Source organism: Conger conger, chromosome 1 (assembly GCF_963514075.1).
Source record: "Conger conger chromosome 1, fConCon1.1, whole genome shotgun sequence".
Classification (NCBI taxonomy): domain Eukaryota; kingdom Metazoa; phylum Chordata; class Actinopteri; order Anguilliformes; family Congridae; genus Conger; species Conger conger.
In genome coordinates, this window is record NC_083760.1 from 92,926,388 (window position 1) to 92,998,476 (window position 72,089).

The window sequence follows — 72,089 nt, forward strand, 5'->3', positions numbered from 1 at the left end:
GTCTGATGATAAATTCAAATTCAATTCATTTAAGATGATATGCATTTCTATTGTGTAAGGCCATGGGGAAAGAAATGGTGGCACCAAAACAGATGCATGTGTCATCATCTGATTAAATTAAAATAAATGGTAAATGGCTGGCATTTATATAGCACCTTCATCCAGAGCGCTGTAATATTGATGCTTCTCATTCACTCATTCATACACAGTCACACATCAATGACGATTGGCTGCCATGCAATGCACCAACCAGCTCGTCAAGAGCATTTGGGGGTTAGGTGTCTTGCTCAGGTACACACCCAGGGCGGGATCGAACTGGCAACCCTCCGACTGCCAGACGACTGCTCTTGCTGCCTGAGCCAATGTCGCCCCCATATTAGAATCAGCATTGAGAATTGAGACGAAGATGTGAAGGATTAACTGCGGGATACGGGTTTCAGCCCGTATCTCTGCTTGCCTGAGGGACATCCAGAGCTGGATGGACAACCACCATCTAAAGCTCAACCCAGGTAAAACTGAAATGATATTCATCCCTGCTAATACCTCTCCCCATCTGGATCTCTCCATTTCCCTCGGGGATACCACACTCACGCCGTCACCCAGTGCAAGGAACCTCGGCGTGGTGATGGACAGCAGACTGTCCCTTTCCGAGAACATTGCGGCGGTGACCCGGTCTTGCAGGTTCTTCCTATACAACATACGGAGAATCCGCCCCTTTCTCACCCCCTACTCGACCCAGCTCCTGGTCCAAGCGATGGTTCTGTCCCGCCTGGACTACTGCAATTCCCTCTTGGCTGGCCTCCCAGCGTCTGCCATCAGACCCCTCCAACTCATCCAGAATGCAGCAGCTCGTCTGGTCTTCAACCTTCCCAAATACTCACACGTCACCCCCCTGCTTACTTCCCTCCACTGGCTGCCTGTCATGGCTCGCATCAAATTCAAAACATTGGTGCTAGCCTTCCAAGCAGTTAAAGGGTCTTCCCCAGCTTATCTGCAAAAAATCATCAGACCCTACACCCCTGCCAGACCTCTTCGTTCAGCCTCCACAGGCCGCTTGGCACCTCCCCCTCTCAGAACCTCCACCTCACGCTCACGACTACTGTCTGTTCTGGCTCCACGGTGGTGGAACGAACTCCCCGTTGAGGTCAGAACTATAGAATCCCTCCCCACCTTCAAGCGCAAGCTGAAGACACACCTCTTCAAACAGCACCTCTCCCCATCCCTCCCTACCTCCCTGTGAACCTTAATTGTTGTCTCTGTGACTTGTGTATCAGTATTTTAGTTGGCTAGGTAAGCAGTGTTTGGATAGTTAACTTTGGTGACTTTTGCTCTGTTTGTTTGTTTGTTCAAAAAAAAAAAAAAAAAAAAAAAAAAAAAAAAATGGCCCTTGTCCTTATCTTTGTTGTACAGGTAGCAGTTGAAATTGTACTTACCTCTAGGGTCTTTCAGCGAACTTATCCCTGGTTATGGGTATGCACTTTGTTGTACGTCGCTCTGGATAAGAGCGTCTGCCAAATGCCAATAATGTAATGTAATGAATGTGTTCAAGCTGGCTTAGCCAGGCCAAACGGTCAGAGCTGGCCATCCGAGGAACCTTGTGCCCAGGGCAATTTCTTTTAAGGCACTTTGATTTGCTGTTATGCACTTAATGTATTCTCAAAAGTGTATGAATATAAAATGTTGCACATTATTTATGCTTCCAGTGCCTTGATGTAAAATAGCCTAATGTGCAATGCAACAGGAAAATGTTGCGCCACTAAAGTTTTTGATTGTGCCACCAGAGAGTTAGTGGCACCAGCACCACCAGTTGTCTGGAGCCCTGCTATGTTAGAAAAATATACTGTATTCATATGCTTAAAGGAGCACTGTCACCCTTTTTGTCACAAAATCTTTTAAATCACCGTCAGTGTAGCCGTTTCCTAAATATGGGGCAAAACGGTAATGTTAGCGTACAGATATCACGGAACCAGGCTAGCCTGAGTGATATGACGGACAGACGGAGTGCTCCTTTAAGTGGAGGAGGGCTAAAATTATTTGGTTGTCCAGCAAATTGAATGTAGATACACATTTCATTGTTTACAAAAATGATGCTTTCCTCTGTAAAACTTTCAAGAAGCAGGTACAATCAACAGTTATTTGTCATATATAAACATGACAATAGTCATGTATAGACCATTCTGCGATTCCAGTGTGAACCATATTTGCAGTGAGAATATAATTATTCCATGAAGGTGTTATTCTAACAACTGGTATATTCAATAAAGAGGGGGACCTTCACAAATATATGTGTTGTTAAAGGGCCATTCCCGTGTAAGATCTACTTTGAAATCAAAATCAACGGTGATTTAGTTCCCCAATCCTTTATTATTTATTATTTGATTACAGTGCATGCGTTGGTCAATTAAATGCTGGCATTTATGCAGTATTTAAAAAAAGAACAAAAATGGGGCAAGACAAATGATGAATTATAAAACGTTTATAATACTACCATGCAGACATACTGGAGTAAACTAGCAAGGCACCACACCAGAAAAATGGGGGAGTGTTTACACTGAACAGAATTAACATTATCTCATTTCTTGTAACATAAATAATATATATTTTAAATATGTTTTAAAAAAAATATTTTACCAGTTAGAAGCTCAGCATGAGCATAAAAACAACAAGCACAGTTGTGGTGTTGATATACTTCTATTGATATGATGTAAATGCAAGGGCCTAATATAGAACATGTCAATGTTCTCTTAAAGTAAGACCACAGACCCAAGATGATGAAGACAAAAGACCAGTGGAACCAACTATATTGTGCTTGTGAACATACACACACTGGGCTCTTTCTTAGGAAACGGTAACTTAGATAACCACTCTGTATGAGTGTGGTGAGCAGAAAAGCACCGCAGAATGCACAACATGTAAAACCTTGCAATGGATGGGCTACAACAGCAGAAGACCACATCGGGTTCCACTTCGGTCTGCCAAGAATCATCGCTTGAATGCCACAGCCTATTTGAGTATTGTTGCTGACCATGTGCTGCCCTTCATGACCACAATGTACCCATCTTCTAATGGCACAAAGTCATCTCAAACTGGTTTCATGAACATGACAATGAGTTCATTGTTCTTCAGTGGCCTTCCCAGTCGCAGGATCTGAATCCAATAGAACACCTTTGAAATGTGCAGCTGACAGATCTGCAGAAATCGTGTGATGTCATGTCAACATGGAAAAGAATCTCAAAGGGAGGCTCTACCCAGTATTAGTATAGTGTTCCTAATAAAGTGCTCAGTGAGTGTATAGTTTATGTGAATATATGTGTTAGGTGTCTGGAACATGATGTAAGTCATTTTAATACCTCAAGGTCTCACACACACTTTTCCAGCTCCTCAGAAAGGTAAAAGAAAGCTCCGTGGGAATGAAGATGTGAAATCAAAGAAGAGGAAGATGAAAAATGTGTTTTCACATGAGACAGAAGAACTTCTCTCAACCTGTAAGTGTCTTACCCTCTTCCTTATAGTCTACAGTACCTCAGAGTGAACTCAATCATTGACAGCCTTTACATGTGATATTAGTACAGTACTAATTCTATAAGATTGAAGGGAACAATGCTCAAAAATAAATGACCATGAACTTAAACTGGATTTAAAAAGCATTTTCATGTCTCAATCGTTTCTTTTTTACTAGCTTGTGCTAATTTCTCAAAGATTCTTACCTACATTTTAGAAAAAGCCAAGTCATTCTTGTGAATTAATGACGGAATCATACGTTATATATTTTTCCTTTTCGGCAACAACGTAATGAAATCCTGTTGCGAACGGCATCATTGGCCCATGATATTCCCTTTATATTTAACTTCACAATACTGTTGTCAGTATTTCTTAGCAATTCTAACCTGATCAGCTACAGGTAAACGTTTAGGTAATGATTTATTTAAATTCTGACAGAAGAAAATTCATACATCAGAGGTCTTGCTTAGGGACACTTCGACACACGTTTTGGCAACTCTCCAACTGCTCTCATCTCCTGAGCTAATGTTGCCCTCCTGAAGGGAATCAGCTTCAATGCACACATACAGTGGTGTGAAAAAGTGTTTGCTCCCTTCCTGATTTCTTTTTTTTTTTTGCATGTTTGTCACACTTAAATGTATCAGATCATCAAACAAATTTAAATATTAGTCAAAGACAACACAAGTAAACACAAAATGCAGTTTTTAAATGAAGGTTTTTATTATTAAGGGAGAAAAAAAATCCAAACCTACATGGCCCTGTGTGAAAAAGTGATTGCCCCCTAAACCTAATAACTGGTTGGGCCACCCTTAGCAGCAACAACTGCAATCAAGCGTTTGCGATAACTTGCAATGAGTCTCTTACAGCACTGTGGAGGAATTTTGGCCCACTCATCTTTGCAGAATTGTTTTCGAGCATGAACCGCCTTTTTAAGGTCATGCCACAGCATCTCAATAGGATTCAGGTCAGGGCTTTGACTAGGCCACTCCAAAGTCTTTTGTTTTTCTTCAGCCATTCAGAGGTGGACTTGCTGGTGTGTTTTGGATCATTGTCCTGCTGCAGAACCCAAGTTCGTTTCAGCTTGACGTCAAGAACAGATGGCCGGACATTCTCCTTCAGGATTTTTTGGTAGACAGCAGAATTCATGGTTCCATTTATCACAGCAAGTCTTCCAGGTCCTGAAGCAGCAAAACAGCCCCAGACCATCACACTCCCACCACCATATTTTACTGTTGGTATGATGTTCTTTTTCTGAAATGTGGTGTTACTTTTACGTCAGATGTAATGGGACACACACCTTCCAAAAAGTTCAACTTTTGTCTGGTCAGACCACAGAGTATTTTCCCAAAAGTCTTGGGGATCATCAAGATGTTTTCTGGCAAAATTGAGACGAGCCTTAATGCTCTTTTTGCTCAGCAGTGGTTTTCGTCTTGGAACTCTGCCATGCAGGCCATTTTTGCCCAGTCTCTTTCTTATAGTGGAGTCATGAACACTGACCTTAACTGAGGCAAGTGAGGCCTGCAGTTCTTTGGATGTTGTTGTGGGGTCTTTTGTGACCGCTTGGATGAGTCGTCGCTGCGTTCTTGGGGTAATTTTGGTCGGCCGGCCACTCCTGGGAAGGTTCACCACTGGTCCATGTTTTCGCCATTTGTGGATAATGGCTCTCACTGTGGTTCGCTGGAGTCCCAAAGCTTTAGAAATGGCTTTATAACCTTTTCCAGACTGATAGATCTCAATTACTTTCTTTCTCATTTGTTCCTGAATTTCTTTAGATCTCGGCATGATGTCTAGCTTTTGAGGATCATTTGGTCTACTTCACTTTGTCAGGCAGGTTATGTTTTAACGGGGGGCCAATCACTTTTTCACACAGGGCCATGTAGGTTTGGATTTTTTTTCTCCCTTAATAATAAAAACCTTAATTTCAAAACTGCATTTTGTGTTTACTTGTGTTGTCTTTGACTAATATTTAAATTTGTTTGATGATCTGAAACATTTAAGTGTGACAAACATGCAAAAAAAGAAAGAAATCAGGAAGGGGGGCAAACACTTTTTCACACCACTGTATTTTATTCAGCATAATCCAGCCCATTGGCCACCTGTGACGATAATTTTGAACTATGTGCTTCTCGCCGCTTGTCTAGAAAATAGCAACAGTCAGCATCCACACCCACTGCGAACTCATGCGATATGGGTTTTTGGAAAATAGGGCCCATTACATGTAAAAGCCAACTGTTTCATGCATTTTGTCACAACTGTCTTTTAACAGGTGAAGATGCATTCCAGGTTGGAAAAGATGCCATATCTCAGGTTTACGACAAACTCAGAGGGGTTTCCTGCAGAGAAAACTCATTTCTGGAAAACTTAAAGTACAAAGTTTTTCTTTTATAATTTATAATGTGGAACTCAATGTGATGTCAATGTAAACCCATGATCAATGAACAACACTTGTTTAATAGTGATAGGTTGTTATTACTCCTTGTGCAGTATTATGTTTTTTGAAACAAGAATAATAATTTACCTTTAGCATTAGAATGTTAAAGAATCAGTGACAAGTGAAAGTTGTTCAGCTGCCAATCACTGCCAATCAATGAACATTTTGTTGTCAAAAGTAGGTGAAATTCCATCGAGGCCTTCAGGTGAAAACCTTTGCCTTTGGTTCAAAAGTTCAAGTTGTCTAGCTGACTAGGATGTACAGTGCATCCGGAAAGTAATGACAGCGCTTAATTTTTCCCACATTTTGTTATGTTACAGCCTTATTCTAAAATGGAATAAAGTCATTTTTTTCCTCAAAATTCTACACACAACACCCCATAATGACAACATGAAAGAACTATTTTTGAAATTTTTTCAAATTTATTAAAAATAAAAAACTAAGAAATCACATGTACATAAGTATTCACAGCCTTTGCTCAATACTTTGTTGATGCACCTTTGGCAGCAATTACAGCCTCAAGTCTTATTGAATATGATGCCACAAGCTTGGCACACCTATCTTTGGGCAGTTTCGCCCATTTCTCTTTGCAGCACCTCTCAAGCTCCATCAGGTTGGATGGGGAGCGTCGGGGCACAGCCATTTTCAGATCTCTCCAGAGATGTTCAATCGGTTTCAAGTCTGGGCTCTGGCTGGGCCATTCAAGGACATTCACAGAGTTGTCCTGAAGCCACTCCTTTGATATCTTGGCTGTGTGCTTAGGGTCGTTGTCCTGCTGAAAGATTAACCGTCACCCCAGTCTGAGGTCAAGAGCGCTCTGGAGCAGGTTTTCATCCAGGATGTCTCTGTACATTGCTGCATTCATCTTTCCCTCAATCCTGACTAGTCTCCCAGTTCCTGCCGCTGAGAAACATCCCCACAGCATGATGCTGTCACCACCATGCTTCACTGTAGGGATGGTATTGGCCAGGTGATGAGCGGTGCCTGGTTTCCTCCAAACATGACGCCTGGCATTCACGCCAAAGAGTTCAATCTTTGTCTCATCAGACCAGAGTATTTTGTTTCACATGGTCTGAGAGTCCTTCAGGTGCCTTTTGGCACCATACAGGCCTGATTGGTGGATTGCCGCAGAGATGGTTGTCCTTCTGGAAGGTTCTCCTCTCTCCACAGAGGAACGCTGGAGCTCTGACAGAGTGACCATCGGGTTCTTGGTCACCTCCCTGACTTGGGCCCTTCTCCCCCGATTGCTCAGTTTAGACGGGCAAAGAAAGAGCTCTAGGAAGAGTCCTGGTGGTTCCAAACTTCTTCCATTTACGGATGATGGAGGCCACTGTGCTCATTGGGACCTTCAAAGCAGCAGAAAGTTTTCTGTACCCTTCCCCAGATTTGTGCTTCGAGGCAATCCTGTCTTGGAGGTCTACAGACAATTCCTTTGACTTCATGCTTGGTTTGTGCTCCGACATGCACTGTCAACTGTGGGACCTTATATAGACAGGTGTGCGCCTTTCCAATCATGTCATCAACTGAATTTACCACAGGTGGACTCCAATTAAGCTGTAGAAACATCTCAAGGTTGATCAGTGGAAACAGGATGCACCTGAGCTCAATTTTTAGCTTCATGGCAAAGGCTGTGAATACTTATGTACATGTGGGGGCGACATGGCTCAGGCAGTAAGAGCAGTCGTCTGGCAGTCGGAGGGTTGCCGGTTCGATCCCCTGCTGGGCTCTGTCGAAGTGTCCCTGAGCAAGACACCTAATCCCCAAATGCTCCTGACGAGCTGGTCGGGGCCTTGCATGGCAGCCAATCGCCGTCGGTGTGTGAGTGTGTGTATGAATGGAGAAGCATCAATTGTACAGCGCTTTGGATAAAGGCGCTATATAAATGCCTGCCATTTACCATGTGATTTCTTAGTTTTTTTTTTAAATTTAATTTGCAAAAATCTAAAAAAAACTTCTTTCATGTTGTCATTATGGGGTGTTGTGTGTAGAATTTTGAGGAAAAAATGTATTCCATTTTGGAATAAGGCTGTAACATAACAAAATGTGGGAAAAGTGCTATGAATACTTTCCAGATGCACTATACACTCAGTGACCACTTAAGGTAGACCTACACCAGCTTATTAATGCAAATATATAATTGGTCAATCATGTGACAGCAACTCAATGCATAAAAGCATGCAGACATGATCGAGAGTTTACAGAGAATGGTGCGGAAAATAAAAAACCTTATACATTTTCAATCAATCAAAATGTACTATACTATTGTATTGAGCCCATATTAAAACCATGCTAAATGTTCTTAACTTTCTCAATTTTCTCAACCACATCCAAAATCCCTTGGGATTTGGGTGGAGCTGTCACATCCAATTTGATCCGGGCTGCAAAAATTATCCGAGTGACGTGTCTAACATTCTAAACAGTTGTACTGGCCTTGTTACTGTTCTACAACGGCGACCGTTGCTATAACGATGCTGCCTGCTAGCTAGAATATGTGCAGATGAAGATTCTAAAATGACCTCATCTTTACTTCGGTCCACAAATTTGATCTGATTTTAGCAACAGACGCTCTATCAGCTGTTTTAGAATGTTAATTACATCACACCATTTTTCAAGGATCAATCATCATTACATATTGTAGCTAGCAGGCAGCGTTGGTATAGCAACCGTCACCATTGTAGAACAGTGAATGGGCTACAGCAGCCAAAGATCCATTTAAAAAAAGTCTAATAAACACCTAATGAAGTTGTCACTGAATGTAAGTAGCCAGGCTACACTGGGTAAAAACCTGAGCCATATTGTTGTTAACCTGTCTGTAAGTTCATTTTTGTCAAAATGTCTCTAAATCTGTCTCTCAACTTATATTAAATTAATTTTTGAATTTTGAGGTGAAGTTAGATTATATGTAGTTGTGAAAATGATGTAATTGTTTCAACAATTCTTCAGTACTTTTAGTGAACATAAGTAACATTCATTGAGCCCATAGTTATTGTATCTATCCAATGCAGAAAGATGATCTCAAGTCTAAAAGATTATAACCACAAAGAGAAAATTTACATTGGATTCTTTGGGAAGACGGGAGCAGGAAAGAGCTCATTGATCAACGCAATTGTCGAAGAAAAACTTCTACCATCAGGAGACATGCATGCCTGCACTTCCGTTTTTGTGCATGTACAAGCTAATACTGAACCCAGCGAATACAAAGCTGAAATTGAATTCATCAGTGCAAAGGTATGCGGTTAACACAACACAGAAAATTGGCTATAACACAGCAATCCAAATACGGTTCTGACAGTTACAAGACATACAGAAATATAATTTCATGCTAATGTTGTTAATTCTATTTCATTCCTTCTTCACGTCAGACGATGGTGCTTTAGAGCACGTTCAAATTATCTCCGTCTTTCGCATGTGCAGGTCGAGACCTTACAATAAGTCACCTGTGACATGGCGTAAGGCAGCCCCCATCAGTACCTGTTGTTATGACTAGGAATCACACACACGGACATTCCTTGTTTTCTTAGTTTTTCCCTTTATTTTGTTTTGATTTGGCACATGCTGCTGTGACGTCAGGCAGTGGGACACGCCTCCATTCCACAGGTGGTTTAAGTTGGCCTCCTAATTGATGTGGGAGAGGGAAGAAATGCAAAAGAGATTGGGTTTGGTTGAAGACCAGGTTAAGCCTGCTTAGGGGAAATAGTTTTATGTTGCTGCATGTCAGGAGCTGTGGGCTGTTGCTCATAAGGCGCATTTCCACGCGTAGGATCCCACGGTTCTCATCCGCGCCAGAGGATTTTGTCTCCGTCTTTCACATCATCCACCTGTCTGTCCCAAAACATCTTCTCACAAATTACAGAGAGTGGTAAGCAGGTCAACTTTCCTCACTGGTGGCACTTTCATGTACAGAGCAAATAAAATCGGACCCAGAACAGAACCCTGGGGGACACCACAGGATAAGGCAGCAGACTCGATTTGTAGGGGCCAATAGCAACAGAAAAACTCCTATGAGAGAGATAAGATGAGAACCAATCTAGAGCGCTCCCAGAGACACCCACCCACTCACTAAGCCTATCTATCAGAATGCGGTGATCCACAGTGTCAAAAGCTGCACTGAGAACCAGCAGCACCAGGATAGAGCAGTCACCAGCATCAGAGGACATCATCAAGTCATATCAAACTCTGAGAAGAGCCGTTTTTGTCGAGTGCTTCTGGCGAAAACCAGACTGAAATTTGTCAAAAATGTTTGAAAACATCAGTTGATAGGCAACTATTTTTTCTAAAAAAAATTAAATAAAAGGCAGCTTGGATATAGGAAAGAGATGGGTCTTCTAAGGAGCGGCTGAACATCTACCTGTTTAAAATAGGGGGGGACGCAACCAGCGAGCTACTGATGAGACCAAACACGGACCCACTGAACTAATAACATCTTTCAGCATAGACGTTGGTAAGATGTCTCAAGGGCTGGAAGAAGATTTCATAAAGCTCACTAGATCAGTTAGGTCTTGCAGGGAGATGAGAGAAAAACAACTCAGAATAGACTGTCGAGTAAGACACACAGGAAGGGGGGAGGAAAAGGGGATGATTCTAAACCTAACACTAGCAACCTTGTCCACAAAAAACTAAAAACGAAAAGGAGGTGCAGGGCTGAAAATGTTATTAATTGTATCAAAAAGATTTCGCCTACTAGAGGAGATAAGATATTGGCCCTTGCAAAATACTTGGCCCTTGCGTCCGTAACCATGCTGTTAAATTCAGTTAAAAGTTATTTGAGGTAATTGCGATGAACCTGGAGCTTGGTGGAAATCCACAAGCCCTCCACTCTCCGACATTAGCGTCTAAAACAACGAATATCGTCATTTAACCAGGGGGATGAAATTAGAGGGCACAGATCCGGTTTTCAGGGGAGCGACTTCATCTACAATGACGGAGCAACACGAGTTAAAAGAGCGGACCAAACAGTCAACATTAACCTGCGGAGGCTGCACTGGACCTACGCAGCTGTCAAAAGCAGTGGAGAATTTATCTGCGGAAAAATGATTTAACATGCGCAAGCACTACACTTGCTTACTGGTTAAACAATCGGTGTTAAAAGATAAATTAAAAAATATACACAATCATGGCCTGACACAAGCGGCTCCTCAGTGCTGTTGTGTCAGGCATTGAACACTATTAATGTCAAAACCAAGTGTGAAAACAAGGTCCAGCGTATTACCCTGAATGTGCGTAGGACCAGACACATGTTGAGTAAAATTAAACAATTCAGTGATATTAAGAAAATGAACAGCAAATCTGTCAGTGACGTGCACATTTAAATCTCCAAGGATTAAGACTCTCTCAAATGTAATGATGGAAGCTAAAAAGTCACTGAAATCAGACAGAAAAGAACTGTTTGCACCAGGTGTGCGATACAATACAATAAAACAAGTTAGAATGTCCGACTTCAACAGTTCAAACGAGGAATATTGATGTGCCAGAGCTCACCCTCTGAGTTGAACAACAGATCTTGTACACTGCGGCTAGACCCCCACCTCGACCCGTGTTCCTGGGAGTACAGGTGAAATGTCTCTGTAAGATGCAGAAAGTCAAAGTCTTGAGAGATGAAAAGATCATTCAATATGAATGATTTGTTGGCAATTGAGCGAGCGTTTAACAACGGCAACTAGGCTGAACAACCAGGAGGTGCCGAGAGCAAACGAGAGCGGGCGAGCCTCCTCAACTTCACCGAGGCCCCTGCATGTTTTCCCCGCCTCCTGGCTCACTTGCCATGGAGGTGATTGCAGCGCGGATCCCATGTTCCTTCAGGGATGCGGTGAGAAATCCTTTCCTTGGGGTTGACAAGTGCATGAATCCACTACCGAGGCACCAATCTCAAGCAGTGTTTGGCGATCATAAGTAATGATTGATTGTACGCTCTGCAAACATATTGCCATGAACAGAGACAGGACAAACAGACATGGCAACTAGCGGAGACGACAAGCAGCCGAGTAGAGTAGAGGCGCGGTCATGCTCCCGCAGTCCCAAAGGCATACGTTGGGGCACCTGCCAGCCTTCGTAGGTCTGAATGGTCACAGCAAGAGCAGAGCCCTGTCAAAGCAGCGGCTTCCCAAGAGGATTATCGAGGTCCTTGTACATGCCAACATGTTAAAAGGCCTTCATATGTCTGAGGGAATGAGATGCCATTCCATCAGGAATATATCTACCTCCTTGAATGGCGGGCCACTGAATGGCATATGCGCTGCAGCTACCTGGCCTTCACCATGTTCTTTTCCTGTTTCTATAGGGTCAACATAGCTGCTCACCATGCAGTCATGAGCGTTTCTATAGGGTCAACATAGCTGCTCAATACGCAGTCATGAGCGTTTCTATAGGGTCAACATAGCTGCTGACCATGCAGTCATGATCATTTCTATAGGGTCAACATAGCTGCTGACCATGCAGTCATGAGCATTTCTATAGGGTCAACATAGCTGCTCACCATGCAGTCATGAGCGTTTCTATAGGGTCAACATAGCTGCTGACCATGCAGTCATGATCATTTCTATAGGGTCAACATAGCTGCTCACCATGCAGTCATGAGCGTTTCTATAGGGTCAACATAGCTACTCACCATGCAGTCATGAGATGGATATGTTTCCTACGTTGGTATGAGGCATCCAAATGTGCTTTAAAGCACATGACGTTAAGGAAGATTGAAATAGAACAGAAGCTATGCATGTAACGAAGGTTCTATGAATTCAGGCTGCCTTACATCATTCATGTCAGATGGAGCGAATCCAAATGTGCAACCGAGGGTCCATATGTAACTTTTGGTTCATATAGAAACGCACCATGACTGGTTCCTGTAAACAAATCAACCCCACCATGTTCTATGTATTTTTAAATATAGACAGAATGATAATACACGTTGATGATTAAGGAATTTCTACTACAGGACTGGGAATCAGAACTACGTTTTCTGCTAGACTCACTCGAAAATGAAAATGGCCAACAAAACAACACGGCAGCAGGAGATGATGAAATGGCACAAATGGCAAGAGAAAAGATTACAGCCATTTATGGAGAAGAGGGCCTGGAGAAAGATTACAGTGCATTGGTGGGAGCCAGAGAGGTTCCTGTGATTCCAGGCACAGGCAAGAAGACTTTGACTTTTGACAATGTAAGTAATAATGTAAATAATATTTTTTTGACAGGTTGATTTTGGTTTCTCTTAAAATATGAACAATTTACTCCTAAAACTTATCTACAGGTCGAAGAACTGTCTAAAAGCATTGGATGCTACATTCGGAGTGACAGAAAATCAGAGAAGCAGTTCTGGCCTCTGGTGAAGCGAGTCACCATCTCCTTGCCGAAGTCTCCAGCTCTGCTGGAGGGGATTGTGCTGGTGGACCTGCCTGGAGCTGGAGACGTCAGTAAATACAGAAGTGACATGTGGAAAGAGGTGATGTCAGTGCTTCAAGCTGTAATCATTTACTGAATTCTGTTTATTACGATGGTGGGTTCCATGGACAATGTTGAAACTAATTAAAGATTTTCATTAAACTCCCACAGTGTCTCAGCCAGTGCTCCTCTGTCTGGATTGTCAATGAGATGAAACGTGCCCTGTCTGAGAAAGTAGCCGATGAGATCTTTGATACATCATTGAGAACCATTGCTGGAGGAGGAGAGTGTCACAATATCACCTTCATCTGCACCCATACAGATGTCATCACCCCAGATAACTTCAGAGAGTTAGCTGTTACATTATAAATATCTTCAGAAATATTTAATTCACCTGTGTACAGACCTTTCACGTTTCTAATTCTGAATGACTTTTCTGATTTTACCAGAAATTATGATATCACAGATGAGGACCTTGAAATAGAAAGTTACAAGGTAAGGACAGGTTAAATAAATATTTAATATTTAATCGGACATATTTCACAATTCTTATTATTGCATATTTTTTCAGAAAACCTTGGAATATGAGAAGAAAGAAAAACAGGCGTGTATACTGTCCCGTAATGAGATATTTAAAGAAAATATCAGTAAAAGCTTGAAAGCTAAAACAAAGGTGAGTTGGAGTGTAGTAGCATTACCTGAAACTTGCTCTTACACACAGAATAATACAGGAATAAATATGAACTAATAGGATAAATGCATTTTAAAAAGTTAATTCTCTATATACCAGCTTACCTTCTCCATCGACTTGATGAAATTGACTTGAAAAAGCATGTAGCTAAATTAACTGTGAACTGAAGGAATATTTATGTTATTGGAAAGGAGCATAAGCAGAAATAGAGTAGCATTAGCCAACATGTGGCAAGGCCCATAGGTGACCTAATTCATGTTTTTCATTAAGCAGCTTCAAATGAACTTTTTTACTTGAAAAGTACTTTTAGTTTAATCAACTCATTTTATCTTATTGGTGGCTGTGCTGTAGCTTAAATACTTCCTATAACATTTTCACAGTAACTTCCCCACTATTACAGACCAAAACCTTCTTTAACAATCATATTTTCTATATTTCATTTAAGAAATTTCTGCTTGGTGATGAAGACCATTCAAATGAGTTCTTTGATGTGTACACTGTGAGTTCTGAAGAATTCAAGAGAATTGCACAGGGGAAGTCAACTGTTCTGGATCGCAATGAAACTGGTAAAACGTTTTTATATTATATATCACGATGAAAAACCAATGTATTTGTCTTCATTAAAGCATAAGAGTGGGTTACAATTCCTCCATTGTGATGTGGAAGACTGATATCATATTAAAGGAAGTGTTTGGTCACAATTATTGCTGCTAATGGTAATGGTTATTAAATGTTATTGATAACTCTTGTTATTAAATCAATGAAACACTGATTTTCAAAAATGTGTTTTGTGTTTACTCAGGTTCCCTTTTTCTAATATTACATTTTATTTAAATGTATGAAACCATTCTGTGTGAACAGTACAAAATTATAGAGAATCAGAAAGGGGGCAAATACTTTTTTGCAGCACGATACAATCACTGAGCACTTTATTAGGTATTTATTAAGGTTTTTTTCACTTATTGGTTCTTCTGCTGCTGTAGCCTATCCACATACACGTTTAACCAGTCTAGCAAGAGACATGAAAAGCCCAGTAGATCAGCAGTTTCTGAGATACTCAAACCACCCTGTCTGGCACCAACAATCAATCCAAAGTCAAAGTCACTTAGATCGCATTTCTTCCCCATTCTGACATTTGGTCTGAAAAACGGCTGAACCTCTTGACCATGTCTGCACGCTTTTATGCATTTAGTTGCTGCCACATAATTGGCTGATTAAATATTTCCATTAACAAGCTGGTGTACAGGTCTATCTAATAAAATGGTCACTGACTATATACACTTACCGAGCACTTCATTAGGAACAATTTTACTTTCTTACAACTACATATTCATGCAATTATCTAATCAGCCAATTGTGTGGCAGCAATGCAATGCATACAATCATGTAGATACGGGTCAGGAGCTTCAGTTAATGTTCACATCAACCATCTGAATGGGGAACAAACGTGATTCAAGTGACCGTGGAATGACTGTTGGTGGCAGACAGGGAGGTTTCAGTGTCTCAGAAACTGCTGATCTCCTGGGTTTTCACGCACACTAGTCTCTAGAGTTTGCAAAGAATGGTGCAAAAAACAAAACGGAAATCCAGTGAGCAGCAGTTCTGCAGACAGAAACGCCGTGTTAATGAGAGAAGTCAGAGGAGAATGGCCAAACTGGTCAAAGCTGACAGGAAGGTGACAGTAACGCAAATAACCACACATTACAACAGGGGTATGCAGAAGAGCATCTCTGAACACACAATGCATAATAACTCTTAAGTGGATAGCCTACAGCAGTAGAAGTATAATAAATACCTAATAAAGTGCTCACTGAGTGTATATACAGTACATAAGCACAAAATGAAGACTAGATGCATGGTTTAAGTGTTAACTAGCTGTTTTTTCTACTATTTACAAAGAATTGCCAGCGCTGATGGAGCACATTAAGAAACTGTACGTCTCCCATTTCGAGAAGAAAGTGAAAGATTATGTATCTGAGGTTTCTGGAGTGATTTCATATCTTCACTTTTCAAAGGATGCTCTCAGTTCAAAGGTATGTTTTGACTCAATCAATATGTAAATGTTAATGTGTTTTTAAAAAGTGTAATCCTATGACAAAGAATTTTATTGCTGACTTATTGCAAACCTCAGGTGCTCTGTCTGAAATGTAATATTAAAGGGTAATTGCACATTTTTGTCCATGTTTTTGTACACCTACTTTATAATGAAACTTTTTTTTTTTTTCACATTTCCGAAATAATTGATGCAGAAGAAAAATTATTAATATATATATATATATATATTATTATAAATTATTAAAATATATATATATATATATATATAACTGTAAATGTGTTTCTACGCCTACTTTATAATGAAACAGTTTTTTCTGACATAATTTGGCAGAAAACTGATGCAGAAAAAAATATTTCTGCATTTTATTCTGGCCACGTCCCAATCGTGATGTCAAAGTACCTCTTTGGAGGCACATCTATGCCATCTAGATGTCAATGAAGATACATAGTGGGAAAATTGTTGATTAAAAAATTTTTAACCACATATTCTTATAAGTCATACAGAGTGTTAAAGTCCCGCCCACCACAAAAAAAGTAACTGGACCTAGGAAGTGATTTCCCAAAGAGAAAAACTTGTAGTGAGTGCAGTAGGTGGAGCCAGGCTGAATTAGTGAGTGCAGTAGGTGGAGCCAGGCTGAATTAGTGAGTGCAGTAGGTGGAGCCAGGCTGAATTAGTGAGTGCAGTAGGTGGAGCTAGGCTGAATTAGTGAGTGCAGTAGGTGGAGCCAGGCTGAATTAGTGAGTGCAGTAGGTGGAGCCAGGCTGAAGTAGTGAGTGCAGTAGGTGGAGCCAGGCTGAATTAGTGAGTGCAGTAGGTGGAGCCAGGCTGAATTAGTGAGTGCAGTAGGTGGAGCCAGGCTGAATTAGTGAGTACAGTAGGTGGAGCCAGGCTGAATTAGTGAGTGCAGTAGGTGGAGCCAGGCTGAAGTAGTGAGTGCAGTAGGTGGAGCCAGGCTGAATTAGTGAGTGCAGTAGGTGGAGCCAGGCTGAATTAGTGAGTGCAGTAGGTGGAGCCAGGCTGAATTAGTGAGTGCAATTACTCTTTCGAAACAATTTTCTGCAAATTTTCTGTTCAGCTACCTAGCTTCCAGATAACTAGCCAGCAACATTAGTTGTGATTTACTGACTTGTTTCATTGTCTCACAATGGAACTGATGTCAACAGCAAATGTTTAATCTAGCTATTGACAGAAATTCAAGTAAGTATTGTCTTTTTTTCAGAACCAGTCTTCAAATTCCCAGGAGTTCAGCCGACTTGAAAAGGATCTGGTTAATACGTGCAAAACATTGAATACAGCTTTGAGCAAAGTTCACACAGTACTCCAGGAAAAACTGAAGATGGGAGCAAAGAGAGCAGAGAGAACATGCCTGGAAAATGCCACAGCCAGTGTGCTGGAACCAGTGAGTTTGTGTTAGCCTGTTGCTAGTGTTTGGCTGGTAAAAATAATCTGGGAGTCAGGGAAATTGCAATGCCTAACTGACATTGTTGCTGGCAATCAATCAATCAATCAATCAATCAATCAATCTCTCAATAAATACTGGCATCTCAAGATGCAATAATCAACTGAATTTGGAATTTCAGGTCAGCAGTTGCCTATTCCACGATATTAAATATTGCCGCATGTTGCCTTGTTATAAACAGGTTTAAATATTGCCGCATGTTGCCTTATTATAAACAGATTTTCACTTAATTAACTTTGATAAGCATAACGATGAGCTTGATACGATAATTTAATTTTATTTCTGACGTGCAGGCTAAAGTGAATTACTGCATTTTCTATTATTCAAATAGGCCTATTCGCTGAGGTGAATAATGGAAATTGCTTTTACTTTTTCCCAAACTTTTTTATTCATCTTCATCTTTAGCCGATTCAGTTAGTGACAATGTCTCTTTAATCAATCATCAAATCATTTCACAATTTTGTCTAAATCTTTAAAGGAAATCATTTTGACATTGTCAGAATTTGCATATTGGCCATTTAACCTCCTGAGACCCTGTGTCCTCAAACAAGGACTTAAATGTTGGCTTCCCTTAGCTCCATACAATATCTCTCTTCACAAAAGGGACATTCAGTTAAAATAAAATGAAAAAAATATTTTATAATATATAATAGATATTATAAACACATTATAATAATGTTCACTGCAAGATGTTTTTGTCATCCACTATTACTATGGACTATGATCAGATAATAACCTGGGAATGAATTTCACATCGCTGGTACATGTTCACTGACAATGTCAGTGCTTTAGCCTGGAGCTTTCCTTCATGAATGTGCTGGTGAGTAGGCCTACTCTTTTACTCAAATAAAGTCTCATGTAAACCTCATGTCACTTCAGAGCAGCTTGGACAGTGAAAAGGGGATGCCTGGTGCACATTTTGCTCTCCAGAGGCTACATTGTGATTTTTCATTTGTATTTCTGTTTTTGTACAGGAATGGTGTGATAAAAGAGGCCACCACAAGACACTAAAAGCCATGTGTAGAAATGATGGATATTACCAATCTCGAGTGTTAGTTGATCTGAACTACACTCTGTCAGAACCCATGTACAAAAAGATGAATGAAAACAACCTCTTTCTGACAACATTTGGGTGAGTGACTTTTACATTGATGTATTTTCCTTTGTGCAACCAATATTATACCAATAACTGATGATTCAGAGAGACCAATCATATTTCAGTTATATTTCATCTTCTAATAACTGGGCACAGACCACAATGCACTCTGAGGTGTTGCTAAGTTGTTAAATCAACATCATATTCACGAGGTTGAACTGTTTTCTTTGTCTCCCTTTTGCAAGAGTTTTGTAAAACAAGACTACAACACCCATTTTACAAAGATCTGTCACTGCATCTGCAAAGCTACAAATCATGGGATTTGCATGTATTATGGATGAATTCAGGGCCAATATTATTTGTGTGTGTTTTTTTAATCCTGTCAGAATACAACTCACAAAATACTTTTCCGGTGCTATTTCTCCATCGCAACTGTATGACCAATGAAAATGAGGATATATTTTCATTTAAATTTTGCCTGGAATGTGCTTCCATACACAACAGCCCCATATTTCTGCGTTTTGCTCTGTCTAAGTATAACAAGAGACTCCAATACCAACCAATCATTCTAAACTGTCTCTCAAGCACTGGACCTTCAAGAACCTCAATCAAAGGGCAATTTGAAAGTTTCCAAGAGGACTTCATCAAAGATGACCTTCTGAAATACAACAAGACAAAGAATGAAGAGAAATACCTGCGTCTGGTGTACATTAGAACAGAGGTGAGAACCCATTTCAATTCCTCTTCTAGAGTTTATCTCCTTTCTTGGAGTCTTACACATTTCATGCTGATGCAAATATTAGAAACTGCCCCCAATGCTCCAGTACAACAATGACCTCAATAGTTTTTCAACAAGTTTACTGAACTGAAACATCTTCCCTTTCATATCATCTAGCAAAGAAAAGTGCTCAATAAACTGGAGAAGGAAATCCTACAGAGAAAGAAGCTGATCTACAATTCCCTCAGTGATTCAATCCGTGACACCATGAAGCAAACATATCAAGGTCGGCACTTGGGCAAGTCATGTCAATTATGTCGATATTAACATGTAAAATTCTACTGTCAATAGAAATGTGTGACATGTATTTTCAGAATGCTCTGACATCGAAGGAAAAGAATGTTTCATAAAGATTCAGGAGAAACTTAAAAGTGCAATTGAGGATTTCAAAAAGACCATGTTCCACAATGCCATGACGAAGATGCTTGAAGAGTTCAGTGATCTGCAGGTACGTTTTCTCTGGAAATTTCAGCTTGGTTTCATGGCACACCTAATTATCCAGAAGGGCAGCCTGTAGCATATTGGTTAAGGTAAATGACTGGGACACGCAAGGTTGGTGGTTCTAATCCCGGTGTAGCCACAATAAGATTTGCACAGCTGTTAGGCCCTTGATCAAGGCCCTTAACCCTGCATTGCTCCAGGGGAGGAATGTCTCCTGCTTAGTCTAATCAACTGTATGTCGCTCTGGATAAGAGCATCTGCCAAATGCCAATAATGTAATGTAATGTAAATGGTGTATGCAATGTTCATGGTATAATAATGCATGCAAGGCAGTACCACTTTTCATTAGTTAGTTTGTATAAGCTACGTGGCCCCATATTTCTACATACACATTTTATTACTTTGATTAAATCACCCAGTAAAGTAGTAAAGGTTGCATGCTCTTCATTTTCAAATGTGCCACAGTTTGCATGTAAATGTAGATTGTAGACACAACAGAAAAAAAAAGAAAAAAAAAAAGTCAGCTCAAGATATACCACCTCAATAAAGATCACTTTACAGAAAACAATCACATTTTTGTTTTTCAAACCTCTCACAGAAATACCTTGAGGATGAAATCAAGACACAGATGACAACCGCCTTGAGGGTGGGTCTACGCCAGATCCCTGAGGACCTGACTGGCCTCCCAGGTAACCAGTGGAAGCCACTGTAGGACTGTGTGAGGATGTGACAGGGCACTCTGTGCTGATCCAAATCTGATCCAAACTGAGTTTTTCACTTTTTCAAACTGTACCTTAGTCCTCCCTCCTGATTTCCCCTGCCCCCCCTTTCTGATATCCCTATCCTCGTTGTCTAACAACCCCCCCCACCAAAAAAAAAAAAAAAAAAAAAATATATATATATATATATATATATATATATGACGACTATATGTTTAGAACAGAATTTCATGTGTATTTTCCTAGTAATGGATGTGATGCTTTGACTTGTGGAAGAACCTATGCACTTGTAAGTCACATTGGATTAAAAGCATCTGCCAAATGACAAAAATGTAAATGTAAATGTCTGACCAGGGCCATGTTTTCCTGAAATGATCTACACACTGAGATCATCAAAGGCTTTCCTCATGAGAATATTCCTTTATATTCAAGGCGTTTCCCAAAACCGTTTGAAGGAATAACCTGAAACCACTTGAACAGTGGCTGTTGTTAGCTGAATTTAAATCCAAAGCTGGGAAAATGACAAAACAGAAACAGGTTCACAGGTATATTGCTATGTCTACATGGTCAATAACTCCCCCTCCTCTTCAGCCTTTTACGTGCATGTAAATCTCTGGTCATGTCATGATCTACGGTACAGCAGCTGCTGTTTGTGTCCTGGTTTGTTCAGTACAGCATACCTGCCTGCATGTGTCTCTCTCAAACAATGTGATTCATTCTTCATTCCAGACGTTTCAGAAGAGACTGAGATGATGGAGCGATGCTGTGAGTCTTTGGGCCTCCAGGTGTTTTAAGAACCGAAAGAGGATGATGGATCCAGAAGCACCAGAATTATCAAACTGATTTAAGATCACCATGGCAACCTGTCTGTGGGTGCTGTCAAATATGCATTCTATTGATAACCATTTTCTTATTATTTCACTGACTATGTAATACTTAATACTTACTGCTTAACTGCACAACAAGGTCACAGATTAACATCTATGAGTTTTTGTGGAAAGGTGGTCTCAAATAGACTTGCAGCATCAATGTTGGCTTTGAATAACTAGTCAACTTATCAGTTCAGTAAGCAATAATATATGTTAAACTATGTGGTACTATACTTCTGCTGTCACTCTTTTTAGAATCTTTAAACAGAAAACTATTGTTTCATACTTTTTTATTTTTCAGTGGAGGCTTGATGAAAACATTGAAAGATTAATAATTTGTTTAGTTTGGTGGATTACAATATAGGCTAATCATCATATGTCAGGGTGTGATGACTTGTGTAGGATTTATAGTGGGAACTCATATCATGTTTGTTCACTTCTTCAATTCAGTTACTTTATGCAACATATAATCATAATAAATAATCATCCTTAAAGTAGAATGTGCCCAGCATAAGAAAGGACTTTTCCTGGACTGTGGGATTTGTTCTTTGCCAGTTGAATATTTTGAATTGTTAAAACAGCTAAATTGTTGAACTTCAGTCTGAATCAGCGAGGGCATATTGAATGTTTATTCTCCTGGGACTGGAGAATTTTACTTGGAGAATTGTAGTTTTCATTTCCATTTGTTTGAATCAGGGCTTTCGTGTTATACAGCTGGAAGGAAGTTTAGGGAATAGAACTGCATCTCACTGATTTACATCTACTACTTCAAAAAATTGCTTTTTAAAAATAACATTTACATACTTAATATTTTTAGAACCACCTCCATATCAGAACTGCTCTTATCCGCCTATATTGATCTTATTTCTTTGTGTGGGATTTATTGTGGGAAATCAGGTTTGTAGGGATATAGCCATGTGTGTTTACTTCTTCAATTCAGTTACTTACATGCAATATACACTCAGTGATCAGCTTATTAGGTAGACCTGTACACCAGCTTGTCAATGCAAATATTTAATCAGCCAATCAAAATACATTGTTCATAATCGTGGTCAAAGGAGAATGGCCAGACTGGTCAAATTTGACAGGAAGGTGACAGTAACGCAAATAAGCAGACATTACAACAGCCTCTAAGTGGATCGGCTATAGCAGCAGAAGAACGAAATGGAGGAAAAGTGAATGTCCCACTGAATTGCATTGCTAAATGCTATGCTACTGCATTTCATCATAGATGGCAGCAGCAACAGCTCAATTTAAGCAAACAAAGCATTAAATCGCTCTGCAGCCACAAAATTACACGGCTCCATATCATCAGTAAATGATTGACATGCAGCTCTTCATTACTTTAAAAAAATATCTTGGTTACAAGCACACGGTCAGATTTGTGTACCAAACACAACAACAAAGATTAAGTTTATCCCTGGCTGGCCACTCTCATGAGAGGCACTAAAACATTCGGGCCCTGGGGTTTTTTTCTCCAACTGTGCTTGACATTGGTTGCAGGCTGCCATCGATAGCCTACTGATTACACAAATGTACTCTATGATTTTTAAATCAAACGAGTCGGGAAGATAAATGAATACAGACTCCACTGCCAGTGGCATTAGGATGGTCCAATTGTGGAAATGTTGTCACTATGAAAGGAAAAGCATCATGGGAGACTGAGTTTTAGCCTCGTCGATCTAAAAATGCGAAACAGGACTTTTTACTAATTGAAATCCCATCGTATTCAGCATATAGCTATGTATTTAAACCATAAAACACATACTTTCAGTCCAGACTTCAATGCTATGTAGTAGATTCTATTTAGCTTCCACTGTGCTATTTAATACGCAGCAATATACTGGAAGTATTGGTCCCCGAAACATCCACTTTACCTCCCTATAAGTCTAAAAAATAAGTTAATAAATACCTAATAAAGATCTCACTGAGTGTATAATCATATCAGTAATCATCCATAAAGTAGAATGTGCCCAGAATAAATTGGGAATTATTCTGTACTGTGTGTGTGTGTGATTTGTTATTTGAACAGTTGTTGAATAGTTAAAAAGCCAAGTTACTTGAACTTCAGTCCAGATTCATTTCTAATGTGGGAAAGCTAGGGCAGAGTGAATGTCCTAGGAAAACAAGCTCTCCTGAGACTGACAGTAGGTGAAGACACTCTCCTGGGACTGACAGTAGGGGAGACACTCTCCTGGGACTGACAGTAGGGGGGAGACACTCTCCTGGGACTGACAGTAGAGGGGGAGACACTCTCCTGGGACTGACAGTAGGGGAGACACTCTCCTGGGACTGACAGTAGGGGGAGACACCCTCCTGGGACTGACAGTAGGGGGAGACACTCTCCTGGGACTGACAGTAGGGGAGACACTCTCCTGGGACTGACAGTAGGGGAGACACTCTCCTGGGACTGACAGTAGGGGGGAGACACTCTCCTGGGACTGACAGTAGGGGAGACACTCCCCTGGGACTGACAGTAGGGGAGACACTCTCCTGGGACTGACAGTAGGGGAGACACTCTCCTGGGACTGACAGTAGGGGAGACACTCTCCTGGGACTGACAGTAGGGGAGACACTCTCCTGGGACTGACAGTAGGGGGAGACACTCTCCTGGGACTGACAGTAGGGGAGACACTCTCCTGGGACTGACAGTAGGGGAGACACTCTCCTGGGACTGACAGTAGGGGAGACACTCTCCTGGGACTGACAGTAGGGGAGACACTCTCCTGGGACTAGTAGGGGGGAGACACTCTTCTGGGACTGACAGTAGGGGAGACACTCTCCTGGGACTGACAGTAGGGGAGACACTCTCCTGGGACTGACAGTAGGGGAGACACTCTCCTGGGACTAGTAGGGGGGAGACACTCTTCTGGGACTGACAGTAGGGGAGACACTCTCCTGGGACTGACAGTAGGGGGGAGACACTCTCCTGGGACTGACAGTAGGGGAGACACTCTCCTGGGACTAGTAGGGGGGAGACACTCTTCTGGGACTGACAGTAGGGGAGACACTCTCCTGGGACTGACAGTAGGGGAGACACTCTCCTGGGACTGACAGTAGGGGAGACACTCTCCTGGGACTGACAGTAGGAGGGAGGGGGGACATTTTTACTGAAAAAATAAAGCTAATTATTTCCTCCCATCTGGCCCAATACACCACAACCAACCTCTGCCTTTGGTACCTGCTCCTGCCTGCACAAATCAGGGGTCAGTGCAAAGTCCTCCAGCACAAAGCCTGAGACATGGAGACCTGACCTCTGCTAATGGGGAATATAATTCATCTGTGATCCTGAGCCAACACAAGTCACATCTGGATACACCCCACAGCACCAAGCACTCATTCACTGAGAAAACATTTTATGTTTTTATCTAAATCCAGACGAGTCAGGTATATTTCCAAGCGGATGAGTCTGCAAAAATATCATGATAATACTAAATAATAATGAATCTGCACACTGTGCTTCACATTTGTTCACCCCAAAATATAAATGACCCTTTGAGCCTCGTGGAACTTCATCAGACTCTTCCATTTTATGTAGGCCACCTGTCTGGGTTTTTGGATGTCTATTCATTGTTATCGTTCAATAGTCCATTCCAGGTTATAACGCATAGGTAGTTTGGGGTAAAATGCCCAGTTGGGGCAAAACGCCCCCGGCTGCATTTCTCCACAAGACCACCAGATGTCGCCAAATGTTATTTCAACACATTTCCTGGCTACCACTACTCTTGGTTAGTTAGCTATTAGCGGCGTCTCTGATTCTGGGTGGATTGATAGCAGCCTTTTTGTGCACCTCCTTTGATATATTTGTATGAATCATTAATATATTCTGGCTTAATATGTATATTCTGTCCCCTGGCATTTGTTCTTCATTGTAATAGAAAATGATTGATGAATGTCACTTGTATATGTTATGTATTCAATAAAAATAGAAAAGAAAATGCAGAAACCAAAAAAAAAAACAAGCTGATCAGCGTTGCCAGATTTGACTGGCAGATTTCCGCCCAATAACGTTTGAAAACCCACCCATTTCAACAAAAAAACACCCAATAATGATTTGGCTAATTGGAAACCATTTAATTTATGAAGATTGCAGTTCCAACATTGTTTTAAACTTATAATGTCTCTGGGAATACACTAAATACATTATTATGTATTGGAATAATACATTATTGTGTCTTGGAATAATACATTGGACCCCTTTACATTAATAATAGGCTTTGCATTAAAAAAACATTGGTGGTTTCATCCAGGTAAACAGAGTAGGCGAAGGAGATTCACCGATATCTTACCTTAACTCCTCTCTGAAGAGCAGTGGCAGGACATACTTAATGATAGCAGTACATTTAGTTCTGTGCATTTTTAATTCACCAAATTCATCTTGCAAGCTCGTCCACAACGTTGATGGAAGTAGCTATGGCAAGCAACATAGCCTAATAGTGTGGATCTCGCTTTTACTGTACTTGCAACGGGCCTTTGAGGGATCTTGTGGAATGTATTGTCAATCAGTATCTGACTCCCACTCCTTCCTATAAAACCTTTTGTATTTACCCCACTTCGACAGAGCTATCCATCCTGAAAAACTGATAGTGCGGGCAACGCTTGATTTTCAAATATATCATTATCAGAGATCGATGCTTCAGTGCAGAAACAATAGCAAGTGAAAACAAACCACTTTATAATATATTTTATATCTGCATTTGTTGTTTGAAAACAACTTATTTAAAATGGTAAATGGCAGGCATTTATATAGCCCCTTTATCCAAAGCACAGTACAATTGATGCTTCTCCATTCACCCATTCATATACACACTCACACATATCCAGGCTTGAATCTTTTGAGTAATATTTGAATAGGCTTCAATAAGAGGAACCAAAAAGAAAAAAAGGCCCTGGTCCTTTTCTTTGTTGTGCAGGTAGTAGTTGAAATTGTACTTCCCTCTAGGGGTAAGGCGGAAATGATCAAAATCTGGCATTGTCACTCAGTGTGCTGGTCAGCTTGCTGGCTTCCTCTGGCAATATGTGGCTGTAAAGTAATTTAACCCCGGAGCATACATCGTTAGCCCCCACCTTTTGGCACCCAGGCCTGTGGGAGTGGGGTTCCTGGAGGAGTCTTCCTGGGCCCCCTGGGGAGCCCCCCTTCTCTCACAATCCTTACAGGGTTAGAGCACAGGAATACTGGAGATGGCATAAAGATGTTTCATGATAGGCCATGGTCCTTATCTTTGTTGTGCAGGTAGCAGTTGAAATTGTACTTCCCTCTAGGGTCTTTTTTTTCCTGCCAAATGCCATTCATGGAACCATCAACATTTCTGCTAAAAGTCAATGCAGAAGGTTTCCCATTTTAAATTAAATGACTCATGCTCAGTTTATCTGACACATTAAGGTAAAATGGGCCAGTAACTAAAAGTGCATTTAATAAAATAAATATCGCTATTTTTCTGAAAGAGGCCATCAAGAAACGGATCATAAAACTGTACTTGTCAATGTGCATTCCTTGCTTATACATTTATCAACCTTATCATTGACAGGGCACTCATCATGTTTTTTTCTCCAAAAGTCTCTGTATCAAACGTTGCCCCGCCATCTTTAGCAATGTTAGACCAAACAAAACAGTTTCTACATGTCAAATACTATTGTGGCAACAGTTAGAGATTATTGACTATTAAATCTTAAAGACACCCCAACCTTATCTGGCCCATTTTAACTGATGGCCAAATGACCTGACTTCACCCTATGTGATGCATTTCTAATTTTGTTTCACTTCGTTTTTCCACTTCTAGTGTTAGTGTTGTTTTAGTTTTTCCATGTATTTTGCGTTTATTCTTTTATTTTATTTAACAAAAATGTTTTTAAAGAAATAGTTTTGGTCTTAGTTTCTGTCTTCATTTATGATAATAACCCTGGCATGTACAAACACACACACTCACAAACTACAAATAAGTCTTTCAATCCACATGAGTTATATGGATGATAGGATATATGATACCTTGGGAGTTGGTAACATAATTTGGATAAAAGTGAGATGAACAAAAGACCTACTGCTTAAATGGGTTTTGGGTTTTTATTGGTTTTCAATTTCTTTACAATAAAATTACTTTCTTTTTTTAAAACACATTCAATTCATTCGCCAGAGCCCCTTACCCACGGTTAGAGATCTTTCCCCGACCAGGGACACGGTCACAATGTGGTGGTCTGAGAAGTGCACCACCCTGGTGGAATAGCTGTGCACCCTCAGGCCTGGGGAGAGCAGAACCTGTCAATTCTGGAAGAGGAGGAGCCTGAGGAACTCCCAAATGTGTGTTGGGGAGGAGAGGGAGAAATCCTGATGCTGGAGCGTTCCTGTCTGGTTTTGCTGCAGCCCTCGTCTCTTAGAGCACAATTGAAATCTCCCCCCACGACGACGGGTATTGTAGTGTGTAGCAAAGGTGGTCATTTTGTGAAGAGGGAGACCCTCTCGGCCACACTGGTGGGGCCGTACACGTTGACAACCCTTAGTGGGGAACCCCCGCGCTCGAAATCAGTGACGAGGATTCGCCCACTCTCCACAATGTTATGTGCTGCGAGAGCGATGTACAACAAAGTGCATACCCATAACCAGGGATAAGTGCGCTGAAGGACCCTAGAGGGAAGTGAAATTTCAATTGCTACCCGTACAACGAAGATAAGGACCAGGGCCTATTTCTTTATTTTTTATTTTTTTTATTTATTATTATTTTTATTTTTTTTAACAAACAAAGAAGGAAGGAAGGAAGGAAGGAATAAGCTGGTGTACTCACCGCCCTTTGTGGTACCCCGTTGAGGTCTCTGGCGTCTCTCCATGCTTGAGCGAACTTCGGCTCGTTTAGTTGGCTGGTGCCAAAGTGAGTGGGTGCTTTGGCCTCCTCGCTCATCTCACAGGGGCCATCCGAGAAGGCCAGGCGGACTCCTCTCTCTGGGGGTAGGGCGTCCCCAAGCTCTCTCTCAGACGTGGTGATGGATCCACTGGTGGGCGAGGTTCTTGGTCAGGGTTCCCTCTCTGGTGGCGGGGCCTCTACTTCACTGTCCCTGGTCGTCACTGCCCAGACTGGTTGAGGGTTACGACGGGCAGCCCGTCAGACCTATTCGGAGACCGGGGCCCCTCCCAATAGGTCTGAAATAAGGGACAGTCTCTTCCCATTAACACTAGCACGGGTAGGTTGGGTACCACCCCTGTTCTCACCGAGTACGTCCCCCATTGGGTGATTAGGTCCACCCACACCGTGGGGTATTTCCTGGTTTTCCACCATGGTCTCCTCGCCTCAGGTCTGCCCCGGCGATTTGGGTCTGGGCAGGGCGGTGGGTGCGTCACGGATTGTCGGCCCGTGGGTTTCGGCGCGGCCCGGTCGGAGCATTTTCTGTGTGACCTGATGTTTTTCGAGGAGGGCCACTAGGAGTTCTACGGAGGTGTGTCCCACCTGGGCTACGTACCGTTTGGCCTCCGTTGGTAGGGCATGGGTGCATCGGCCCAGCACCACCCTCTCCAACAGGGGTGGCCTCTTTCCCTGAGTGAGCTCTTGGTCAGGTGGGTCAGGATGGCGATTTGGGACCAGGCGGGCTGGGAGGCCTCATAGGACCAATCGTGGTATCGCTGGGCTCTTGTGGGTAAGCTGAACCCGTACCGGGCCAGGATGGCTTTCCTCAACTTGAGGTAGTCGGTGGCGTCAGCCATGGCTATGTCCCGGTAGGCCTGTTGGGCCTCCCCCATCAGGAAGGGGGCTAGTATGGCCACCCAGTCCGCCAGTAGTCATTCTTCGCATTGAGCCGTGCGCTCAAACACATGTAGGTACGCCTCAACGTCATCGTCGCCCATGATCTTCGTCAAGACGTCAGCTGCCCGGATTCTCCACCATATGTGGGGTGGGTTCTGAGGTGCAGCGAGCGAGCGAGTCAGCAAATAGCAGAAAGAATTTCTGCTTTTTTATTTTATTTTTATTTTTCACGGGGTATTCATGATAGCACCCCCAGGGCAAGGAGGCCTCCTTCCTCCTTCCCTCTTGGGCCGTGTCAGGGCTGGGGGAAGCACAGAGGTACAGGGTTAGTGCAAAGGGGGCGTTACGAGGCCAAGAGAGCTATCTTCAACAAAAGAAATACTACAAGGGCTAACTACAATATATATATCTATATAAATATAGATATATATATATACACAAACAAAAACCTATTCTAAAATCTATTCAAGCATAAATAAAGTGGGTGGCAATCCTATTCTACTAAACCTAGTGTGTTTAAGCAGATGGTATCCTAAGTGCAGGAGTAAAGAGGCCTCCATCTTACCTAAACCCTGGCGTCAGCGTGGTAACAAACTCAAAAACATAATACGTAGACAGACTCGAAGTGACAAACAAAAGACAGGGCAAAACAAACAGGAACGGTAAACAATCAGGAGTCGAAAAACAAACCGGGGCAATAAGCAATTGGAGGGGAAAACACAAGATCCGGTTAACAGATGCCAGGGACAGATACAGTTTAAATAGCAGGAAGTGAAAAATGATTGGTGGATAGAGGGGAAGTGGAGTCTTCAGACAGGTGGAGGCGGAACCAAAGTAACTATGATGGACAGGCGGTGTAGCGAATGCTGTGATGAATGGTGAACCTGGTGATACACAGGGGAAAGGAAGCACACATACACGAAGGTCGTAACATGCCGATTTAACAAATATGTTATTTAAGTGTTTTGTTGCCAGGTTTAAGCCCTCATTGTTGCTTGGGGACTGTGTTTGCTGAAAGGTATTCAGCATGCCCTCTATTTCAGCACTGCTCAGTGCTGCCTGGTATTCTGCACTGCTGCTCTGGCCCCATCTGCATGTGGGCTCTAAGTTGAACAGTTTTGCTGCAGGATGGTGATCTTTCAAGGCCCATTCTGTTTTTTTCAGGTATAGAGTTACCCGGCTATGGTCTGAGGGGTGTTTGTGACATGTCGGTAAATGCATTAATATATTCTGGGTCCATGTCTGTAATGACATAATTAACCACACTGCTACCCAGCACTGAGCTGTATGTGTATCTCCCCAGAGAGTCCCCCCTGGTCCTCCCATTAACAATGTGCAGGCAGTGTGCCAGGCAGTGGGGTACTTGTAGAACAGTACATTGCACCTGACCCTGTTCTCTTCTGGCCCACAATAATCTGACACCAGTATCTCTGGGAAACTCCTCAGGACTTTGTCCTTGTGTTGTTTTTTTTGCCTTAGCCGACTGAATATGCTCAGGGTATTGAATTTCAAACACCTCCTGGCTGGGCTGAGGGTTCTGATTGGCTGGCTGGAGCCGAGATTGATACATTTGTTGCAGTCGCTGCTGCTGCTGTTGCTGCAGTTCCAATTTTTCCAACTGTCATTTCAACTGCCACTTTGCTGTCCTCCTTCATGCCTGATTTTAAGCAGCCTTTTAAAGTGTTTTTTTTCTTGAATGAAAAACTTCCTATTTTTTATATTAAAAGATAAATGAGTCAATAAAATTAAAAAGTAAAAATGTTTTCCAGAAGCTTACCTTCACTACCTGTTTCCACTGTTTAATCCTCCTGCTGTTTCTTTTTTGACTCTTTTAAAATTGTAACTCTTTTTTTATTTTATTTTAGTATTCAGAATGTCTTCATTTTCTTCTGATTATTTATAAACATTTATGTACATTTTTTGATCGCAAATCAAACATTTCTCTGTGAAAAACGTTTTTAATTGAAGATTCTCTCTCTCTCTCTCTCTCTCGCTGGGTTAGGCAGCTGTTGAATGAATAGTAAATGGCATTTATGTAATGCCTCTATCCAAACTGCTGTACAATTGATGCTTCTCATACACCCATTCACACTTACACACCAATGGTGATTGGCTGCCATGCAATGCACCAACAAGCTCGTCAGGAACATTTAGGGGTTAGGTGTCTTGCTCAGGGACACTTCGACACACCCAGGGCGGGATCAATGACTGCTCTTACTGCCTGAGCCAATGTCGACCACACACGGTGTGCTTTGTTAGGGTTGGAGTGAAAAAAAACCTTAGACATTAGACTGGGAGAGTAAGAAAGCACACTCCTACAGGATGTTTGCTGGGTTTGGGAGGTGTACTCCACTCCTGGGAGAAATAGAATATAAAAACATACTGTGTCTGGGTGTGTGTGTGTGTGAGAATATGTGTGTGTATGTGTGTGTCTGTGTCCGTGTGCATGTGTGTGTGTGTGTGTGTCTGGGTGTTTGTGTGTGGCCGCTGTTGTAGGAGAGGGAAGAGTTCCCAAGATGCACCACTCCCCCCATCCTCATCCCAGACTCTTTGAAAGCACGTCCTGACTCTTGTTCTGCCACTGCTAAGCTTGCACGAGGCTTTCAATAATGCCACGCCTCCCCCACTAAGAAGCTCAGACTGCCTGCAGGCTGGACGTGTGTGGGTGTGAACTTTCAGTTGGTCTCAGTTGGCATGATAGCAGGTTAGCACGAGCGTGCATACGTGCAGGATGTCTGTCTCATCCGTGAGGCTCTTTATGTACTCAGTGCAATCCTAGTGCCTGGAGTCTGAATCCACAAATGACAACTATTTTCCATTCCTGTTGTAAGATCCAGCTATGACCAGCTTGAAATAACCAGCTGTAAGCGGTTTCAAAACATAGCTTGATCTTGCCAAACCATGTCGAGTATGGAGCTGGTCTGAACTGGTCAACCAGCTACCAGCTGTTTCAAGACCTAGCTTGAGCTGTTTTCTTCAGCAGGGATACTATCCAATTTAAAAATGTATTTACTAAATTAATCTGGGTTAAGCACCTTCCTCAAGGGCACAGCAGCATGGAATCAACCTGGCAACCTCTGCGCTACAGGTTCAGCTACACACAGAACGTCCCCACACAAGAACCCAGTTTTCCACTGACCTACCCGGTTAGACAGAGGTGAAATAAACACAATCGCCACCTATGGATGAATGATATGGCTCACTGAAGAGCACTCCCAAATAGCTAAAGGATCTGTGATTTACTGAAAGTGTAGATGACTTTGGGACAGGAAAATGAAGCGCATAGATACATTTTGTTAATACAAAGACCCAAACACAATAAACCAGGGATGGAATTGGTTCTGAACAACCAGGTATATATAGATTTTCCGACCGTAAACATGGTTTTACAGGTGAAGGTGTCTCCTGGTTGTAGCTGTCACAGGGCAGAAGCTGCTGATGTGTGTTTGCATTCGGCCAGCCCAAGTGCCCCTGGCTGACACGCTTACGGTCTGAAGATCAGTACTTTCACACTAATGAGAGGAAGAAAAGCAAAGCTGAACCAGCATGTACATGAACATTAGAAAGCTAGAGGACAAGGCTGTGAGGCAGAGGATGAGAAATGAAGGAGGGAAGAGGAGTGATGGAGTTTAATGTAATTTCCGATTGTTAGGATCTTGTTAAGTGTTGGGTGTGTGTTATCCTTCTTTTTTACATTGAAAAACTATCCATCCATCCTTTATCTTATCCCCCTTATCCTGAACAGGGTTGCAGGGGGGCTGGAGCCTATCCCAGCATACATTGGGCGAAAGGCAGGAATACACCCTGGACAGGTCGCCAGTCCATCACAGGGCACACACACCATTCAATTTAGACTCTCCAATCAGCCTAACCTGCATGTCTTTGGACTGTGGGAGGAAACCGGAGTACCCGGAGGAAACCCACGCAGACACGGGGAGAACATGCAAACTCCACACAGAGAGGCCCCGGCCGACAGGGATTCGAACCCAGGACCTCCTTGCTGTGAGGCGGCAGTGCTACCCACTCCACCATCCATGCCGCCCATTGAAAAACTATCCAAATCAAAAATATTCTAAATCATAGCAAGCACTGGAATACATCTTTGATTCAGCGGAGAGAGACAGTATTATACTCTCTTTCTCTCTCTCTCTTTCTCACACACTTTCTCTCTCTCTCACTATCTCACACGCTTTCTCTCTTTCCCTCTCACACTTTCTCACTCTCTCTCACTCTCTCTGTCACGTCCGTGCCCCTTTTTATATTTTTCTTTCACTCCAGTCCTTTTCCTCCTCTCTTTCCTTATTACATGTCTCCGCCCTTCACTCCATATTTGGACTTCCTTCCTGTCGTTTGTCAATTGCTCTCACCTGTTCCTCATTTTCTGTTCCCCAGCTCCCAAGCCTGTTTATTGTTTAGTTCATTTGTTAGTCCATTTAAGCCTGTTTTGTTCTCTTGGGGCTAGTTCGTCAAGTCTGTTCCCCCTGTTTATGGTTGTGGTGTGTTGTCCATCCGTTTATATTCTGTTCTGTTTTGGTTCTGGTTTTGATTTCTGTTTTATGACTCCTGCCTGGTCTTTTGGACTTTGTTTCCATAATTTCATTCAAAAAGTGAAACTTTCATATATTCTAGATTCATTACACATAGTGAAATGTTTCAAGCCTTTTTTCGTTTTAATCTTGATTACAGCTTACATCTCATGAAACTCTAAAATCCAGTATCTCAAAATATTGGAATATTACATAAGTGCATAAATGAACATACTTTTCAGAAGGTCAACATTTCTGTATTATAAATCCTTTTTTTATCAGTCTTATGTAATATAATATTTTGAGGAACTGGTTTTTTTTTTCAAGGGCTCTACGTTTTTCTTGTTTTAATCATCAAGATTTTCACTTTATGTGTAATGAATCTAGAATATGTTAAAGTTTCACTTTTTGAATTAAATTACAGAAAAAAATGAACTTTTTTGAGATGCACCTGGATATATATTTTCTATATGTTAGTTTCAGATAACCACAAAAACAGCTATTTTTGTGATCTATTTATTACTTTGTTTCACTTTGTTTTTCCACCTCTACCATGAGTTTTATTTAGTTTTTCCATTTATTTTGCGTTAATTCTTTTATTTTAGTTTACACAAATGTTTTTAAAGCAATTGTTTTTGTCTTAGTTTCTGTTTTCATTACATTACGTTACATTACATTGTAGCATTTGGCAGACGCTCTTATCCAGAGCAACAAAGTGCAGACCCATAACTGAAAGAGGGAAGTACAATTTCAACTGCTAATAGCACAACAAGGATAAGGACTAGGGCCTAATACCGCACCACGCAAATATATGAACAAACAGCTTACCTAGCCAAACAAAACTAGCAAAGGTATCATCCTAGAGGAATAACACAAGTAAAAACAACAGTTAAGGTTTACAGGGAGGTAGGGAGGGGCGGGGAGAGATGCATCTTGAAGAGGTGCGTCTTCAGTCTGTGCTTGAAGGTGGTAAGAGATTCTACTGTTCTGACCTCCGCAGGGAGTTTGTTCCCTGGCATGTAAACACGCACACAGACACACACACACACACACACGTACACACACAGCTGGGCGTGGTGTATTGAGAAAAGGAAACTTCCTGAACTGAAGTCGACTATTAAAGAGAGAAACCCGGAAGGCTTGAAAAACAAGTGGAGATCAGATGAGCCTGGCTCTTCATTGAAAGACTGGTGAGTCCCTCAATGGTCAAAGATTTACCGCCTATATAATTATCACACTTTATATATCTATTGTTGTTGTAGTGGCTACATGTCGTATGAGGAAATCCTTGTGGTCTCAGTAACTGGTGGTCAGTAACTGGTCATGTGTATAACCTGGGATGTGTATCCCTCACTGCTCTGAGGCTGTTCATACAGCACCTGGTTCTTTATTTGCACTTCTGGTGGCTCAAGAAATATTTATTTTTGAGAAATGAAATGGCAGAGACGATGACAAAATTTGCCTGGAGTGCTGACCACAGAGTATGCTGAACGACACACTGCTGAAATGCTCTCTTGTCAAACTCTATGTTCTGAAAATGTTCTGAAAATTATTTTTGATACATAATTTCAAGAATATTTTGCTGTTGATATATGATTGTTTTATTTCAATTTTTTGTGTAAAGTAAAAATTAAGAGTACAGAGCAAAAACAATAAAAATGTGTCACTGTCCAAATAATTATGGACTGCACTGAATATAATACTGCGTACGTTACAGTTGGCAGCGTAAAGCTTTGTGGGAGGGCTCTCAGTCCTTATACGGTTATACGGTTGTCTTAGTGATCCTGACTGACTTAAAATCACCTATGCCATACACTGTTGGACAGCTTATACTGTCCTCTGCTGGATGAATTCAAAGTGTGGATTGAAAGGTGTTGAAGTGGCTTTTAGTACAAGTTGGTTATGACACGTGACTGATATAATACCTACCACCACTTCCTAGTTGAGTTTTTCTTTCTGGAATGGATAATAAATGTCTTCAATGAGATATTGTCAGTAGAATGGCGTGGTATGATAACACAAGAATACCTTTTTATAATTTTGCTCTTCAGTGTATTGAAATACCTTTGTCCATGTTTGCATGAATCCTAGAGTTCATGCTCCCAGATACACTCTTGTCCAATGTGTCACACTAGTTGCAGATGAGACTGGGGAGGGGGTGCTTGTAAACTGGCCAAACTATAGTACCAGTCAAAAGTTTGGACACACCTTGCCTTTTCTGGATTTGTTAATTAATGTTTTATTTCCACTGTTTGTAATCAAGCAAAACATATGTGGTCAAAGTGCAGATTCTCACATTTTATTAAACCATGTTTTTATACATTTTGGTTGCACCATGTAGTAATTTCAGATCTTTTTATACATAGCCCGCCCCCCATTTCAATGTTTGAGACACTTTCACATAATGTCAAATAAAATAGTATTTAGTTGCATATCCATTGCATAGCATGACTTCCTGATGTCTGTGACCTATCAACATCACCAGAGTCTGGATATCTTGTTCTCAGGTTGTCCTACAAGCGATACTATAACTCTTTGCATTTGAATGGATCTCTATGGGAATTGGGAGGTGGGACTAGATTTGGCTGTAAATTATGCTGATACAGTATAGAACACATTTGTTGGCTAAATGGCTTTAAGTCATCAAGGGTCTGAGGTATCAAACCAGTCTCAAACAACCCTGCTGCTACTAGATACACAGTAGATACGTCAAGGGTTGTTTCCTGAACAATTCTTCCACTGAGCTTAACAGGAAAATGAGTCAGGAGAAATGTCCCTTGTAGTATCTACAGCATATCTGGCAGCAGCAGGATGGTTTGAGGCTCATCTGATGTTGAAATATGAGAATCTGCACTTTGACCACATATGTTTTGCTTGATTACAAACAGTGGAAATAAAACATTGATCAGAAAATCCAGAAAAAGGCAAGGTGTGTCCAAACTTTTGACTGGTACTGTGTGTGACAGTGGCAGTAAGGACAACTAAGTCAAATATAGAGTTTCTGTCTCACTTACCAATGAATCCGGAATATAGTTTGTTAGTTGTTAGGGGGCTTGTGCGAAGGGGTGAAAGTGTGAGAGAAGTAGACAGATTATCTTGACTGAAGCCCACTTACCCTTACAGTTTTTTACAATTTTTGTTAAAAAAAATGGTATTTTCCATATATACATGCACATTTCAATGCAAGTATGATGTATTGATGGTAACAAGTCTGCAAACAAAAAACAAACTGAATAAACTGAATAAACTTTCTGCTAGAAGAATGATCTGTCTCGTATTTTCCATCCACAGTGATCAGAATTTTGTGGGGTTTTGAACTGAAAGTTAACTGTTTTGAACAGAGTATCTAAATGTCTGCAAACTTTGCTGTATTTGTACAGACTCTTGCTGGTAGTCAACACTAACTGAGAGAGGTATTAATGCATTTTGGAAGAAGTGGTGATTGAATGCCTTTTGTATCAAAGCAATGCAAAAGTATACACAGTTTAGTTCACTATTGATATGTTGAAAGTGTTGAGTGTTGGACATGGTATTGAGACAAGTGTGAAAACGATTGTAAAAAAACTGTAAAACAATGACCCCATTCCCTATTGTATTCACCACAATATTCAGGCCGTACCTTTTAACATTTCTTACATTTCAGACCATATGAGCATTTGCCAGAAATGTATGAACTTACAATAAGGGTGGTTTCACTGAATCTCATTTATTACATCAAGGCGACTGACTGACACTATAAACTATAAAGGATTTCATATCTCTCAGTTAAGACTTGAAAGACAAATACAGGTCCATCCATCCATTATCTGAACCTGTTTATCCTGAACAGGGTCACAGGGGGGCTGGAGCCTATCCCAGCATACATTGGGCGAAAGGCAGGAATACACCCTGGACAGGTTGCCAGTCCATTGCAGGGCACACACACCATTCACTCACACACTCATACCTACGGGCAATTTAGACTCTCCAATCAGCCTAACCTGCATGTCTTTGGACTGTGGGAGGAAACCGGAGTACCCGGAGGAAACCCACGCAGACACAGGGAGAACATGCAAACTCCGCACAGAGAGGCCCCGGCCGACAGGGATTCGAACCCAGGACCTCCGTGCTGTGAGGCGGCAGTGCTACCCACTGCACCCTCCGTGCCGACAAATACAGGTGAGTCACATAATAACTAGGTACATGCTTCCAGTGCCTTAATGTAAAATAGCTTAATGTGAAATGCCACAGCAAAATGTTGTGCCACTGAAGTTTTTGATTGTGCCACCAGAAAATTAGTGGCACCAGCACCACCAGTTGAAAAAGTTAGTCTGGAGCCCTGCTGTGTGAGAAAAATATACTGTATTCATATGCTTAAATGAGCACTGTCACCCTTTTTGCCACGAAATTTTTTTAAATCACCATCAGTGTAGCCATTTCCTAAATATGGGGCCAAACAGTGACGTCACTGGACATGTTTGGCTTGAATCTCCAGCCTGTGTTACCCAGAAGGTAACAGGTGCTCAAACTCCACCCTCGAACACAGAGACTGGTTTATGGACGGCCACCCATCCAGGTGATCACATGACACTTTTCCACATGACACTTTCCTCACACACTTTTCCAGCTCCTCAGAAACGTAAAAGAAAGCTCCCTGGAAATGAAGATGTGAAATTAAAGAAGAGGAAGATGAAAAATAACTCACCTGTTGCGTTTTCAGGTGAGACAAAAGAAATTCTCTCAACATGTAAGTGTCTTACCTTCTTCCTTATAATCCACAGTACCTCATAGTGAACTCAATCATTGGCAGCCTTTACATGTGATATTATTACAGTACAAATTCTAAAAGATTGAAGGGAACAATGCTTGAAAAAGAAATGACCATGAACTTAAACTGGATTCAAAAGGCATTTTTATGTCTAAATAGTTTCGTTTTCATTTTCAAAGATTCTTACCTACATTTTAGAAAAAAAATGAAAAAATGTTCCTATACTGTTACTGTTACGATACTCTTGTCAGTATTTCTTTGCATTTTTAACACGATCAGCTACAGGTTTAATGGGGAACTAAAACTTTCACATAATAAACCTTTAGGTAATTATTTATTTAAATTCTGACAAAAGGAAATTCATACATTAGAGGTCTTGCTTAGGGACACTTCAACACACATTTTGGCAACTCTCCAACTGCTCTTATCTCCTGAGCTAATGTTGCCCTTCTGAAAGGAATCAGTTTCAACACACACTGATATTTTATTCAGCATAATCCAGCCCATTGGCCACCTGTGACGGTAATTATGAACTATGTGCTTCTTGCCGCTTGTCTGGAAAATACCAACAGTCAGCATCCACACCCATTGTGAACTCATGCGATATGGATTTCTGGAAAATAGGGCCCATTACATGAAAAAGCCAACTGTTTCATGCATTTTGTCACAACTGTATTTTAACAGGTGAAGATGCATTCCAGGTTGGGAAACATGCCATATCTGAGGTTTACAACAAACTCAAAGGGGTTTCCTGCAGAGAAAGCTCATTTCTTGAAGACTTAAAGTACAAAGTTTTTCTTTTAAAATGTATAATGTGTGATGTCAATGTAAACCCAGGATCAATGAACAGCACTTGTTTTAATAGTGATAGGTTGTTACTACTACTTGTAAAAGCCAGCTGTGCAGTACTCTGTTTTTTGAAACTCCGCTGTCTTGACAGTGGTAGGCAAGTCATCCACCACTGAGGAACCAGAACAGAAAACAGGCGTGAACGTGCAGCTCGACCGCCAGGTGCCCGTAGTGAGGGAACCACAAGCTGACCAGAGCTGGCACACTGGAGTGGTCTTGCTGGGGAGTACGGAGTGATTAAGGACTGTATATAGTGTGGGGCAGTCCCCTTAGCAGCCTGAAATGCCCGCACTTGGGCCGGAGCTGGAGGGGCTTGATGGCACATGCTGGGAGACCGGCTAGGAGGGAGTTGCAGTAATCCAGGCGGGAAATGACTAGGGGCTGGGTGGCTTTCTCTGTCAGGAGATGACGGATACGCCATCTTCATATATGCTAGCTAGCAGGCAGCGTCAGTATAGCAACAGTCGCTGTTGTAGAACAGTAACTACGTCACAGAGGCCAGTACAACTGTTCAGAATGTTAGGTGCATTGCCTGGATCAAATTTATTGTGACAGGGTCACTTTATTTAATAGAAGCCGGCTGGGGACTGAAAGGGTAAAGGAGAGGTGTCAGAGGACAACTGGCAGACTGGTCTAAGCAGACAGGAAGGTGGCAGTAACTAAAATGACCATGTGTTGCAACAGTGGTATCTAGAAAAGCATCTCTGAACACACAAAATGTCAAACCTTGAAATGAATGGGCTACAGCAGCTGAAGATCCATTAAAAAAAAGTCTAATAAACACCTAATGAAGTGGTCACTGAATGTGAGTAGCCAGGCTACACTGGGTAAAAACCTGAGCCATATTGGGGTTAACCTGTCTGCAAGTTCGTTTTTGTCAAAATGTCACTAAACCTGTCTCTCAACTTATATTAAATTCATTTTTAGACATTTTTATTGGGCAGGTGAAGTTAGATTACATGTAGTTGTAAAAATGATGTAATTGTTTCAACAATTCTTCAGTACTTTTAGTGAACAGTTATTGTATCTATCCAATGCAGAGAGAAGATCTCAAGTCTAAAAGATTATAACCACAAAGAGAAAATTTGCATTGGATTCTTTGGGAAGACGGGAGCAGGAAAGAGCTCATTGATCAACGCAATTGTCGAAGAAAGCCAACTTCTACCTTCAGACAGCATGTGTGCCTGCACTTCCGTTTTTGTCCATGTACAAGCTAATACTGAATCCAGCAAATACAAAGCTGATATTGAATTCATCAGTGCAGAGGTAAGCAGGTTAACATAAAACAGAAAATTTGCTGTAACACAGCAATCCAAATTCGGTTCTGACAGTTACAAGATATAAAGAATTATAACTTAATGTTAATGTTGTTAATTCTATTTCAATCCTTCTTAACGTCAGACGACGGTGCTTTGGAGCACGTTCAAATTATCTCCGTCTTTCGCATGTGCAGGTCGAGACCTTACAATAAGTCACCTGTGACGTGGATGACGTAAGGCAGCCCCCATGGGTACCTGTTGTTACGACTAGGAATCAGGAATCACACACGGACATTCCTTGTTTCCTTAGTTTATTTAGTTTGATTTGGCATATGCTGCTGTGACGTCAGGCAGTGGGACACGCCTCCATTCCACAGGTGATTTAAGTTGGCCTCCTAATTGATGTGGGAGAGGGAAGAAATGCAAAAGAGATTGGGTTTTGATGTTTGGTTAAGCCTGCTTAGGGGAAATAGTTTTATGTTGCCGCATGTCAGGAGAGACTTAGAGGCAGGTTTTCCGCGCGTAGGATGCCACGGTTCTCATCCACGCAAGAGGATTTTGTCTGCGTCTTTTGCATGCATGTAACATTGTCAACATAATCCACCCATCTGTTCTTAAAAATCTTCTCACAAATTGCAGTGATAAGCAGGTCAACTTTCCTCACTGATGATAGCTAATCTGTTGGTAACCTGGGTTGGAGCAACGGATATGTCTTCCTCCAGACTGCAGAGAAGCTTGAGAATCCACAGCATTCTATCCATAGATTGTCATAGTCCACCTTATTAGCAATAGACCACAGTACCGGATTCTAGTCTAGAGCAGTGTGCTTGTGACTCAGACTCAGGATGCCATAGAGCGAATAGAGCCTGACTTACAGATGTGGGAGACAATACTCCACCTGATCCCTTCCTGAGCCACAAGATGCGGAGCCCGGTCTCTTCCTCCGACTGCTCCATATGCTGACTGCAGCATCCTGCAGATGTGCTGGCAGTTTACATGGTGCTAAGACACCTCTAGTCAGTCCAGGAGGGCAAGCATGTGGACAGACAGCACCGCCACTGTCTATCAGGTCAACCACTATAGGGGAACCAGGTCAGCAGCTGCCTTCCAGGTGGTGTAGCAGCTGCACGTCTGGGCCTTTCACCATCTCTTCAGCCCCAGAGCCATGCTCTCACCCGCATGCTCAATTGTGACCACCATTTTCAGTCAATGCAACTGTTACGTAACGTAAATTGCTTGCAATATACATGAAATGTGAAGCACTTGAGAGCAGTGCGTGTGTGTGTAGTAGATGAGAGTAGCAACCATCTCAACTTTGAGCAATTTGCATAGAAGTTTCACAGTGTGAGATTAAGGCAAACATTAACATGTTACGCTCAGTGTTAATAAGAATGAAAACATGTTAGGTAGTTACCTTTCTTCTTGAATGTAATCGCTATCCATAGCAATCGTGACGAGCAGCACAAATGGTTTGTATCAGTCCTGTTCGGATGCTGAAGTATGTCCTGAGAGTCGGCTACTGTTGTTGTTGTGCTTGAAGTGGGCGTTGCTAGGAAACCGGAGGCATACACAGTGACGTAATGACTTGGCCCTCTAGCCCGTGGAAAAGTAAGCCGGTTCTTAAAAGGTGTGAACCATCACCAGCCCAGCCCAGAACTAGGTTTGAGTCGGTGGAAATAGCATACCAGAGGTTGTGGAACAGATCTGGCGCAGACATGGCGAGGCCAATGAGAATTTGTTTACCTCAGAGAGGACAACACATTGCCCCCTGTGGTTCTCCTTCAGGGAAACATCCAGCCTGGTCATGTGTGGCCAGATGGCCTTCTGTATGCATTTCCTCCCATTCCCTCACTTCTTCAGACACTAGACAGGGTTCATCAAAGCAACTACAAGCTTCTGCTGGTGTCTCCCAGCTGGCCAGGAATACAACGGCTTCCTGTGCTGCTCATACTCCTCGTTGGGAGCTGTGGCAGGTTCCGAGGAGGGAGGAGAACTGCATAGTCGCAAATGGCATCTGGACCCAGATCACCTGTGACTCTGTGTTTGGCCTCTGAGGGCAGTTGTAGAAACAATCCTGTACTCTTGGGCACCCTCCACTCATTCACTGTATGCAAACAGGTGGAAACTGTTGCAGCATGGTGTGAATCGCATGGTGAAGTCCAGAGTTCTGCTCAGTGCCAGTGATATTGCAGTTTCTGCAGAATGCTTCCAAATCAACCTCTAGAGTAAGGTGTATCATGCCAAGTGGGAAACCAGACAGTGTGATTTCTCACACACACACACACACACACACAAACACACACACACACACACACACACACACACACACACACACACACACACGCGTTGGAACGCTGATGACTCAGGGATCACACTGTGGCCGAACCCATCCTTTATTCCCAAATGTTCATTTCCTTTTCACATTAATCAGAGCCTTTCACCCCCCAAGCTCAGGATGGAGAAGGGGTTGGAATGTGCCCAGTGCATGCACTAAAGGCATACGTCAGGGCAACTGCCAGCCTTTGTAGGTCTGAATACCTTTTGTCTGGCATGATGGTCACAGCAAGAGCAGAGCCCTGTCAAAGCAGAGGCTTCCCAAGAGGATTATCGAGGTCCTTGCACATACCAACATGTTAAAAGGCCTTCCTATATCTGAGAGAATTAGACGCCATTCCATCAGGTGTATATCTACCTCCTTGAATGGCAGGCCACTGAATGACATATGCTCTGCAGCTACCTGGCCTTCACCATGTTCTTTTCCTGTTTCTATAGGGTCAACATAGCTGCTCAACATGCAGTCATGAGCGTTTCTATAGGGTCCACATAGCTGCTCACCATGCAGTCATGAGCGTTTCTATAGGGTCCATAGCTGCTCACCATGCAGTCATGAGATGGATATGTTTTCTTGTGACTATGTTGGTATGAGGCATCCAAATGTGCTTTAAAGCTCTGTTAAGAAAGATTGAAATCGAACAGAAGCTATGCATGTAACTAAGGTTCTATGAATTCAGGCTGCCTTACATCATCCATGTCAGATGGAGCGAATCCAAATGTGCAACCGGGGGTACAGACAGTAGGAGCAATAATTATTTGATCCCTTGCTGATTTTGTAGGTTTGCCCATTTACATCCAGCTTTAAAGCACCGTCCTCTGATGTAAAAGATTGAAATAGAACAGAAGCTATGCATGTAACTAAGGTTCTATGAATTCAGGCTGACTTACATCATTTATGTCAGATGGAGCGAATCAAAATGTGCAACTGGTGGTACATATGTAACTTTCCGTTAATATAGAAACACACCATGACTGGTTCCTGTAAACAAATCAACCCCACCATGTTCTATGTATTCTTAAATATAAACAGAATGATAATACGCGTTGATGATTAAGGAATTTCTACTACAGGACTGGAAATCAGAACTACATTTCCTGCAAGACTCACTCAAAAATGAAAATGACCAACAAAACAAAATGGCAGCAAAAGATGATGAAATTGCAAAAATGGCAAGAGAAAAGATTACAGCCATTTATGGAAAAGAGGGCCTGAAGAAAGATTACAGTGCATTGGCCAGACAGGTTCCTGTGATTCCAGGCACAGGCACGAAGACTCTGACTTTTGACACTGTGAGTGCTAAAATAATATTTTTTAAGAGGACATCTTTGTGACAGGTTGACATAAATGTTTGATTTTGGCTTCTCTTAAAATATGAACAATTTACTCCTAAAACTTCTCTACAGGCCAAAGAACTGTCTAAAGGCATTGGATGCTACATTCGGAGTGACAAAAAATCAGAGCAGCAGTTCTGGCCTCTGGTGAAGCGAGTCACCATCTCCTTGCCGAAGTCTCCAGCTCTGCTGGAGGGGATTGTGCTGGTGGACCTGCCTGGAGCTGGAGACGTCAGTAAATGCAGAAGCGACATGTGGAAAGAGGTGATGTCATTGCTTCAAGCTTTAATCGTTTACTGAATTCTGTTTATTATGATGGTGGGTTCCATGGACAATGTTGAAACTGACAATGCTGAAAGATTTTCATTAAACTCCCACAGTGTCTCAGCCAGTGCTCCTCTGTCTGGATTGTGAGTGAGATGAACCGTGCCCTGTCTGAGAAAGAAGCCGATGAGATCTTTGATACATCATTGAGAACCATTGCCGGAGGAGGAGAGTGTCACAATGTCACCTTCATCTGCACCAAAACAGATATCATCAACCCACGGGAGATCAAAGCGTAAGTTGTTACATTATTAATATCTTCATAAATATTTAATATTGTGTACGGACCTTTCATGTTTTTAATTCTGAATGACTTTTCTGATTTCACCAGAAATGATGATATCACAGATGAGTACCTTGAAATAGAAAGTAACAAGGTAAGGAAAGGTTAAATAAATATTTAATATTTAATAGGACATATTTCACATTTATTATTAATACATTTTTTCAGGATACCCCGGAATATGGGAAGAAAGAAAAACAGGCGTGTGTACTGTACCGTAATGAGAAATTTAAAAAAGAAATCAATACACTCTTCAAAGATAAAATGAAGGTGAGTTTTAGAGTGGTAGCATTACCTGACACTTGTTCTTACATAAAGACAGGTAGAAACATAAACTAATAGGACAAAAGCATAAAAAAGCTAATTCTCGATGTACCAGTTTATTTTCACCATTGACTTGATGAAATTGACTTGAAAAAGCATGTAGCTTAAATTAACTGAACTGAAGGAATATTTATGTTATTTGAAAAGAGCCAAAGCATAAATAGAGTAGCATTAGCCGACATGTGGCAAGGCCCATAGGCAACCTCATTCATGTTTTTATAAGTAGCTTCAAGTTTACTTTTTTTAAAGTACCTTTAGTTTAATCAACTAATTTTATCTTATTGGTGGCTGTGCTGTAGCTGAACTACTTCCTATAACATTTCACAGTAACTTCCCCACTATTACAGACCAAAATCTTCTTTATTTGATTTCAGACATTTCTGCTTGGTGATGACGACCATTCAGATGAGTTCTTCAATGTGTACACTGTGAGTTCTGAAGAATTCAACAATACTGAACATTTTCTGGATCGCAATGAAACTGGTAAAACGTTTTTATATTATATATAAACATATGTACTTGTCTTCATTAGAGCATAAAAGTGGGTATGTGTGAATAATACAAAATTATAGCGAATCAGAAAGGGGGCAAATACTTTTTTGCAGCATGATACACTCACTGAGCACTTTATTAGGTATTTATTGGGCTTTTTTTACTTATTGGTTCTTCTGCGGCTGTAGCCTATCCACTTTGAGGTTTGAGCAGTCTGGCAATGTTCCTCTGTAGGAACTACAACTCCCACAATCCCACAGGACAATTCCGCGACGTCCACCCCGCATGACGTCTAGCTTGGTTCAGCCAATCCCGTAATGGCGGGAGCAATAAACATTCCCGTATAAGAGCAAGACATGTTCTCGGGATCCTTCTCTTCCTTCTCTTGTTCATTCCCTTCTTCAACGCACCCTTTTTGGCCATTCGCTTCAGCTCATCTGCTCCGAGACTCGGCCTCAGCTTTGCGCATCTCTCCAGGACACGCATTCACAGCACCATCGCGGCTCCTATAAGGACAGCACGTCTTTTGGATCCAATGTGTATGGACTCAGTAAGAGAACATTCAGGCATAGCCAGTGTTTAGTTTAGTCTTGACTGATATTGTGAATCTGTGTTCTATGTTTGCCGTCTTACCATTTGAATGTATTTTTGTTAGCCATATATATACCTGAATTGATTTGCCGTCTTTCGCTTATGTAATTAGAGTGAATCTATGCGAGTAGTCTCTTCTCACAGCTAACTCTATCACTGACACGCCCAATTTACCTTTCCTTTGTCCAAGGGACACACGCACGCACACACACACCCACACCTGTAAGGTGGAAATGATTAACATCTGGCATTATCACTCAGGGCGCTGGTCAGCTTGCTGGCTTCCTCTGGTATTGTGGCAAAATGTGGCTGTAAAGTAATTTAACCCAGGAGCATGCACCATTAACCCCCACTATCTCCGCACCCATACGGGCAGGAGCCTGTGGGGGAAGACTCAGGCCTCCAGCCGTAAAAGAAACTGAGAAACTGTGGAGCTCTGCCCCAGTGAAAGCCATGTGCCTCAACCCCCCTGCGTTTCCTGGGGAGGCGTGGCTCCAAATTCCAGATGGGTGACCCATTTTTAGGGTTAACATCAAAGGCCAGATTTTGGATTCAAGGACAGTAAACTAAGCAATCTGGGAGAATGCAATCAGCCTCCCGTGCACACAGTGCACGTAATTTCTACGTACAGGGTGTCTGTAGCCAGACTCCCGTATGTAGCTTTTATTACCAGGTATGACTTTTAAGACTCCGTAATTTGGTTTCCATTGTAATGCTTTTTTGATTTGGAACTAGTGTGTAATTACGTATGTAACCTGCCTGGTAAAATAATCTGTGTGGTTTCGCTTACTGACACTCAATGTTATACAGGGAATGCTTGGTTTACCCCCTCAAACTGGTCTAGGGAGGATGAATATTTATGCTTAATGTATCACGGCGTATAGCACCCGTAGACCTATGATGGTAAATCCCTCGCCTCCGCGTGGTAGTTCATTCATGTCGAGCATAGCCGTAGCTAGGTTGGTCTGCTTGGGTCCCTAGGCCGTAAACAGATATACCCAAGAGTAGCTATTCCTGCAACCTCTGTGATGACTATAGATATCTAGTCAGTTCGTGAGACGTGCACATAATGCGCGATGTGACATGCGGCGGTACCAGCAGAGGACTGTTCGGAGAGTAAATCTCAGTACAGGATTCCTATAGCGATCAAGTCAAAATTATCAATAAGAAATCTACCTCATGTGGATAACTAATCTAAATTATTATTCTAAAATGGAGTCAGATAAACAAAGGTGAATCTATTGGCCCTATTGTGGAGATTCTTGAATCGGGGGAGAAGGGCCTTAGTCAGGGAGGTGACTGTTACAACCCTGGCTCAGGGAATATAACAGAGGAAACCGACACAGTTAAAGTGTTTGAAAATAACTAAATTTGTTGTAACACAAGAACTATGAACTGTGCAAAACAAAATGGTGGAGGTTGAAGGCCCTGCTGCTGCAGAGCTGGCTGCTAAGACAAAGAGAGAGAGTGGAGGAAGGGGAGGAGTTTATATACTCCAGCCCATGGCAGGTGTGGCAGGTTAGTAATCAGTGCAGGGTACACCTCCTGGCTCCACCTGCAGGACAAGACTGGAACCACATGCTCCCATACATAACAGTGACCAAGAACCTGATGGTCACTGTCAGAGCTCCAGCGTTCCTCTGTGGAGAGAGAACATTCCAGAAGGACAACCATCTCTGCAGCAATCAACCAATCAGGCCTGTATGGTAGAGAGGCCAGACGGAAGCCACTTCTTAGTAAAAGGCACATGGCAGCCTGCCTGGAGTTTGCCAAAAGGCACCTGAAGGACTCTCAGACCATGAGAAACAAAATTCTCTGGTCTGATGAGACAAAGATTGAACTCTTTGGCGTGAATGCCAGGCGTCATGTCTGGAGGAAACCAGGCACCGCTCATCACCTGGCTAATACCATCCTTACAGTGAAGCATGGTGGTGGCAGCATCATGCTGTGGGGATGTTTTTCAGCGGCAGGAACTTGGAGACTAGTCAGGATTGAAGGAAAGATGAATGCAGCAATATACAGAGACATCCTGGATGAAAACCTGCTCCAGAGCGCTCTTGACCTCAGACTGGGGCGACGGTTCATCTTTCAGCAGGACAACGACCCTAAGCACACAGCCAAGATATCAAAGGAGTGGCTTCAGGACAACTGTGTGAATGTCCTTGAGTGGCCCAGCCAGAGCCCAGACTTGAATCCGATTGAACATCTCTGGAGAGATCTGAAAATGGCTGTGCACCGACGCTCCCCATCCAACCTGATGGAGCTTGAGAGGTGCTGCAAAGGATCACACCTGACAACACCGCCACTCCCGCTGCCCTCTCATCCTCCTTCTCCTTCTCGCACACTCCCCGGCCTTCCGGCCGTGGCGGTGGTTCTGGTCTTTTAATTTCCCCCTTGTGGAAATTCTCTGTTCTCCCCCTCTCTGACCTGTCCATATCCACTTTTGAATTCCATTCTGTTGCAGTATCCTACCCTACTAACCTTTTCATTGCAGTTATCTACCGTCCTCCAGGGCCCCTGGGAAACTTCCTTGATCAGCTAGACACCCTTCTCAGCTCCTTCCCTGAGGATGGCACCCCACTGATTCTCCTTGGAGACTTCAACATCCACCTAGAAGCCTCCCAGTCTGCTGCCTTCCTACCGCTAATCCACTCCTTCGGCCTCTCCCTGCAACACTCTCCTCCAACCCACAAGGCAGGCAATGTCCTAGACCTTGTCTTTGTGAGGAACTGCTCATGCTCCGATTTCACGGTCACCACTTCATCTCATTCTCCCTCCCTCTTCCTCCCCATCCTCCTCCCCCTCCTCCCACCCACACTTCCTCAGCCCGCCGTAACCTCCGCTCCCTCTCACCCTCTTCCTTTGCCAGCACCGTCACCGCCTCACTCCCCCCTCTCGAATCCTTCTCCAAACTCCCCGCTGACTCTGCATCTGCCACCCTCCTTTCATCTCTCTCCTCCGCCTTTGACTCTCTGTCCCCCTGTCTCAAAGCCACCTCGCACATCCCCTCCCAGTCCTTGGATATCTGACACCCTCCGTACCTCCAGGGCCAGCCTCCGCGCAGCGGAGAGGAAGTGGGGGAAATCCAGAGACGCTTCAGACCTCATGACTTACCAGTCTCTCCTGGCGGCATTCTCTTCCGATGTCACTGCCGCCAAAGCAAAATACTATCAAACACAAATTCAGAACTCCGCTTCTAACCCCCGGAAACTTTTCTCCATTTTCTCCTCTCTCCCCAACGCACCGCCTCCTCCTCCTCAGTCCTCCTTCGCTGCTGATGACTTTGCTGATTTCTTTGATGAGAAGGTCACAGTCATCCGCAGATCCTTTACAACCACTGTGCCCTTCCCCCCCTTAGGCCCATCCTTTCCTTTTCCACTTTCTCCCCCCTTACAGACTCTGATGTTTCTCAACTCCTGCTCTGCCACCGCCCTACAACCTGTGCCCTTGACCCTATCCCCTCTTCTCTTCTCCAAACTATCACACCTGACATTCTCCCATTTCTCACCTCCCTTGTCAACTCCTCCCTGTCTTCCGGCTGTTTTCCGGCATCCTCCAAGAGGGCCCACATCACTCCGCTGCTAAAAAAGCCTACCCTGGATCCCTCCATCATCCAGAACTACCGCCCGGTATCTCTTCTTCCTTTCCTTTCTAAAACTATAGAACGAGCCGCTTCTACTCAACTTTCTTCCTTCTTTTCTAACAACAACCTGCTAGACCCCCATCAGTCTGGCTTCAGATCGGGCCACTCGACAGAGACTGCGCTCCTCTCCGTCAGTGAGTCACTCCATGCCGCACAAGCAGCCTCCCTCTCCTCTGTCCTCATTCTTCTAGATCTCTCTGCTGCCTTCGACACTGTGGATCACTCCGTCCTCCTGTCTGCCCTGTCAGTAACGGGCATCTGTGGCACAGCCCTGGACTGGATTGAGTCCTACCTCTCTGGTCGCTCCTTCCAGGTTGCCTGGGCTGGTTCGGTATCGACACCTCGGCCCCTCGCCACAGGAGTTCCCCAGGGCTCAGTCCTTGGCCCACTTCTTTTTTCTCTTTACACTCGCTCCCTTGGCCCTGTGATCACTGCACTTGGGCTATCCTACCACTGCTACGCGGACGATACCCAACTCTTCGTCTCGTTCTCGCCATCTAATACGCAGGTTTCAGCCCGTATCTCTGCTTGCCTGAGGGACATTCAGAGCTGGATGGACAACCACCATCTAAAGCTCAACCCAGGTAAAACTGAAATGATATTCATCCCTGCTAATACCTCTCCCCATCTGGATCTCTCCATTTCCCTCGGGAAACCCAGTGCAAGTCACCCAGTGCAAGGAACCTCGGTGTGGTGATGGACAGCAGACTGTCCCTTTCCGAGAACATTGTGGCGGTGACCCGGTCTTGCAGGTTCTTCCTATACAACATACGGAGAATCCGCCCCTTTCTCACCCCCTACTCAACCCAGCTCCTGGTCCAAGCGATGGTTCTGTCCTGCCTGGCCTACTGCAATTCCCTCTTGGCTGGCCTCCCAGCGTCCGCCATCAGACCCCTCCAACTCATCCAGAATGCAGCAGCTCGTCTGGTCTTCAACCTTCCCAAATACTCACACGTCACCCCCCTGCTTACTTCCCTCCACTGGCTGCCTGTCATGGCTCGCATCAAATTCAAAACATTGGTGCTAGCCTTCCAAGCAGTTAAAGGGTCTTCCCCAGCTTATCTGCAAAAAATCATCAGACCCTACACCCCTGCCAGACCTCTTCGTTCAGCCTCCACAGGCCGCTTGGCACCTCCCCCTCTCAGAACCTCCACCTCACGCTCACGACTACTGTCTGTTCTGGCTCCACGGTGGTGGAACGAACTCCCCGTTGAGGTCAGAACTGTAGAATCTCTCCCCACCTTCAAGCGCAAGCTGAAGACACACCTCTTCAAGCAGTACCTCTCCCCATCCCTCCCTACCTCCCTGTGAACCTTAATTGTTGTCTCTGTGACTTGCTTTGTGTATCGGTATTTTTAGTTGGCTAGGTAAGCAGTGTTTGGATAGTTAACTTTGGTCACTTTTGCTCTGTTTGTTTGTTTGTTCAAAAAAAAAAAAAAAATGGCCCTTGTCCTTATCTTTGTTGTACAGGTAGCAGTTGAAATTGTACTTCCCTCTAGGGTCTTTCAGCGCACTTATTCCTGGTTATGGGTATGCACTTTGTTGTACGTCGCTCTGGATAAGAGCGTCTGCCAAATGCCAATAATGTAATGTAATGTAATGTAATGCAAAGAGGAATGGGCGAAACTGCCCAAAGATAGGTATGCTTGTGGCATCATATTCAAAAAGACTTGAGGCTGTAATTGCTGCCAAAGGTGCATCAACAAAGTATTGAGCAAAGGCTGGGAATACTTATGTACATGTGATTTCTTAGTTTTTTTATTTGTAATAAATTTGCAAAAATTTCAAAAAAACTTCTTTCATGTTGTCATTATGGGGTGTTGTGTGTAGAATTTTGAGGAATAAAATGAATTTATTCAATTTTGGAATAAGGCTGTAACATAACAAAATGTGGGAAAAGTGAAGCACTGTGAATACTTTCCAGATGCACTGTAAGTGGATAGCCTACAGCAGTAGAAGTATAATAAATACCTAATAAAGTGCTCACTGAGTGTATATATACTGTACATAAGCACAAAGTGAAGACTAGACGGATGGTTTACGTCTTAACTAGCTGTTTTTTCTACTATTTACAAAGAATTGCCAGCGCTGATGGAGCACATTAAGAAACTGTACGTCTCCCATTTCAAGAAGGAAGTGAAAGATTATGTATCTGAGGTTTCTGGAATAATTTCATATCTTCACTTTTCAAAGGATGCTCTCAGTTCAAAGGTATGTTTTGACTCCATCAATATGTAAATGTTAATGTGTTTTTAAAAAGTATCATCCTATGACAAAGAAAACACAATTTTATTGCTGACTCATTGCAAACTTCAGGTGCTCTGCCTGAAATGTATTATTAAAGGGTAATTGCACATTTTTGTCCTTGTTTTTGTTAACTGTAAATGTGTTTGTACGCCTACTTTATAAAGAAACATTCTTTTCTGACATTTCCGAAATAATATCATTTGCCAGAAAAAATATTTCTGCATTTTATTCTGGCCACGCCCCAATCGTGATGTCAACGTACCTCTTTGCAGGCAACTCTATGTCATATAGATGTCATTTAGATAAGTGTTAAAGTCCTGCCCACCACAAAAAGGTTACTGGACCTAGGAAGTGATTTCCCAAAGAGAAAAACTTGTACTGAGTGCAGTAGGTGGAGCCAGGCTGAATTAGTGAGTGCAGTAGGTGGAGCCAGGCTGAAGTACTAAGTGCAGTAGGTGGAGCTAGGCTGAATTAGTGAGTGTAGTAGGTGGAGCCAGGCTGAAGTACTGAGTGTAATAGGTGGAGCCAGGCTGAAGTGGTGAGTGTAGTAGGTGGAGCCAGGCTGAATTAGTGAGTGTAGTAGGTGGAGCCAGGCTGAATTAGTGAGTGCAGTAGGTGGAGCCAGGCTGAATTAGTGAGTGTAGTAGGTGGAGCCAGGCTGAATTAGTGAGTGTAGTAGGTGGAGCCAGGCTGAATTAGTGGGTGTAGTAGGTGGAGCCAGGCTGAAGTACTGAGTGCAGTAGGCAATTACACTTTCAAAACAATCTGCTGCAATTCTGGTGTTCAGCTACCTAGCTTCCAGATAACTAGCTAGCTTGGAAGAAACATTAGTTTGTGATTTACTGACTTGTTTCATTGTCTCACAATGGAACTGATGTCAACAGCAAATGTTTAATCTAGCTATTGACAGAAATTCAGAATGCATAAGTAAGTATTGTCTTTTTTTCAGAACCAGTCCTCATATGACCAGGAGTTCAGCCGACTTGAAAAGGATCTGGTTAATATGTGCAGAACATTGAATTCAACTCTGAGCAAAGTTCACACAAAACTCCAGGAAAAACTGGAAATGGGAGCAAAGAGAGCGGAGAGAACATGCCTGGAAAAGGCCACAGCCAGTGTGCTGGAATCAGTGAGTTTGTGTTAGCTGGCAACTGCCAGTTTTTGGCTGGTGAAAATAATGGGAGTCAAATTGCAATGCCTTCCTGACACTGTTGCTGGCAATCAATCAATCAATCAATCAATCAATCAATACTGGCATCTCAACATGCAATAATCAACTGAATTTCAGGTCAGCAGTTGTCATTTAACAATCAAAAGAATGTTTCATAAAGATTCAGGAGAAAGTGACATTAAATATTGCCGCATGTTGCCTTGTTATAAACAGGCTTAAATATTGCCGCATGTTGCCTAGTTATGAACAGGGTTTTGTGTTAAAACATTGTTACAAGACATTACATTGTTACATTGTAAATCCCTTCCTACCATTGAAGAAGGCTCACTGACATATTGACTTACCCTCTGCCTGTGTTCATCGTCCTTAAATTCAGGTTTCAAAATAGTTTCAACGTCAGTGCGTTTGTTGCCTCTCTTGACCTCTCCGAAATTACCAATTGTTAATTAAGTTTAATTAGCATAACAATGAGCTTGAAATGATCTGCAAATTGTTGTTTTATTGCATTTTGTAAAATGCATTCTGACCTGCAGACTGAAGCCAATTACTGCAGTTTCTGTAATTCAAATAGGCCTATTCGCTGAGGTGAATAACGAAATTGCTTTCACTTTTCCCCAAAGTTTTTTATTCATCTTCATCTTTAGCCGATACAGTGAGCGACGGTGTCTCTTTAATCAATCATCAAATCATTTCACAATTTTGTCTAAATGCTTAAAGGAAATCATTTTGTAATGTTTCTGTATCTGTCCTGTGTGTATTTATGTTTATTCTTGTTATTTATTATTTGTTATTTTTCATACATCCTTGGTTATTGTTTTCTATTACAGTTCTCATTTGTCATCCCCTGTTATGTCTGCGTCTGAATGTTTACCAGCCTAGTCACTCCCCTGTCTGCGTGTCCCACTATTCGGGTGTTTACGGTAGTTTCCAAACTCGCGATACTTACTTCCTGCTTTTCTTGGTAGTTAAATGTTGTAAAGCACTATTCTTACTAACTACTACTAATCTAGGTATCATACAGTACTAATCCGATGAATACACTTACTGTCTGTCTAACTAACTAACAATCACTTTTATTGGGTAGGTTAGAAATATTTATGTAACTCTTAGTTTTTCTGCACTGTTCTATAACTCCACCTCCCTATGCTATCCCTAATTACTCGCTTAGTTTCAGCGAAGTGTTCGCACCTGTTTCTGACTATCACTACGTCTTCAATCTATGCGAATGTCTACTCCCTAATCCAGAGCCATATGTTTTAGATAGATAGATAGATACTTTATTCATCCCGAGGGAAATTTTAGGCATCCAGTAGCTTATACATACACACATATACACACATATCTCACACACATAAAGATCAAAATCACTCACAGAAAAGTAAGAAATAAAGCGCATGTGAAGTGATTACAAAGGCCTAGTAGGGACTGGCCCTGTGATATATTGACCATGATAAGGTGCTATGGTAGATTGTACTTTTGCACTACCACCATTGCACACAAAGTAAACAGTAAACAGTAAACTGAACAGGGGTAAAATGAGGATTACAGTCCAGATTGTGTTACATGTTTCTTACGTGCATCCAGTCCGCGTTTTCGTCTCCCTCCCGTTATTATGTTATTACCCTATTATGTTTCCCCACCTGTTGTCTATTTGTTTAGCCCACCTTTTTCCCAGCCCTGCCTAGATTGTCACCTTCCCTCATGTATTTAAACCTCAGTCTCTGTTTGAACCAGTGTCCGAATGTTGATCAGTCATAGTGCCGAATTACCTGTAAGCCTATTTCTTGAGATTCCAAAAGACACCCCTTTGCCTTTGATTTCTGAGCCTGCCTTACCCTCTTGTTTTGTTTGCCCTTCTGATTTTCTGGTTTTTGATATTCTGCTTTCTTTCTGTGATTTTTGCCTTCGCCCTCTTATACTTTCGCCTATTGATTTTCTGGATTTTTGACCTTTTTGCCTGTTTTCTCGACCATTCTTTTGCCTTCTGTTTTTGTCTTTGTATTGGATCTCCTGGCTATGAATACGGACTAAATAAACTATGTTTTTGGATTATCCGCTGGTCTGTGTCTGGGTCTTCAGTGCCGTACATAACACATTCTGACATTGTCAGAATCTGCATATTGGTATTTAACCTCCTGAGACCCTGTGTCCTCAAACAAGGACACTAAATGTTGGCTTCCCTGAGCTCCATACAATATCTCTCTTAACAAACGGGACATTCAATTAAAATAAAATAAAATATATATTTTAAAAATATTTTCATCCAATACATGATTACTTTGGTCTGTATAACAAATATCAGATAATCTGTATAATGCTGGTACATGTTCACTGACAATGTCAGTGCTTTAGCCTGGAGCTTTCCTTCATGAATGTGCTGGCGAGTAGGCCTACTCTTTTACTCAAAGTCTCATGTAAACCTCATGTCACTTCAGAGCAGCTTGTACAGTGAAAAGGGGATGCCTGGTGCACATTTTGCTCTCCAGAGGCTACATTGTGATTTCTCATTTGTATTTCTGTTTTTGTACAGGAATCGTGTGATAACAGAGGCCACCACAAGACACTCAAAGCCTTGTGTAGAAATGATGGATATTACCAATCTCGCTCAAGAGGGTTATTTGATCTGAACTACACTCTGTCAGAACCCATGTACGAAAAGATAAATGAAAACAGCCTCTTCCTGACAACATTTGGGTGAGTGACTTTTGCTTTGATGTATTTTCCTTTGTGCAACAAATATTATACCAATATCTGATGATTCAGAGAGACCAATCATATTTCAGTCATATTTCATCTTCTAATAATTGGGCACAAACCACAATGCACTCTGAAGTACAAGTTACTAGGACGTCAAATCAACATCATATTCACAAGGTTGAACTGTTTTCAGTTCAAGTTTTAAAACAGGTTTGTCTCCCTTTTGCAAGAGTTTAATAAAACAAGACTACAACACCCATTTTACAAAGATCTGTCACTGCATCTGCTTACAGTCATTACAATCAGTTACAAATCATGGGATTTACATGCATTATGGACAAATTCAGGGCCAATAATATTTGTGTGTGTTTTGTGAACTTCAAAACACAATTCAAATTTGTTTTGTGATCCACAAAACACAGTTTGCATGTGTTTTACGCATTGCAAAACTGGTAATCCTGTCAGAATACAACTCACAAAATACATTTCCCCATCACAACTGTATGACCAATGAAAATGAAAAAAAATTCTCATTTTAATTTTGCTTGGAATGTGCTTCCATACACAACAGCCCCATATTTATGTGTTTTGCTCCAAGTATAACAAGAGACTCCAATACCAATAAATCATTCTAAAATGTCTCTCAAGCACTGGATCTACAAGAGCCTCAATCAAAGGGACATTTGAAAGTTTCCAAGTGGACTTCATCAAACATGAGCATCTGAACCAACACAAGACAAAGAATAAAGAGACATACCTGCGTCTGGTGTACATTAGAACAGAGGTAAGAACCCATTTTAATGCCTCTTCTACAGTCGATATCTTACACATTTCATGCTGATGCAAATATGAGAAACTGACCCCAATGCTCCAGTACAACAATGACCTCAATAGTTTTTCAACAAATGTACTGATCTGAAACATAATTCCTTTCATATCATCTAGCAAAGAAAAGTGCACAGGAAACTGGAGAAGGAAATCCTAAAGAGAAAGAAGCTGATCTACAATTCCCTCAGTGATTCAATCTGTGACACCATGAAGCAAACATACCAAGGTCGGCACTTGGGCAAGTCATGTCAATTGTGTCGATATTAACATGAAAAATTCTATTGTCAATAGAAATGTGTGAAATGTATTTTCAGAATGCTCTGACATCAACGGAAAAGAATCTTTCAGAAAGATTCAAGGGAAACTTAAAAGTGCAATTGAGGATTTCAAAAACACCATGTTCCACAATGCCAAGACGAAGATGCTGAAAGAGTTCAGTGATCTGCAGGTTCGTTTTCAGCTTGCTTTCATGGAACACCTAATTCTCCAGGGGGTGGTTTATGCAATGTTCATGGTATAATAAAGCATGCAAGGCAGTAACAGTTTTCATAAGTTCGTGAAAAAAAACTTCAGTTCAGATATAACGCCTCAATAAAGATCACTTTACAGAAAACAATCAAATTGAAAATGTTTTTCAAACCTCTCACAGAAATTCCTTGTGGATCAAATTAAGACACAGATGACAAACGCCTTGAGACTGGGTCTACGCCAGATCCCTGAGGACCTGACTGACCTCCCAGGTAACCAGTGGAAGCCACTCTAAGACTGTGTGAGGATGTGACAGGGAACTCTGTACTGATCCAAATCATCAAACTGAGTGTTTCCGACCAGGGCCCTGTTTTCCTGAAACGATCTACACACTGAGAAGGTTTTCCTCATGAGAATATTCCTTTATATTTATAAAACCGTCTTGACTGAAGGAATAACCTGAAACCACTTGAACAGTGGCTGTTGTTAGCTTAATTTAAATCCAAAGCTTGGAAAATGACCACAAAACATTTTCACAGGTATATTGCAATATCTTCATGGTCAATAACCCCCCCTCCTCTTCAGCCTTTCACGTGCATGTAAATCTCTGGTCATGTCATGATCTACGGTACAGCAGCTGCTGTTTGTGTCCTGGTTTGTTCAGTACGGCATACCTGCCTGCATGTGTCCATCTCAAACAATGTGATTCATTCTTCATTCCAGACGTTTCAGAAGAGACTGAGATGATGGAGGAATGTTGTGGGTCTTTGGGCCTCCAGGTGTTTTAAGAACCGAAAGAGGATGATGGATCCAGAAGCACCAGAATTATCAAACTGATTTGAGATCACCATGGCAACCTGTCTGTGGGTGCTGTCAAATATGCATTCTATTGATAACCATTTTTCTTATTATTTCACTGACTATGTAATACTTAATACTTAACTGTACAACAAGGCCACAGATTAACATCTATGAGTTCTGGTGGAAAGGTGGTCTCAAATACACTTGCAGGATCAATGTTTGCTTTTAATAACTATTGAACTTATCAGTTCAGTAAAGGGATAATGTATGTTAAACTGTGTGATACTATACTTCTGCTGTAACTCTTTTTAGAATCTTTAAATAGATAACTATTGTTTTGTACTTTTTTTATTTTTCAGTGGAGGCTTGATGAAAACATTGAAAAATTAATAATTTGTTTAGTTTGGTGGATTACAATATAGGCTAATCATCATATGTCAGGGTGTGATGAATTGTGTGGGATTTATAGTGGGAACTCAGGGTGGTAGGAATACAGCAATCATATCATGTTTGTTCACTTCTTCAATTCAGTTACTTTTTGCAATATATAATCATATCAATAATCATCCTAAAAGTAGAATGTGCCCGGTATAAGAAATTAATTTTCCTGTCCTGTGGGATTTGTTCTTTGCCAGTGGAATATTTTGAATTGTTAAAACAGCTAAATTGTTGAACTTCAGTCTGAATCACTTCTAATTTGGAAAAGCGAGGGCACATTGAATGTTTATTCTCCTGGGACTGACAGTTGACATGTGTGCCTTTCCTCAGTTTGGTCTGGACTTCAATTTATTTGGAGAATTGTAGTTTTCATTTCCATTTGTTTCAATCAGCTTATATAATAAACAGCTTTTACAATACCAATGACTCGTAATGTGTTTCCCGCATCAAGAGTCGTGGCTCTCTACAGTTGATAGAAAAATATTCCAATTTGAGGTGCATGAAGTACAATACTGTGGCTGTAACTCTTCTGCAGTGTAACATAGTGCTGAAAACACCTGTTACCAACCACAGCTTCTCACGGTTATCCCACTAAAGACTAATTAGCATGTTCAGAACAATGACCATATGTAGGTATGGACAATCAACAAACCTGAAACCATTTGTAGGGGCGGCCTGTAGCATAGTGGTTAAGGTAAATGACTGGGACACGCAAGGTCGGTGGTTCTAATCCCAGTGTAGCCACAATACGATCTGCACAGCCATTGGGCCCTTCAGCAAGGCCCTTAACCCTGCAATGCTCCAGGGGATTGTCTCCTGCTTAGTCTAATCAACTGTACGTTGCTCTGGATAAGAGAGCATAATGAAATAGTATGTAAGGATAAAACCATGCTGTAGCGTGACAAGTGTTTCAAAGGTATTTCAAAACGTAATGACAACAATGAGTTAATACAGTTTGTAATGAGGCTAAAGAATGTGCAATATTATGTCTACCCCTCTCGTGTATGTGCATAGAGACAGAAGGCACATAATAAGGCCATGGGAGAATGGTAGGTACAAGTTAGATAGAAAGATAGATCAATAGTTCAATTTACAGCCAGGACCATAAATATTTGGACATTTAAAAGTTATTGTTATTTTAGTTGTCTACCACAGGATATTGGAGTTGGAAGTAAATAATGAGCTCAAAGTGCAGACTTTCATCTTTACTTTGAGGGTATTTAAACAACCTTTGAAGTGAACCATCCATATCTGCTGCATATCTGACATCAACATGATGCTTGAGGCTCATTTGATACCTTGGACCCTTTATGACTTAAAGCCATTCAGCCAACAAATGTGTTACATACTGAATCAGCATAATTTACATCTGAATCTTGTCCCACCCCCCAATTCTCATAGAGATTCATTCAATGCAAAGAGTTTTAGTATCACTTGTAAGGATGTGACAAATCCGTTTTTGTAACAGTTACCATCCCATTTTTTAAACGGTTAACCGGTTAACCGATACTGCTTATGACTGCTTATGTTTTTTTTCTTACTTTTTTTAACTGGATTAATGAGAAATTTAATTGCATTTTCAAACTTTAGTTTTGGCCATCTCAATAGTTAAATGTCAACATTGTAAGTCAGATAATAGTCAGCCTAATTGCCAACTTAAATATTGACATTTACATTGACATTGTGCAGTGTAACCGCAGAAATATGTAGGTAAATCCCTGTAGTTTACGTCTAGAAGCTCGTTCATCATGTGTCATTTAAAAAAAATGCATCGGTCATCCCACTTCCCTATGGCTTCTGCCTGATAGACTAGACTGGCCTGAAATCTGTAAATATGTTGCTGTTAACAACTTTCTTACAGAGGAGTTGTGCACTCACGCAATATTTGCCTGATATAGGCTAACACGTCTATTTTACCACAGGCGACTGGTCGAATGATTTTACCTTCATGCCAATAGAGGTCTCTGTACAATTTGATATATTTGTATGCAACGGTACAATCGTGGTGATGAGATTAACCTGTCCATTTTTCGCTGAAAGCAGGGAATTTTTGCTTTCAATATCCGATGGATAAATTTCCTAATGATAATGTATTGCTTTGTTCATTTTTATGTTGATATTGATAAAGTGGAAAGTGAAGTTTGTTTTGATTCACGTGTCAACGAATATACACGGATGAAAAACGCCATCAAGCGCCATACAATAAGCCATAAATGAACGACAGCTTCAGATTTAAAACACACAGAAATTATTTGACAACTATAGTACTGTAGCATTCAATTCCATGCGGTGTTTGCACTCTTAACCCTCTGAAATGGCCGCAGATTGCTTGCTTGTACGACTGTAGCTTGTGGATTTAATGTAAACAGCATATAGTAATATTTTGCGCAATATTTGTCCAATGATGTATCGCCTTGTTCATTTTATGTAGCTACTCTTGCGTTGAGTAGACGAGACGAAACCGGAGTTACATTCGGAGCTTAGGTTACTATTTAATTAGCGAACACGCACAAGTCGCGAAAACGTGACGTCAAACAAGACATCTAAACACGATACTGCATTGTCGCAGCAGTGTCCGACATAACAGATACAGCATAGTGAAAAGCTACATTCAGTGTGCTCGTAGTTAGAATTTGCGTGTCAACGAATAAACACGGATCTTCTGTGAACCTGACAAATGACATAAAGTTACAATAGGCCATAAGTCAACCAACAGCAACATAAATTATTTGATAACTCTAATATTGTAGCATTCAATTCCCTGTGGTGCATTTTAAACCCCCTGACATGGCCAGATTGTTTGCTCGAACTACTGAAGCTTGTCGATTGTTAGTTTACACTGATAATACACCTGGTGATGAACATGCATCTATTTTAAACTGAGTTTACATTTTCACCAATTTCAAAATCGGTTATCAATTTTTTTGTAACGTTTTGTTAAACGTTTAGCCGTTCACACCCCTATTCGCTTGTAGGACAACCTGAAAATAAGATATCCAGACTCTGATGATGTTGATAGGTCACGGACAGGAAGTCATGTAATGCAAAGGATATGCAACCAAGTATAAAAAGAATTACAATTTAATTAATTATGATGTTAATTTGTCTTACACTGTTCACCTGATTTAGATGCAAATACCCTCAAAGCTGAAAGTCAACCCATATTCATTATTTACTTACAACTCCATTATCCTGTGGTAGACAGCTAAAATAACAATACCCAAATGTCCAAATATTTATGGACCTGACTGTATATATAGTACTTGACGTGCTTCATGGTGATGAGGGGGAAACTCACCTCAACCACCGCCATGTGTAGCACCCACCTGGGTGATTCAACGGCAGCCATTTTGTGCCAGAATGCTCACCGCACATCAGCTGAGGTGGAGAGGGAGAGAACTCTTTTTTAGCCAATGAAATCAGGGAATGATAAGGTGGCATGTTGAAAGAGTCAGTTTGGGAAGTGGCCAGGACACCGGGGAACCCTACTATTTGTGAAGAGTGTCATGGGATCTTTAATGACCACAGTGAGTCAGGGCCTCAGTTTAACGTCTCGTCCGAAAGATGGGAAACACAGTTAGGCTACAGTTTCTTTGCAAGTCCCTTCTTCCAGTCCTGCCAGAACCCTCTTTGCTCTATTCTCAGCAGCCCTCCCAAAGCCATTTGGCCTCTTGTCCTTTAATGCTCCCTTTGTGACCCAATACACCACAACCAACCTCTGCCTTTGGTACCTCCTGCCTGCACAAAGCAGGGGCCAGTGCAAAGTCCTCCAGCACAAAGCCTGAGACATGGAGACCTGACCTCTCCTAATGGGCAATATAATTCATCTGTGATCCTGAGCCAACACAAGTCACATCTGGGTACACCCCACAGCACCAAGCACTCACTCACTAAAAAACATTCTGTTTTTATGTAAATCCAGGCAAGTCAGGTGACTATCCAAGCAGATATCATGAATATGATTCACATTTTAAAAATACTAAATAAAAAGGAAGTCTGCACACTGTATACATTTATGAATACCAAAATATAAGTGACCTTTTGAGCCTAGAGGCACTTCATCAGACTCCTCCATTTTATTTAGTCCACTGTTCTGTTTGCCACCTGTCTGGGTTTTTGGATGGGGGTGTATTTATTGTTATCATTCAAAAATACTTACCATGTAATGGATATCAAGTCCATTCGAGGTTAAAATTATAACACAGTAACGTTAACTCTCCAGACATCCGTGTATGGACTTGGGCACCTGTCTTTAAATCCTAAACTGCATGGCTGCATGTTCTGCTGTTCAACGTAAACTTGTCCTGTATTTGCAATAACATTACCTGCTCTAAAGTTAAATTAATGTCACTTAAAACCTGTCCATAATTTGCTGGCCCAGTGAGCAATGAATGAATGGAGGCGGTATGGTTAACATAGCCTAAATTAGCTAGGTTACACAAGTATTTGAAAAGGGCGCCACTTTAAATAAATAAATGTATTTTGCCTAGCTAATATGGATTAACGCCCAGGCAACGCTACAATCACTAAAATTAACCTACCTTGTTACGGTACATTTCATCTGCCCTGACGTTCCTGGACGATGTTTGCTTTGCCGGTTAGGTTTAACGTGACGGATTAGCTATATTGCTAGCTAGCAACTTGCAGTAAGTAGTTAATGTTACCTAACATTGGCAGCCAGTTAAACATTTAGCTAGCTATCCTCGCTAGCTAGCTAATGCTAATTACCCTGAGTGATGTATGGCCAAACCCACCTGGTATAATTTCCTTGGATATCCTCTGATAAACCATACACAAATGAGCTATAAAACCATTCCTTCCTTCGACTTAATTATGACCAGTGTTAACTATAATCCATCACATTATCGGTTGGTGTAGAAACTCAGAAGTAACGTTAGCCAACGGTATGCTGCTTACTGCCCGAGTAACAACGTTGACTTTTGAAAACCAACCGCTAGTTTTAACCGTTCAGAATTCAACAAATGTAAAATTGTTACAATAAACAGTAATTGTTGTTGTGACATGAGAATGAAACACCATTGAGGCTATTTCAATGTACGCGCCTAACAATCTAAGAATAGTATGATTTACCCCCGGAAATCAAGTAGATATTAACAAAACTACGAACTAGTCAGAATAAAATATCTTGTTTTATTAATGGATGAGCTTCGTCACCTTGGGGTGAAAATGGGGAGAGGAGCGGGACGACTTGGAGGATGATCTGAAATCTGAACGACCCTCAACGACAAGATCTTATGCCAACACCCAGAGGGTCAATTAACTGCTGCGGATGAATCGCAGATTGACAATCGGAATGAAACGAGGATCATCTTGGTGGAAAGTTTAGGTGTGCACAAAGATGGTGCACAAATTGTTCTCCAAGGACCACAAGACCCTCCCTCTCTGAACCGATGGTGCCACTCAAAGACACCTGCACGGTCAGAGACATTGTCTTCCCACGGACACTTCTTTCAGCATGGCAGGGGTCTCTGTTGTATTTCCCCCCAGTTTAGCCAAGAACTTTATGTTAGTTTCTCCTGTCCTGTGTTATGCCGGGGGGAACAGAGGAACCAAAAGCAGACCGGGGTGAAGAAAGAATGGCGGATTTAATTGCAACACCAGGGGCAGACAGAGCGGAGTCAAAAAACAGGCCAGGGTCAAAAACCAGGGGGTCAGTCCAACAAGGCAGAGGCACAGATATCCACAACACACAAAGAAGAGTCCAGGGAAGCAGGCAGGGGTCAAAACCGGAAATCCAATAAACAGGGGCAAGGATACAGGAACAATGGCTTCACTATTATCATCTTTATTACAAAGCAAAAGCACTAAGCACATATAACATTCCATCCAGGAGCCTTGTATGCTAGCGTATCATAACCATAAGAAGGCAATGTTAGCTGTAATCAACGAGGTGATATTTCGGTTAGCTCCTCATGAATAGATCATGAATAAGTCAACAACTAGCTGCTAGTCTTATGTTGTCAAAAAATAGAATCCAGACTGTGTTTACGTGATAGCTAAACTATCGCTAAGCTTGCTTGCTACTTGCTAGCACCTTTGATTCTTCATATTTTAGGTTAGCGAACACAATTTATAGCCTGAAATAACGGAATACCGAATAGTGTAACTTTACTGTAGGGTTAAAGGCAAAACTTGCCTCAGAACACACACAAGTGTGCCTGTCGATCCTTGAGGGGTTCAGCTGAAAGTGAGGATGTCCACAAAGATTTATCCACAGGCGACACTTGTCAGGGTTTGATTTTGGTTTGGGGAAGGGGAAAAAACGCCCCCCCCCCCCCCCCCCCTCCAACCTCTCTGGGAAACGAATATCAGTGTTACAAGTGCCCCAGGCACAACGTTTAACCATAACTATTTTATAGTCCACAAAAACGAGTGTCGAAAAGTACGAAAATCTGAGACGCCTGCACTAGAGGCAATGGAGCGCTGTCATGAAAGTGTCGGACCCCTGTCGGAGCTTGTTCTTGGCTGCGCTGTGATTGGCCAGTCTGCATTCTAGGGTGTGGCTTAGCGAAAGGCGAATTAACTGTTGCGGATGAATCGCAGACTGACAATCACGAGGATCATCTTGGTGGAAAATGTAGCTGTGCGCAAAGATGGTGCACAAGTTGTTCTCCAAGGACCACAAGACCCTCCCTCTCTGAACCGCTGGTGCCACTCAAAGACACCGGCTGCACGGTCAGAGACATTGTCTGCCCACGGACACTTCTTTCAGCATGGCAGGGGTCTCTGTTGTATTTCCCCCCAGTTTAGCCAAGAACTTTATGTTAGTTTCTCCTGTCGCGTTAGGTCTGGTTTCTGTTTTGACACACCTCGTTAAATGTTCTTTTGTCAATAAAATGTAGCCTATTCTAAATGCAGTAATTTCGAGTCATTTGTATGGAGAAGCTGATCATTGTCAGAACACTTCAGTGGATGATGAAAGTTGTCTCAAAAACATATTTTTCAAGTATCACTATCTTTTTTCTTAAATGCATCTGTTTTCTGTTGAAAGAAATATAAAATGTAAAATTTACATAATATATACCATAACTGATATAAGAATGGTGATGCACATACATATTCAAAGTACAGTAGGAGAGACCGGAGATGCCTGTCACACTACTTACTAACTTCTGACTCACTCAATTTCAGCGCATCATCTCAGAGTTATTTCAACACTTGTGCAACTGGCAGTGCTATGTATACCTTTAATACTCTTGCAATAATATAATAAACAGTTAGAAACTCACAAAGACAACCTGTCACTTGTCACACAATATAAATAGAAATATCTATTACATCAACAATGTTTATTTAGAACACACTGACTGTTTAAATTAAAGAAAAATATGCCCGGTGTGTTTTTTTCCAGGTTTTTCACCAACCTATCAAGGCAACATTTTCTCAATGAGGAACTACTTAATTAAAAAGCATATGTCTTTGATGGACATAACCAGATAACATTTCAAAACGAAACATTTCGATACCAAAATCTTTAAACAGGGCCTTCTACAGAGCGAGATATAAGTAAGGTGACAGTCATCCCCTTACGGAAGTTATAACAATAATGATAATTTTGTTCCATGCCTGGGTTTGATTTATGCAGATTTCTTCCCAAGGTAATACTTTAAAGTGTCTCAATCTGCCGTAAAGGATTCCTTAAATTTGTCACTAAGATTAAAGCAGCTAAGTACACCCGGAGGTCGGTTTTCCATTACCACTGTAACCTGTTACGAGATCACACAATCAGCAACATGATAATTTGGTTATCAACAGCAATTTACCAAGTGGAGATTTCTTCTGGGCTATCAGACATGTATTTATTTAGGGCCAAAGCAAAATGATACAGAAGTTGCAGTGCAGTGGATCTTTGTGTGTAGTGCCATGCCGCCTCCCGCCTTTGCCTTGCCTGTCTGACAGGTGAGGATTATTCAAAAAATGCTTTTGCTAAACAAAATGTGTGGAACTGATGAGGGGAGGAGTGATGGAGGTGATGCACACACACACACACGCACACACACACATGCACGTCCACACAAACACACACACACAGGCACAAACACACAAAAGCACAGACACAAACCCGCACGCAGACACACATACACGCATGGCGTGGTGTATTGAGAAAAGGAAACTTATTGAACTGAAGTAGACTATTAAAGAGAGAAACCCGGAAGGCTTGAAAAACAAGTGAAGATCAGATGAGCCTGGTTCTTCATTGAAAGAGTGGTGAGTCCCTCAATGGTCAAAGATTTACTGTCTATATAATTATCCCACTTTATATATCTATTGCATGTTGTTGTAGTGGCTTCATGCCTTATGTGTTATGCCGGGGGGAACAGAGGAACCAAAAGCAGACCGGGGTGAAGAAAGAATGGCGGATTTAATTGCAACAGCAGGGGCAGACAGAGCGGAGTCAAAAAACAGGCCAGGGTCAAAAACCAGGGGGTCTGTCCAACAAGGCAGAGGCACAGATATCCACAACAACCAAAGAAGAGTCCAGGGAAGCAGGCAGGGGTCAAAACCGGAAATCCAATAAACAGGGGCAAGGATACAGGAACAATGGCTCAGGAACAAGGGGGCTAGACCAGGGGGGAAGGAATAAAGGGCTCGGGAACAGAAACAGGACAAGACGAACTAGCAGGGTGCAACTGAAAAGGACAGGTATAAATACACAGGGGAATCAGACAAACTAGGCGGGGCATGGGAGTGAGGGCGGTCTAACAAATAAACATCAGGTGAGACACATGAAAGGGTAATAGGACAATAACGAGGGGGAAACTAAAACGCAGACTGGATTCACAAAGACACACATGTAATACAAACGGCTCCGGACTAGGGAGTAGACAATTTGCAGAGAATCAGGAGATGCAGAGATACAGAGAGACAGGTGCGAATACTTCGCTGAAACTAAGCAAGTAATCAGTGATAGAATAGGGAGGCGGAGTTACAGAACAGAATTGAAACTTGAGATGCGTTAATAAGTTAGTTACAGTAAATCCTCAAATTTTGTCCGGGATTCTATTTGAAGCCGGGCCTCGGATAATAGCCGGGGGCGTGGCCGATTCGGACAAATAAAAGCCGGCCCCCAAATACAAGCCGGGGTAATATTGCCTACCAGTAGGGCTATCAGTCCATGAGCACTAGAAGACATTGTTTCGATTTAACTCAATGAAATAAAAGAGCTCTTCTTAATATTTTATATTGTTGGTTGGTTTAATACTGTTGCCAATGAAAAGTTGTTGTCCTACACCATGGGTCTCCAACACGTTGCTCTCAAGCTACCAGTCACTTGCCGCCCCCTTCTAAGTAGCTTGTCAAAGGCTGAAGCAGTATACATTTAAACACAATTTTTGACGCGAGGCATTCCAGCCTACGAATTTAATAAAAATAAAAAATTAACTCAATTTAGGCTACTTGGCTACGCAATAAAGTTTCCATGTATTTACAGCACAGCGCACGTTCAATGAATGAATGAAAGCGGCTGCCTTGGCTCGCAATAAACAGACGGGTGGAAATCTTTCAACTACATAAAACTTAACAGTGAACCATCAAATACCCCCCAGATTTCAGTGCCCATCAGTCCCAACATTTAGCAATAGAATCAAACAGTCCAAAAGTAAATTAAATCCCAAACCAAAGTGAAAATCTTTTGATAGCCTACCGGTATGCTGCTCCAAACGAAACGCATGTCTCACAATAAAATGCACTTTCGGAAAAAAAGATCCTTAACTTGCTGTTATCTACGCTACTTTGTTATTGTTCATGAAGGCATGTCTGGCACGTTGTTATTTTATGGATTCTGGACTTGCATGTGATTTATTGTGTTTGAGAATATTTGCAATAAACTAAGTCTGTTAAGACTGATACTATGACTTACCAAACGGTGTTTCCTGATTGATTTCTGAACGGTTACAGGAAGTGTTGAACAGTGTTGGCCCACTTTAAGTGTAGCCTTTTACTTTATTTCTAAGAATAAAATTCTACAACAGAAGCCTAATAAGAAGTAAAGCCCTGCCTCGAATACAAGCCTGCCCAAAATAAAGGCCTGTGCTTTGTGCAGCCTAAGTAAATAAAAGACCCCGGACACAATTTGAGGATTTACGGAAAGTTACAAATACCCAAAACTAGTGAATGTTAGTTTGTAAGTTTGACAAACATATTAGTGTGTTAGTATAATTAGTACTGTACAACTTCTATGTTAGTTGGGATTAGTATATTAGTGCTATGTACGAACAGGAAATGGAGAGAAAGCAGGAAGTAAGGAATGCAAGATTGGAAGGAAGGTTGAACCCCAGAACTACCGGTGGTCAGTGACTGGTCATGTGTATAACCTGGGATGTGTATCCCTCACTGCTCTGAGGCTGTTCATACAGTACCTGGTTCTTTATTTGCACTTCTGGCGGCTCAAGCAAGAATTTCTTTGAGAAATGAAATGGCAGAGATGATGAGAACTCTGCTGGAGTGCTGACCACAGAGTATGCTGAACGACACACTGCTCTCTTGCTTTCAGTCAAACTCAGCTGTGGTGAGAAAGCTATGTTCTGAAAGTTATTTTCTTTTTTCGATACGTAATTTACGGAAAAAAATTAACTTAGAACACGATATAGAATTTTTTTGAGGTGCACCTGTATATATATTTTCCATATGTTAGTTTCAGATGACCACAAAAATGACTATTTTTATGATCTATTTATTACTTTGTTTCACCTTGTTTTTCCACCTCTACTGTGAGTCTTGTTTAGTTTTTCCACTTATTTTGCGTTAATTATTTTATTTGAGTTAATAATGATAACTTTGTTCCATGCCTGGGTTTGACTTATGCGTAATTCTTCCCAAGGTAATACCTTAAAGTGTCTCAACCTGTCGTAAAGGATTCCTTAACTTTGTCGCTAAGATTGAAGCAGCTCTTCCTAAGTACACCTGGAGGTTGGTTTTCCATTACCACTGTAACCTGTTACGAGATCACACAATCAGCAACATGATAATTTGGGTATCAACAGCAATTTACGAAGCGGAGATTTCTTCTGGGCTATCAGACATGTATTTATTTAGGGGCAGCCCCAATATTTAGGGTTGGCCTGTAGCATAGTGGCTAAGGTAAATGACTGGGACCTGCAAGGTTGCTGGTTCGATCCCCGGCGTAGCCACAATAAGATCCGCACAGTTGTTAGGCACTTGAGCAAGGGCCTTAACCCTGCATTGCACCAAGGGAGGATTGTCTCCTGCTTAGTCTAATCAACTGTAAATCGCTTTGATAAAAGCATCAGCTGCATGACATGTAATGTCATTTTTCATGCTTATGCTTCCTCACATGGTTTTTACATTTGTTGGCAATATATATGTCAAAATAATATATATATATATATATATATTTTTTTTTATCCAAAGCGCTTTACAATTGATGCCTCTCATTCACACTCACACACCAATGGCAAATGACTGCCATGCAAGGCACCAACCAGCTTGTCGGGAGCAATTGGGGGTTAGGTGTTTTGCTCAGGGACACTCTGACACACCCAGGGCAACACTCCGGTCGGTGTTCCTCTTACGGTACGTCCTCATCTCTCACCGTTTTCACCATTGTCTTATTTCCAAAGCTAAATTATACAGAAGTGGCAGTGCAGTAGACCTTTGTGTGTAGAGCCATGCCACCTCCCGCCTTTGCCTTGCCCGTCTGACTGGTGAGGATTATTCAAATAATGCTTTTGCTAAACAAAATGTGTGGAACTGATCAGGGGAGGAGTGATGGAGGTGAAACTTACTGAACTGAAGTAGACTATTAAAGAGAGAAACTCATTTGGAAGCTTGCAAAACAAGTGAAGATCAGATGAGCCTGGCTCTTCATTGAAAGACTGGTGAGTCCCTCAATGGTCAAAGATTTACCGCCTATATAATTATCACACTTTATATATCTAATGCATGTTGTTGTAGTGGCTTTATGCTGTATGAGGTAATCATTGTGCTATCAGTAACCCTCACTGCTCTGAGGCTGTTCATACAGTACCTGGTTCTTTATTTGCACTTCTGGTGGCTTTCAGTCAAACTCAGCTGTGGTTCATTAACGCTTTTATACAACGGCTATCACCTTTATCTTTAAAATGATCAAGAAAAACTTTAAATGATTGTATTTTAGTGGAACTAAACTCCCCAGAGATTGGACTAACGTTAGCTTTGCTGTAGATGTTTATCTGCTCATTGCCAGATAATGTGCAGTTTTTTAAATAACTCATCGTGTCGTTATGAGCCATCATTTGTTTTGCCGGGGTTTGGTGGTCTTGCTGGTATTTCGATACGAGGATGTTGCCTTAGGTGTATTTTTTTTCGTTCCTACTCCTTTTCAAATCCCAGAGAAAGTCAAAGGAAACTTTAAAATTGTGTTTTACTTTGGTAGGGTACTAGTGGCGAGATGATGACAATGTTACGTTATTTTCGGTAGATAAGTAGATAACGGTGATCTACAAACGTGGAACAATAACTAATGTAGTTGTTAACATGAATGAATGATGGACAAATATATTAACAGAGCTGTACAGATTCACTTCTAGTAGTAGTTGGGTTACAACTACATTAGTTCATGCCAATTCATGGAACCTTATTGTAAAGTGTTACCATAAAACATATAGGCTGGTGGCCCTTAACATAACAATGTACATCGTGCCCAAAATTTGTAGCAGGAAATTCAACTTTTTCTGGTGTAAGACCTTGCCTACATATATTGCAAATAAACCGTGCTCTTCTTTCTGTTGAAAACCGGGGAGATTAGGGGAGAGAGGAAGAAAGAGAGATACAGAGAGAGGGGGAGAGGGGAAGAGACAGAGGAGAGAGAGGAGAGGGAGAGGAGGGGAGAAGGAGAGAGAGATATAGAGAGAGAGAGAGAGAGAGGAGGGCGTGGAGCTCAGGTCTCTGGCTGCTGCACACACACTGCCTTCACTCTGACACCCCACCGCCCCTCCACCCCTCCACCCCTTCCTGCCCTCCACTCTAGTTGGAGACCGTCAAACGACGACACAATCAGTGCCGTCCTGCAGTTGAGCGTCACAAGGCCTGGAAACGAGAGACGAGAATAGGGGTTAGCGGTTCTTAAAGACAGAACCCCTGAAACGGAGATTGACCTGGATACATAAGTGATGTTTAAAAGAGTGAAACGCACGACTCTACACCCCGCCGACTCTGAGTCTCGCATTCAACTGGGATTCTAACCCTGTGGCGCAAATGTAGGCGTTCAAAACAAAGGGCGAAATTGAGAATGAACCGAACATTTAACGAGCATGTAACAAGGAAATGTTCATTTGAGACATACGACAGGATGTTAGGATGTGAAGCTTGTTTTCAGGGTTGGGTGTTCTTTTGAGACGCCTGTTCGGATAAACAGGCTCGCTGATTGACAGAGGTGTGAAAGTCCTGAACTCTTCTCCAGTCTCACAAGCAAACGCTTCTCTGCACATGTCTATGTGCTTCACTTAGAAGAATTATTTTTTAACCGCAAACAGAACATGCAAAAATATCTTTTAAAATAACCTCGGGAGTGTGTGCACCTGCATTGCAGTCCGCACCTACACACAGGTAGCAGGAAATGACACGCACTCAGAG

At 41.8% G+C, this 72,089-nt stretch overlaps 1 protein-coding gene across 1 annotated transcript; it reads left to right on the forward strand.

Annotated features, from left to right (window-relative positions):
• The first annotated feature begins 12,836 nt into the window (after positions 1-12,836).
• Positions 12,837-44,752, forward strand: LOC133106527 (nuclear GTPase SLIP-GC-like). Its single transcript, XM_061216041.1, has 4 exons — positions 12,837-13,037; positions 44,100-44,147; positions 44,262-44,453; positions 44,570-44,752. Exons 1-4 carry the CDS (start codon positions 12,837-12,839, stop codon positions 44,750-44,752), a joined length of 624 nt encoding a protein of 207 aa, XP_061072025.1.
• The last annotated feature ends 27,337 nt before the right edge of the window (positions 44,753-72,089 follow it).

Coding starts and splice junctions, on each gene's coding strand:
- LOC133106527 (XM_061216041.1), top strand. CDS start 12,837: ATGATTAAGGAATTTCTACTACAGGACTGGGAATCAGAACTACGTTTT. Junction 44,148..44,261: donor AGACTCTGACTTTTGACACT/GTGAGTGCTAAA, acceptor ACTTCTCTACAG/GCCAAAGAACTGTCTAAAGG. Junction 44,454..44,569: donor GAAGCGACATGTGGAAAGAG/GTGATGTCATTG, acceptor AAACTCCCACAG/TGTCTCAGCCAGTGCTCCTC.